This window comes from Ipomoea nil, unplaced genomic scaffold, assembly GCF_001879475.1.
Source record: "Ipomoea nil cultivar Tokyo-kokei standard unplaced genomic scaffold, Asagao_1.1 scaffold0317, whole genome shotgun sequence".
NCBI lineage: Eukaryota > Viridiplantae > Streptophyta > Magnoliopsida > Solanales > Convolvulaceae > Ipomoea > Ipomoea nil.
In genome coordinates, this window is record NW_017616745.1 from 5233381 (window position 1) to 5304521 (window position 71141).

Below are 71141 nucleotides of genomic sequence, written 5' to 3' on the forward strand. Positions count from 1 at the left end.
TCAGCGAGAAAGAGTTAGGAAACAAGGGCCCAGACCCTTAGTCGTTTCCGTGAAAAAGCCAAGAGGAGTCGCCTCGACTAAGGGACTCGGCGAGTATATAAAGAAACAATGGGGCACTGACCCTAAAACGTTTCTAAGAAAGTAAAAGCCTAAGGAGTCGCCTCGACTGAGGGACTCGGCGAGAAAGAGTTAGGAAACAAGGGCCCAGACCCTTAGTCGTTTCCGTGAAAAAGCCAAGAGGAGTCGCCTCGACTGAGGGACTCGGCGAGTATATAAAGAAACAATGAGGCACTGACCCTAAAACGTTTCTAAGAAAGTAAAAGCCTAAGGAGTCGACTCGACTGAGGGACTCGGCGAGAAAGAGTTAGGAAACAAGGGCCCATACCCTTAGTCGTTTCCGTGAAAAGGCCAAGAGGAGTCGCCTCGACTGAGGGACTCGGCGAGTATATAAAGAAACAATGGGGCACTGACCCTAAAACGTTTCTAAGAAAGTGAAAGCCTAAGGAGTCGCCTCGACTGAGGGACTCGGCGAGAAAGATTTAGGAAACAAGGGCCCAGACCCTTAGTCGTTTCCGTGAAAAAGCCAAGAGGAGTCGCCTCGACTGAGGGACTCGGCGAGTATATAAAGAAACAATGGGGCACTGACCCTAAAACGTTTCTAAGAAAGTAAAAGCCTAAGGAGTCGCCTCGACTGAGGGACTCGGCGAGAAAGAGTTAGGAAACAAGGGCCCAGACCCTTAGACGTTTCCGTGAAAAAGCCAAGAGGAGTCGCCTCGATTGAGGGACTCGGCGAGTATATAAAGAAACAATGGGGCACTGACCCTAAAACGTTTCTAAGAAAGTAAAAGCCTAAGGAGTCGCCTCGACTGAGGGACTCGGCGAGAAAGAGTTAGGAAACAAGGGCCCAGACCCTTAGTCGTTTCCGTGAAAAAGCCAAGAGGAGTCGCCTCGACTGAGGGACTCGGCGAGTATATAAAGAAACAATGGGGCACTGACCCTAAAACGTTTCTAAGAAAGTAAAAGCCTAAGGAGTCGCCTCGACTGAGGGACTCGGCGAGAAAGAGTTAGGAAACAAGGGCCCAGACCCTTAGTCGTTTCCGTGAAAAGGCCAAGAGGAGTCGCCTCGACTGAGGGACTCGGCGAGCAGTTAAGGAAACAGGGTTGAAGAGAAAGCCCCAAGCTCAAGATAATACGAAAGAGAAGAGAAAATGGTAATTCTATTAAAAAAGGCCCGAAAAGGAGGCCAGCCTTTACAAAAGGGACTATCCCAAACAGGATAGCCCTAAACTACTGGGGAGGGGGTGTCGACGTCAATCCCTTCGACTTGAGCCCCTGCCGTTGGTCCAGCCAAGGGAACAGAAGAAGGGTCCTCGGCCTGAAGAGAGGACTCGGCGAGCTCAGGAGGTGTTGCTGAGGGAAGAGTCGTTGGATCAGAGGCCGCCGGAAGAGCCGCCGAGTTCACAGTAGCCGACTGTCTTTCAGTCGCCGGAAGAGCATCTATCACGGGCTTGAGGCCCCAGCCCTCGGGAGTGAAAGAGGAGTCCCGGACCAGCAAGGCAGAATGGATCTCTGTCTGCGCCTCGCGAAAGCCGAGGCGATAGTCGCGCTCGCCCAGGTCCAGGAGGAACTCGTCACCGTCCGGCGTCGACAGCCACTCCTTAGCAATTTCCTTCTGGCGAGCCTCTATCGCCGCCTTCACCTCCGCCTCGAAGGCAGCCGACTTCTTGTATTCTTCGACAGAGGTCGCAGCAATCGTCGCCACCTTGTCCCGCTCTTCCTCCCACTGACGGGTGACCCTCAGCATCTCGGAATTGTGCACCTCCACCGCCTTGAGGTGCTTCGCCTGCTCTTCCAAAAAGTCCTCCTCCGTCTGACGCAGCTTGAGGGCCATAGACCGCATTTCGGCCCTGTAGTTCTGCAGCCGCTTACTCATCTCCATTTGGAAGGTGAGGTTCTACGAAATGACCACGAGTCAGATAGTAAAAGGAAAGAGCGAATGAGAGGAATTAGATGGGAAACACTTACGCGGTACGACTGGCGCAGCGAGGCCTCGATTATGTACGCGTCCCCCAGAGCATGAGTCGCCTCCACGTCCTTAGGCAGGAGGACGTTAGCACACCACTTACGGACGGAGGAGGCGCCCATCCAGATTTGGGCATCCTCCTCTACCTCATGGCACAACCGGATTCTTTTTGGAGCCGGCTCATCAGTTTGACCGGCCGGGTGCTTAGAGCTGGGGCTCTCTGTCTGAGGAGGAGGCGGCTGTCGAGTGGGCGACATCACTGGCGACGGAGTCAAGTCCACCACGTTTCGAGGTGGTGGAGGAGTCGGCCGGGGAGCAGGAGACGGTTGGGATGAAGAGGCAGCAGCAGTGCCGGAAGTGCACTGGGTCAGCCGATGCCTCATCTTTTCGGCTCTGTCCGCCATCTCGGGAGTCAGTTCAACCGCTTCGTCGGAGCTGGAGGAGTCGGAATCGTACGGACCTGCGGAAAGGGGAGAAAAACCATGAAGTATTCCGAGTCGGAATGTGGCAAGATAAGAAAAGAAGAGGAACGAGGAGTAACGAAGACTACCTATGGTGGCCGCACCCTCCGGTAGCAAGCCACGCTTAGCCATGGCCCGGACTCGGGACCAGTACTTGACAGAGTACGGCCCAAAGCCCTTCAAGAACTCGCCGCCCAGGACCGCATCATCAGAAGGAACGGCACGTCGAGAGCAAGGCTTGAATAGAGCGGCCGGCCACAAGGTCGGAAAGGTGAAGGAAGAAAAAGCAGGGCGGACGAAGAAATAGAGGAGCTTCCAGTCCTTAATGGAATCGGACAACCCCTCGAAAAGCTGCCGCCCCGGGCGAGCGGCGACTTGAACGAAGCCCGGCGAATGCGAGCCGACCTTGTTCACGGTAAAAAGATACCGGAACAGGTCTAGGTCTGGCTCGCACAACCACCAATGGCAGAGGTTGACGAAGCAAGTGAAGAGTCGGTGAGAATTGGGCACTAGTTAGCCCGGAACTAAGTTGTAATGGCGGTAGAAAAGGGAAAGAAAAGGACACGGAGGAACCCGGAAGCCAAAGGCAACCGAGTGTAAATGAATACCGACACAACCCTCGGGAGGGTCGTAAATTTGCCGGCCCTCCGGGGCGAGGACTACGGCGGAAGGCCCAAGAAGGTATCGGGCCATTTCCAGATCCACCGCATTGACAACGGATGGTGACCCGGAAGGGCGGACGATGGAATCGAACTTGCCCCGCGGCCGTCCGACGCCACCCGGCAGAGCCGCCACCGTCGTTAGAGGAGCGGGGCTCAGCGGAGTAACCTCCCCCAAAGAAGAGGGGGTCGGGGGAAGAGAAGATGTCGATGGAACGTCCGCCGGAAGTTCCATACGGCGAAGAGAGGACGTCGCTGGAATGTCCGCCGGAAGTTCCATACGACGGGGAGGAGAAGAAGAGGACGAAGAAGGAGAAGACGAAGAAGGAGAGGTCGTCTCAAGGTTATCAACCGAGTAACGACGAGAAGAAGAAGAATGTGAGGAAGAAGACATTACCTAAGTCAGGAGAGAGATCGGAGGAAGTATTGAGTGGCCGGAGAAGCTCAAAGTTGAAGCTGAGAAGAGAGACTGGAGAAGAGAAGGGAAAGAGAGACGAAATGACTATTTAAAGTGGAGGAATTTCAAAGGACGGCCACGTGCCACCTTCTCGTTGGAGGAAGAGGAGGTGACGAGACGTGAAGGGACGCCGCAATTAATGCCTCAAAAGGCGGCGCGACGGTTCAGGCCTAGGGTTAGCCCACAGACGGCGCGTCTGTCCTAGGCTAGGGTAGAACGTCAAGTGACCCGGCCTGCTAAGCCGGAAGCCCGTAGTGGGCCATGGCCTCTGGGCCCATGTGATACGAGCTGGAAGCTTCTAGAATGACCCGGTAGAACCCGACTCATCGAATGATATCAGCCGAGTTCACGAAGAGACTCCCGTAACCAGGTCGGCAATCAGACTCGGCGACTCCCTCACCAGGAGGGTCTCGCCATAGCAAGGCTAGGAATCAGTCCCATAGACCAGAGGTCGGATGACAAAATACTAAGAAGATGTGGGGTCGGACAGAAAAACACACAATTTATTTAATTAGTACGAAGATTACAAGGCCCAGCACTCGGCCGATGCAAATTACAAGAAAAAAAAAAAAAAAAAAAAAAAAAAACAAGTCAAGGCTTGGCTTCTTTCTCTGTCGACGGGCTAGCGGCCGGAGGGCCTTCCAGGAGGTACTGAGAGCGGAAAGGCAGAGGACTCTGCTCAGGCTCAGGCATTTCGTCCAGATACACGGCGGGCTTCCCGTCATCGATCATTTGCAAAGGCCTCTCCAGAGCGCTCGGCGACATGGCCACACCGAAGAGGGGAGGAGCCTCCCACTTCTCTTCCACCATTGGTTCAGGATCTTCCACCACCGGCTCCATCTCCACCCCAGATTCCGTCTCCACGTCAATAGGTTCCCTGCACATCAGGTCCAGCATGTCTGGAAGCACCACGATGGGGTCGGAGGCCGAGTCGCCCACCAAACGACCTCCGTTAGCCAACCTTTTCTGCCTCAGTTGCTCTAGACGAGCATGCTCCTTGTTACGAATGGACCAGCGGCGATCACCGTCCCTATAACTCATAGCGCCGTACCTTCGTGAAGTGAAAAGTGTTTCGATTTGCATCAATTGTGAAGGGCCTTTATATAGCCCAGCACGGGCAAATACCAAGGCGATGATCGCGGAGAATATTATAACTGATATAACTGAGCCGGATTAGACGGATGACGCGAATCTCTGTCAGAGATTAGTTCCATCAGATCCGCTCGAGAAGAGCGAGATTCGCACGCCAATACAGGAAAAAGTGGATTCGCCCAGGATATGGGGAATCTTGCAGGTGTTAGACCGAAAAGATTTCGATGACATAACCGACCCCTTGACCAGTCGTCCAGATGAGTACGTAATAGAACACGACAAGACATAAGGCAAGGATAACATTTATTATTATTGCAAAAAGGAGGATACAAATGGCAAGGAGCTTATTACATTGGGAAATATGAAAATGCTCCTAAAAGAAATCCCTCCGAACTATGGCCGACTCCGGTACATACGATCACTCGCCAGGCAAGGAGGAGTCGCCCCCAAAGAACCCCCCCGATGGTCCAGGCGGGGATGGGCAGAACGAGTCCCAGAAAGCTGGCATGAGTGGTGGCGCAATCGGCTCCTCGTCATCCGGATACATCTCCAGGTAGCGGGCGTAATCCTCGTCATTCATCAGGCCCGTAACCGGCCCGTCCAGGTCGTCCAGCGGAATCGAGAAGGTCATTTTGAAAGTAAGTTGCTCTGGAACCGCCACCTCAACAAAGGACCCATCTTGAGAAGTCACTCGGGCAGTCGTGGGAGTAGGCGGATGGCGTGATGGCGGGGTGACCTCGCGTCGAGAAGGAGTCGGCGGCTGAGAAACTGAGGACATAGCGCCGACAGGGGACCTCTGAGGGGCTGGGCGAGGAGTCTTCTTCCCGTGTTCTCGTTCAGGCCGAGTCCGCTTGGAGGGCAGCGGACGCCAAGGAGACCCGAAGTCAATCCGTTTTCCTTTCAGAGGAGAACGACCCATGATAGACTTGAGAAGGTGAAAGAAAAGGAAGGACGCCATTTATAGGGGCCAAGTTTAGACGGAATAATCCAAACGGCCCCGCGAGATCCGGAGGAGATGGCTGAGGATCCGGACGTTACCAAAAGATATTTAAGACGAAGATACGATGATTGAGAGGGATGAACAGTTGCTACTTTTCCAAACCTAGGCTAGCGGACCGGGTGTGGAAAAGTGAGGGACTAGTTGATGGGGTGAGGACCCTGGCCCAAGGTATAGGGGCCCAAAGAAAATAGATAGGAGAAGTGGGCCAGCGTCGAGAGGAGCCCGAAGAACAATTGGGCCGAGTCCGGGAGTCGGCCCAGGCCCAAGCATGGGGCCCAGTTCCGAGCTGCCAAGAGGAGTCCAGTAGGAGCTTAGGCCGAGACAAGGAGTCGACCGAGGCCCAAGCCCAGGAAAGGACTCGGCTCAAGGAGCCGTTGAGAGCATTGAAGAGGCTCGTTTAAAAAGGGAGCCGTTGAGACATTGAAAGCCGGACACGGTCAGGCCGTTACAAGCCTGGGAGAGCCGTTGGTCGACCGAGTAATAGCATCCAACGGCTCCGTATCTTAATTAGCCATGAAGTCGGCCATCAAAGGCCTTCAAGTCGGTAGAGGGGGAGCCACTATATAAAGGTTCCTCCATTCTTGTAAAAGGAGGACAATTGAACACCCAAAGAGGGGAGAATACCAAAAGAGTTCCGAGTACTAGTATAATCTCCGAAATAGACATACACTTTATCGAAAGGTGCACCCACCAGCCGAAGGTTGTGTTGGACCTCCTTGGGCCCGAAAACCCTAAAACCATCAAGTATGTATGTACAAGTTGGGTTGATAGGGAATACAAGTTGGCTCGCAAGTTACACAAGTCAAACTGTATAAGAGTTAATTTAATTTCTGGTCCTAGATTTATAAGTGACAGTCAATTTTTAGTTTTTTTTTTTTATCAGAACATCTATTTTTTGTCCTAGTATTATTGTGACATGACTAATTTTGGTTCTCTATAAAAAAAATCGTTGAAATTTCTTAAATACAATGGCATTTCACTCTACAATTATGAATTTTTTTCAAAAAAATAAACATAAAAAGTATAACGGGTCAACGCACTTTGTATTAAAAAGATCAAAGTGTCCTTCAATTTAACAAAATTTTAACGATTTTGTTGATAGAGGACCAAAATTGGTCATTTCATAATAATACTATGACTAAAAGGGGATGTTTTGATTAAAAAAAAAATAGGACTAAAAAGTGGACGGCTACCTATAAATCTAGGACCAAAAATAAAATTAACTCACCTGTATAACATGGGTACTCCGCCTGGTTGGGCTAGATCAGAGAAGTCTCTAACCCAGACTATCTAAAAACATCGCTAAACGGTTTGGCTTGTTTTGACGGCTCTAGTTAAACTCTATTAGCACAACTCAAGCCAAAAGAATCGAATCCTTGTTAGTCATACAATAATAGAGATACTAATTAAATGAGTCAGTTAAACTCTATGAGCATAACTCATGTTCAAAGAATTAAACCTGACTTAGTCATATCATTAATAATATAGATACTAAATAAGTAAATGAGTTAAATTCTATGAGTACAATTCAAGTCGAAAGAACTGAATCTGAATTAGTTATATAATAATAGAGATATACCAACTTAGGCTCAAGTAACTAAAGACAAATTAATTGTACAATGGAAGCCACCTCCTATGGGTACCTTAACATGCATGCAATGTTGATGTAGCAGTGTTTGAGGATGGAGCTGGTTTTGGAGCAGATGTGAATGGGCGTTTAGAGTGTGGTCGTGACTCTTACATGGCGAAAGCAATGGCAGTCAAGGAAGCTTTAACTTGGCTAAAGGCTCTCGAAAAGACTAATGTTATTATTGAATCTGATTGCTTGAATTTATGTACTGCTTTTAATTCGCTTTCGTTAGACCCTTCTTATGTTGGTTTACTTATTAAGCAATAATGTCAATCTATTGCTAGAGATATTGACACCATTTCGATTCGCCATAATCAGGAGGTTAGCGAATCAGGTAGCTCATGTTTTGGCACGAGCAATTGATTCTTCGTCTGTCCTTGGACCGTGGGTCTCTATTCCCCCACTTTGTATTGCGAGGTTCTTCAGTATTTAATGAAAGTTCCTTTGGTTTCAAAAAATTGTACAATAATGGAGATACATGTACGTTATATGTAAAATGCGTCTAGTAGTATTTGATCAAAACTCAAATTCAAAACAAACTATGTACATATAAGAAGGGACTTTGAAGTTCCGACATGCGAAGGTTAAACAAGCTAGATCAGATTAAATGTCTAGTTAGTCTTGGAGAAGAGAACGATGACTAGAGTTGTCAATACGGGCTGGCGGCAGTCGTTATATTATAGACCGCGGTGCATGTGCACCGCGGTCAACAACGACGCCGTTTCTTTAAGTAAAGAAACGGCCCGCCGTTAGAGTTAACGGAGTCCGTTTGTTTGGTGTATTAAACACCAACTGACACTACAGTATATCCAAACCGACACTGCAGTTATACTATAGTTATAGTGAAATGAAACTGCAGTGTATATAAACTGAAACTGAATAACATTTCACATATTTGAGTGTATATTGTACAATGAAGCTGTAATTATATCAAAATAATCATGTAGTTGTGTTTTAATGAAACTATAATGTATATAAAATAAAATTAAATAACATTTTCACATATTTGAGTCTATAAATATCGAATGAAACTATAGTTATATCGAAATGAAACTGTAGTTGTGTTCAACTGAAACTGCAGCGTATACAAAATGACACTGAATAACAGAGTTACTTTTTGCAAAAGGGTGCGAAACGGCGGAAATAAACACTGTTAATTTTCATTTAAAAAAAAGACGCGCGTTGCATAATCGATTATGCACCGCGGTGCATGATATAATTTGCCGATTGGCGGGGGGCCCGCCAAAGCTCGCCTTTTGACGGGGCGGGTTAAAAAGCCCGCCAAGAATACGGGCCTAGGTACGGGCAACCCGCCCCCCCCCCCCCTTAGGCCCGCAGGCCCCCGCCAAAGCCCGCCTGTTTTTTTTTTTTTTTTTTTTTTTAATCATGTGTGATAGTGTCCCTAAAATCTAAACTATAATGTGGCTATGTTAATAACTTAATTGCTATCTACTTAAAACACTTATTCATAAGAAAATAACATAAATTCGTTCATCACATCATGGCAACAATGACACCTATAGGGGTAAGTATAATTACTGATAATCGATAACCGAAACGACCGATAATTTTGGTTATCGGTTATAACACAAAAAAAAAATTAGTTATTCGGCTATTCGGTTATTTTTCGATTATGAAGGTGTAATAACCACGATCACCGAATAACCGACACTATTATTTATATTATTATATTATAAATATTATATATATATTAATTTTAATTTTATATATATATATATATATATATATATATATATATATATATATATATATATATATATATATATATATATATATATATATATATATATATATATATATATATAGTGAAAGATTCTCGTGCGGTTGAATGCTTCCCGTGCGATTGTGCGGTTATTAATGTGCGTGAGATTTGTACTCAATGTGCGTGAGTGCTGTGTCTAATGTGCCTGAGATTTGTACTTAATGTGCGTGAATGTATAAAATGAAGCAGAAAATATGGATATCAGCTTCTTCCCCATCCCCAGTACCTGCACTCTGTGAGTTGCTTCAGAATAACTTCGATTATTGGGTTGCTCATAATGTGGTATGGAATATGCTGGCCTGTGCTTATTCGACATCTGAGATGGTTGCTGATGCTCTTTTTGTTCTATCCAAGATGAAAGATTTGAATCTTCAAGTTTCAATAACGACATATAATAAAAGTTTCCCAAAGTGAATACACAAATTCTATCATTTTCAATGGTCTATGCAGACCGATCTTGGTGCGAGAATCTGGAACTTCTGTTGTTTGCTTCAATTCCAGATTGTTGAAAATTCTCTTATTACTCACGCGCATTAAGCACAAGTCTCACGCATATTTAGCACAATACTCTGGCACATTAAGTACAAAACTCACGCATATTAACATGACGCACATTAAGTACAAAACTCAAGCATATTGAGCATAACAATCACGCACATTAAGTATAAACCTCGCGCACATTAATCCACCGCACAACCGCACGGGAAGCAACAAATGCACCTGATCCCTTCCCTATATATATATATATATATATATATATATATAGCTAAAAAAAAAAAAAAAAAAAAAAAAGGCGAGCTTGCGGGCTACGCGGAGCGGGCAAAAAAGCCCGTTTGTGAATGATATAACAAGTAAGGGATGTGATTGTGGTATATATTCGAAATATATACAATAATAAATAATTTTTTAGAAAAACAGTAGTAAAATAACAAAAAATTTCACAAAACATAAATTGAACAGAATTAATAAACAAATCAACTCAATAATCTACCAAAACGTCAATTTTAATTAAATATACAATTAGAAAAAAAAAATTCCAAAACTATAAACCCCAAAAAAATGTTCAATAAGCCCAAGCATTCTGCCTCAAGATCTCCTCCTCTTCCTCCGGCGTGAAGTCGTTCTTGATATTAAAAATCTTTCTAATCTCCTCCGCGGTTTTGCCTTTGATCATGTCCGCAACTCTCTGGGCCATTATCTCCAACAAGTCTCTTATCTCCAGATAGTCCGCCGCCGTGAGAAGATCGTAAAGCTCCGCCTGATCCACCTCCACAAATTTCTTGTCAAACTTCATCTTCTCGGCATTGCTTTTTCCGGCGGCGGCGTGCACTTTGCGGTACTCGAGAATCTTCGCCAGCGTATTTCCGTCGACTTTGGGTAATGGGATGACAGAGTCTTCTCCCAAGCCGCCGGCATCCTCCACCACGAACTTGAGTGTCTGTGACAGCGCCGCCACGGACTCCGCCACCTCGAATTCCTCGCCGTCGTTGGCTCTCAGTCTCACCATCTTCTCGCAGTCGTTGATGTCCAAAGAAGACATGATGGCAGTGAAGAAATTGGAGAATTTGGGTCTCAAAGTTTCGTGCGCGAACTGATAACGAGAATTGTAGGGATTGGGTAGGAGGGGAGCTGATGGTATTAATATAGGCACTCAATTATGTTTAAACAATAATCCTAATTCTATACAGTTTCCATCATATATTCATAGTACAGGTCTGATTTGATTTCATAATATGATAAGGATTAAACAATATTAATTTACTTTAACAATATTAATTTACTTTTTTATTTTTCAAAATAATATTTTTTTTGAATGTTACTGGCCCTATTAGATTGTAATATCTGTTCATATACTTTCTCAACATACTGAAACACATGAACTCATAACCTTCCAAATAGAAGTCCAACCCGGATACCATACCTTCAAAATAATTTTTTGTTTTGTTTTTTACAAAATTAAATAACTTAAAAGCCCATGTTGTTCCAGATTACCAAAAAAGTAGTTTTTGACTCACTAGTATTTGCGTCCGTGCAATGCACGGAATGGATTTGTTGTAATATATTAAAACTATTTGGATCGATATATAATTATTTGAATTAGAACATCAAATATTATATAGTGCAAGTGAAGATACAGTTTGGATCATTTATGTGTTTTGATGTTATTATTTCTTGAATTTAAGCAAATAATTGCTTAAATTAATAGCTAATGTGTAGATGTACACGCATGCGTTGCTATAACTTTGGAGATTTTATTTATCATTGTTTAGTATTTTTTTATATATAAATTAGGCAAATATGCTCGTTCTCTACCAACTTAATTATATGAATGAATTTCTATCTTAATTCATTTGTATGGAAGATTTTATTTTTATTTTTTGTCTATATATATAGCAATTTAGTCATTTAAAAAAAAAACATAATATCAACGATTTTATTTACACATTATCAAAACATCTTTGTAGACGACATTGATAGTAGCAACACAATCTTGTCCATCATCATCTAGAGCTAACACCTTCAATCGATCAGGATGGTATTCCTCGGGTTAAAATATATAATGGTAGAATATTAGTCAATTAACGATCCTTTTATATTTTAAGTGAATTAGTAATATCAAATTCATTTTCAGCCAATTATTCTTTTTTATTTTTAGTCAATTAGAATATCATATGCAGTGATATTTTTACCTAATTTTTGTTTCATTTTTAATTTACCTTTACTATTGTTTAAAATATGCATTTACTATTTATAATGTAGAATATTATTATTGAAATATTTCCATTCAATTTTAGTTTCTCTTTCATTTTTAATTAAAATGCAATGATCTAACCATGCATTTTTTTCATATTAGTCAATTATGGATGATTTTTTTATTTGCAGTCAACTATAATATTTATTTCCTTTTTTATTTTCAGTTAATTAGTAATATCATATTCATTTTCAGCTAATTATTTCTTTTTTATTGTTAGTCAATTAGCCAATTAAAATATCATATGCAATGATATTTTTACCCAATTTTGGTTTCATTTTTAATTGATGATGTAGAATATTATTATTGAAATATTTCCGTTTCATTTTTAATTTTCGTTGCTTTTTTAATTTACATTTACTATTATTTAAAATATGCATTTACTATTGATGATGTAGAATATTATTATTAAAATATTTCCTTTTCATTTTTAATTTACATTTAATTGATTATGTAGAATATTATTATTGAGATATTTCCATTCTATTGTTTAAAATTGTGAAAGATTTATGACATAATTGTAATTTGATGTATTATAATGTGTAATATTATTGTGAAAAATTTAAATGAAATGATCTGACCATTTTCTTTTCTATTTTAATCAATTATGAATTGTTTTATTTTTAGACAATTATTAATATTCATTTCCTTTTTCAATTAATCTAATTTTTGTTCCTTTTTCTATCTTTAATTTTCTGTCAATTATTAATATTCATTTATTTTTCTAATTTACCTAATTTTCATTCCATTTTTAATTGATGATGTAGAATATTATTGTGAAATATTTTTATTCTTTTTTTTTTATTTCCATCCTTTTTTAATTTACCTGTATTATTTACTATTGTTTGGGCGGGAAATCAAGTAAATAGAATTTTGTTTTTAATTATAGTATAGATTTTTTTCTAGATATGTGTACTCAATATGTATGAATTATGTCTAGATTAGATTCCAGATATTCAGATATGTGTACTCGATATGTATGAATTATGTCTAGATTAGATTCCAGATATGTTTGAGTGACTGTCTTATCACTGATCTAGATAGATTCCAGATATGTGTATGAATTATGTCGATTAGATAGATTCCAGATATGTGTACTCGATTAGATTCGATTATGTCTAGATTAGATAGATTCAAGATATGTGTACTCGATTAGATTCCAGAATCCAGATATGTTTGAGTGACTGTCTTATCAATAGATTCCAGATATGTGTACTCGATATGTATGAATTATGTCTAGATTAGATTCCAGATATCCAGATATGTGTACTCGATATGTATGAATTATGTCTAGATTAGATTCCAGATATGTTTGAGTGACTGTCTTATCACTGATCTAGATAGATTCCAGATATGTTTGAGTGACTGTCTGTGTACTCGTGTCTTATCACTGATCTAGATAGATTCCAGATATGTGTATCCAGATATGTTTGAGTGACTGTCTGTGTACTCGATATGTTTGAGTGACTGTCTTATCACTGATCTAGCTAGTACACGACTGTTTGATCAATAAGTGTGTTAGAGATAAAATCAAACAGAAATAAAAGACACAAGAATCTGTTTACCCAATTCGATATAACAGTATCTACGTCTGGGGGACCAACATCAATGAGTCTAATCCACTATCTCAATAGTAATCAAACAGACGGTAAGAGAACACCTTCTCACCCAATGTGTGTTACACACCACCCAATCTTTTGAAAGCTATAGAGGATTGTCGAGCTCAGAGATTCGTGCTTCAACGTCCAAAGTCCCTTTGGAGATCCATCTTGTCATTGTTCGTCTCGATAACTCACCCACCACTGCACCACAATTGTATGGAATACCATTTGCTGATTTAAGTTTTGTAGAACTTCTTCTCAAAAGAGTCGTCTTAAACTCATATCGTCAATGATGTTTTGAGAAGATGATAACTCATAGTATTCTCTTTGTAATTCGATGAGAGAGTTTCTTGATATTCAAATCTTGATGGATATTTCTTGTAAATCACCTCTCTTTTTCCTCTATCTTATTCTTCTCCTCTGAAAATAACTCTCCATAAATAATTTGACCGTCATTTTTCTACCCTTTATAGGCCTAACTCTTTTTGGCTCTTATTAGTATAGTAGATATTTTGTTAGCTAGTGCCATTGCTAGCTTAACTAGACAACCAACTCAAAATAAATTGTAGAATTTTATTTTGCACGTTAATTAAAATGTAGAGTTTGAATCTTACCATGGGGCCGCGAAGGACACTCATCTAAGGTGAGGAGATATATTATGAAATTACGATTAATAGTGAGGGGCACTTGTGGAATCCTTATACCATGGACCATAGTTCACAGTGTATTATGGACCTTAGTACATGTTTATGTGTCTTATGTTGTGAGTTTTTGTATCTTGTGTTATGAAATTATGTACCTTAAGCGTGTGTTTGGAAACCTGAAACCCGGAAAATTATAAAATGATTTCTAAAAATAATTTTTCGGGTTTTCAGTGTTTGACCGGGGAAAATTTAAAGTCAATGGAAATTGATTTTGCGTTAAAGGGAAAACAATGCCAATTTTTAGGAAAATGACATTTTTTTTTTCTTTTTTTTTTCTTTGTTGAGAAATCATTTTCCAATGTTTAGCTGCAATCTTCTCCATCTCATCTGGTAGTTTCTGTCAAGAACCAAAAATCTGGTTCCCGACGAAAACTAGTTAATCTGATCTAACCAGACTAGATTATTTAGTTTCCGATGGAAACCGGACCATATTAACTAGTTTCGAAAGTTGGAAACCAGATTATCTGGTTTCTGGCTTCTGAAACCATTTTTTGATATATGAAACTATAGTTCTTTTTTTTTTTTAATAAATAACACTGATTTTTAAATACAATTCTGTTCATTTTCTGAAAACAAACCAAACACATTAAGACAGTTTTCTAAAATGCAACCAAACAATAGAACGGAAAATATTTTCTGGAAAATGAATCTTTTTTCCAGAAAACATTTTCCAGAAGTCATTTTTCTGATTTTCAAACACACCCTAAGAGTATGAATTATTTACCATAAACAAACTAGTAACTGTGTCTTATGTTATTAATTTTTGTGTCTTTTTTTTTTTGAAATTATTTTTCGGGTTTCCAATGTTGGTGAAAAGTGGAAAATGTGAGTTAAAGAAAAGGAGTGTTTGGTCAAAAAGAAAATACTCTTATTTTATTGGAAAATAACTTCCCTCTATTTTTTGGGAAAGTCATTTTCCAATTTCTAAACACCACCATCACCACCGTCGCCACCATCACCACAACTAACACCAGTCCACCACCACCACGGCCGCACTGCACCACATAAGTGTTTATTTATCTATATTTCGTCTTTTATATTAGGTATTTTGTCCATAGATTATTCTAAATTTCATGAGGATTAATACTTATTTGTGTTATTTTGCAAGGAGTAAAGTATTGGAAAGCTTTGGAGGTAAAGATGGCAAACCAAGGAAGATTTGGAGCAAAAGTAAGCATTGAAAATTAATCCTGCTAATCACACACCTTCACCATGCCGTGATGAGCTCGTGGTGTTCACTCTAGGGACGGAGCCAGAAATTAGGTTGAGGGGGCAAAAAAGTAGGGACAAATTCAAAACATTTTTTCAAAGGCGAAACATTAAAACAAAAGAGATAATTTTTTTTAAAAAAAAAAAATTACCTAAGAAATATAGTTGTAAATATTGTTGGATATGGACGAAAAATAAAACACATCGAAACTTTATAAAAATATTTATAACAAAATATGAAACATAATTAATTTGAATTAAAAACACTATAAAAATATGTTGATGCTAAAAGATTCGAACTATGAAACATAATTAAGTTGAATTAAAAACACTACGTTGATGCTAAAGGATTGGAACTATGAAACATAATTAAGTTGAATTAAAAACACTATAAAAATATGTTAATATTAGGATTTGAACCCTTAACCTTTACAATAGTTAAACATGTGCTCAACCTACCAATCTAACCCATTCTTGTTAACATTTAGTAGTTTTTTTTTTTTATACTAATACTAAAACTTGTACTATATATACATACAAAAATTATATATGGGGTGGGGGGTGGGGTGAGGGGGGGCAACCGCCCCCCTGCCCGTGACACTCCATGCATTCCGGCCAGCAGCTCACCACTCATCTGCCGCCACGCACGCCACCACGAGGTAGCTAGCTAGGTTCGTGACACCCTCTTCATCACGCCACCGCCACAACGTCCTCATGAGCCATGGTTCGAACTGGCAGTTGCAGCTGGTCACGCCCGGTGTCACGGCCTGACACCAGGTGTGGCCTTCGTTCTAATGCGCCATCTTTTATTTTCAATAGAAATACAACAAACAGGGCCGGTTCTATAGTTTTATAGGCCCGGGGCAAGTGAAAAAAAAGGGCCCCAATACGATACGTAAAAGTTAACATAAAATTTTATAATTAAATTTTAAATGTTATATATGAGTACAAAAATACTAATGCCAACTAAATTGAAATACAATTTAAAAATTTTCAACATTTTACAAATACAATACTAATACAAAACTACAATCACGAGTATAGTCAATATAATCCAATAAGCGAGAGAAACTGTTGGGTAGCAATCAGCAACTTTGACAAACTCATCAAGAATCTCGATTGCTGACATCAACTTTTCTGGCAAAGTCATATGTAACACTTTTAATTCAGAAAAAAAAAAAGATCATTGGAATCAACATCCAACACATTGTTACATTATCCCGTCCACTCAAATTACCAACATCCTCATCAATATGATCTTGATTACTCAAATTTTCATTAAATTGTTCAGGATTATCTACGGTTGGCCTTTCTAAATTTTCATTAAAGGATCCTATCTACTATTTTAATAAATTTATTCATAGCCCCTCTTTATGAGTCTATTAACTGCTCAATTTTTTTTTATTCTTTTTTTCAGTTCCAAATAAATATTTTTTAGGCAACATTGTATAAACATATTATAAAATTGATCTTAACAAAAAAAAAAAGGAACAAAAGCACTTGTATGTGTAGCGTTTGCACTTGTGAATCAGTTAATCAGAGTAAGTTTAACAGCAAGCAGTATTTCCTCGTGCTTCTTAAATCAAAATTTGGTGAGAATGCAATACTTTCCTCATCCTGCAATTGTGTAAAGTTGGGTTGTAATATTAAACTTAATTCCTTATATTCTGAAATATTGAACTTAAATGCAACATGTTCTTAAATTTGTTTTATATTATTCAATTTCTAAATTCTAATGTGTAATTGTGAATTGTGAATTTGTGATTGTTCATCTATATCATCTAATGGTTGATGGTTCACAAAATTGAATTCCTAATTTACTAATTACAGTTCAAAAACTTAAGCAGTTCTGCACTTCTACCAGTTCAAAACCACTTTGCACTTAGCAATAGCACAATACTAATTACACTTAATTCCAGTTAGGCTAATACAGTACGTAATACTCCTAATTCCAGTTAGGCTAATACGGTAATACTCCTAATAGCGCTTAACACTTCACAAAACTTAATTCCTAAATCCTAATTACGGTTCAAAAATCACAATTGCAAGCATTTTTCAAAGCAATCGGCATCAAATTAGGAATACCCAGAATTACATATTTACATTATTAATAGAATAATAGCATTATTAACAGAAAAATGGCAAAAGGAAAATTTATAATTAGTTGTCCAGTTGAAATTAGAAATTACCTTTGCGGATTTGAAATTAGGTGAAGCCTGAGCCCGTGAAGGCGATTAGGCGAAGGCAGAACCGCGGAACTGGCGGAAAGACTGGTGAACAGATTTGGATTTGAAGAACCTTGAAGGTAATTAATGGATTTGTAGTTTTCTTCTGAGCTGAGGAATCTGAGCTTTTATTGATGACTCCATTTTTACCGTTGAGAAAATCAATGATATGGCGTAGGTGCAAGGCGGTGTGGACGGTGGGCGTCTCATCATCTTCGTCGACTACTCGACTCCTTCAATCCTTCGGCTTCTTCGCAGAGACGCGAACCTAGCCGAAAACAATAAAAGAATTTTTTTATATATAATATATATACTATATATCAATGGCAGTATGACCTATGGGCCCCTATTAGTGATAGGGCCCAGCCTGCCCTTGCCCAGGGCCAGGCCTGACAACAAACTATATACATATAACATTAACATGTTATATATACATTTCGTGAAGTTAGTTTGATCGAAACTCAAATTCATAACTAAATATAGAGTTAATACCCAAAATGGTCCCTTGACTATGTCATAATTACCAATTTGGTCCTCAACTACCATTCTTACCCAATTAAGTCCTCAACTATGTAACTTTTACTCAATTAAGTCCTCAACTATACAATTCTTACCCAATTTAGTCCTCTGTATTAATTTGACTGTTTGTTGACTGTCAAAAGTCGGGATAAAATTATAATTTTACAAGATTTCTCCTTCCTCTCCATTTAGCAGCGCCAAACCATGCAGCAATACACTCCGATCAAATTTCGATCGTCAAAAAATCGTTGGAAATCAAATTCATGGGTTATCCGATGCATAACCACTACTTCGATACTGACAGGTTTAGAATCCAACCGGAGCTTATTGCTACATGGTTTGGCGCTGCTAAATGAGGAGGAAGGAGAAAACTTGTAAAATTACAACTTTATTTCCATTTTTGACAGTCAACAAACAGTCAAATTGACAAAAGACTAAATTGGGTAAAAAATTGTATAGTTGAGGACTTAATTGGGTAAGAATGATAGTCGAGGACCAAATTGGTAATTACGACATAGTCGAGAGACTATTTTGGTATTAACTCCTAAATATATACATAAAACAAGGGAGTTTGAGGTTTTAACGTGTTAATGTACTGTTAAACATGAGTAAGTGTCTAGTTAACCTAGGAGAAGCCAAACTCGATTACAAGAAGATGACAAGTGTCCGATCTCTCGAATTCAGCAATATGATATAAATGTAATTTAGGATTCATTTAGTTTTTACCCACCCCTATGCCTCTTGTGTTTTTTTTTTTTTTGGGTTCATTCTCGTTTTTGTTATCTCGTTTGTGGATTTTTTTTTTTTTTTTTGAAAATACGTTTGTGGATTTAAAATTACAAAATTTAATATTCTTTTTGTGAATGATATAACAAGCAATGTATGTGATTTTGGTACATATTCCAAGCATATAGTAAATAGCTTTTAGAAAAAACAAAAGTAAAAAAATAACATAAAATTTCACAAAACATAATAAATTGAACAGAATTAATAAGCAAATCAATTCAATCTACCAAAACGTCAAATTTAATTAAATAAACAAAATTCCAAATACCCTAAATCCATTAAAAAAATTCAAACAATAATTCTTATGTAAGTTATGCTCAAATATTAATTCATTAAATTAAATAAACATAACATATAGTATTTTTTGGAAAATGACAGGCTATTATTTGAAGGGTATAGGGTAATTTGGGGCTTCGAACCATACAAAGATAATTTTGTTTATATTTTGTAATTAACTATAATATTTTTAAAACCCCCCAAAAATTCGAAAATCTTAAACCCAAAAAATCTTTCAAAACGCCCAAGGATTCTCATTTCTGATCTCCTCTTCTTCCTCCGGCGATAAGTCGTTCTCCATGTTGAATGTCTTTCTGATCTCCTCAGGGGTTTTGCCTTTGATCATGTCCGCAACTCTACGGACCAGCTTCTCCTTCAACTCGCTTATCGCCAGATAGTTCGCCGCCGTGAGAAGAGCGTAAAGCTCCGCCTGCTCCACCTCCACCAACTTCTGGTCGAACTCTTTCTTCTCGGCATTGGTTTTTCCGGCGGCTGTGTGCACTTTGCAGTACTCGACAATCTTCGCGAGCGTCTCTCCGTCGACTTTGGGTAATGGGATGACGGAGTTTTCGCCCATGTCGGAATCCTCCATCGCGAACTTGATAATCTGTGACAGCGCCACCACGGACTCCGCCACCTCGAACTCCTCGCCGTCGTTTGCTCTCAGTCTCACCATCTTATCGCCGGAAGAAGACATGATGTCAAATGATTCTTCTGGGGAGATTGAAAATGGTTTTTCTGATTAAGTGTCCGTGTGTATATATAAGAGGCGGCGGTCTATTTTGCATGGGGATAAATTATTCCTAGGATTTGCCAAATTTAGAAATCAAGATATGATGTAATATACGGTGTATATTTAAAAATTTTGAAAAAAAAATTAAAAACTTTACTAATACTCCATAAAAAAAAATCTGCAAATACCTTTTTTTTATCAATCTCGTCTCTCATGTGTGGTTGGTGATCGAACTATATATTATGCAACTGACATTTATTCAATGTATACTTTTAGATAATTGTTGCGGGTTTTATTTATTATCCAAAAATAAATTATTCTAAGTTACGTTATGATTGTGAATATTATTTCTTATTAAAAATTAATGTTTACTTAAAATATATACATAAAAGTAAGATATATATAATAGTTAATTCGCCTAAAAACGACGTCGTTTGGCCTTGTGTTCACCGTTCACAGTGAACACGTTTCCAGGGCATAATTTGCCCACCCTGTACACCTCTTGTGCTCTTTTTTTTTTTTTTTTTTTTGTCTCGTTTTGGCGATAATTCTATTAAAAATTTTATAAACTTTTAAAGTGATCCCTTGACTATAGTGAAATTACCAATTTGGTCCTTGACTAATTTTTTGACCAATTAAGTCCCTCAACTTTAAAAATCTTAACCAATTTGGTCCTCCGTTAGTTTGACCGTTAGTCAACCGTTAACTTGGGACCAAATTGGTAATTTCGCTATAGTCAAGGGACCATTTTGGTAATTAACTTTAGGGTGGGCAATTCGGTTTAGTTTTCTCGAATCGAACTGAACCGAAGTAATATACCGAACAACCGAACGATATTGGATTCTTGTATACCGAACGGTTCGATAAAAAACCCGATCCGATCTGATCGGTAAAAAATTGAACTGAATCAAATACCGTTTGATTTTTTAAAAAAAAAAATATAATAATAATAATAATAATAATAAATAAATAAATAAATCCAAGTCACTTGCTGCTTGCTCTGCCGTTCAGCTCATATTTTCATGGGTATCTCTCGTAAATGTTTTATTTGATTTCTTTATGGTTTGTTATCAAAAGTTCTATATTATGTGTTATGATGTTTACATAGTCCATATCCAAAGTCTAATACGGAGTATATAACAAAATAGCAATTCAAAGTTCAAACGGTATTCGGTTCGGTTCAGTTTTTACCGAACAATTTAGTTCGGTTCGAGTTTTTACCGAACCGTTCGGTATACAATAATCTATTACTGTTCGATTGTTCGGTATATTACCGAATCTAACTATTTTGGTAGGTTCGGTTCGAGAAAACTGAACCGAATTGCCTACTCTTAAAGTTAATTACCAAAATGGTCCCTTGACTATAGCGAATTACCAATTTGGTCCCAAGTTAACGGTTGACTAACGGTCAAACTAACGGAGGACCAAATTGCTTAAAATTTTTAAAGTTGAGGGACTTAATTGGTCAAAAAAATAGTCAAGGACCAAATTGGTAATTTCGCTATAGTCAAGGGACTATTTCGGTAATTAACTCTATATAATATGGAGTTGTATATTAGTTTTTAATTATTAATTTAATGAAAGTTCAGTTTGGTTTCAAAAAATTGTACAATAATGGAGATACAACATGTTATATGTAAAATGCGCCTAGTAGTATTTGATCAAAACTCAAATTCAAAACAAACAAGGGACTTTGAAGTTCCAACATGCGAAAGGTTAAACATGCTAGCTAGAGTAAATGTCTAGTTAGTCTAGGAGAAGAGAACGATGACATACACAACATCACATGAATTTGGCCAACACATCTACCAATTAAACATTATAGATTTTAATGTCTAATATAATTTTCAAAAAAATCTTAGGTAAGTTGTCCTCAAAAATTAATTCATTAAATTAAACATAACATATAGTATATTTTTGAAAGATAACATGCTATTATTGGAAAACGATTTATAGATAGGTGTATCTATGGTTTTGGGGCCACCTTTGCAATGTATTGTTGTTGTCTTGTTGATCTGACCCACCCAGTACACCTCTTGTGCTCTTTTGTTTTTTTTTTTTTTTTTGTTTTTTTTTTTTGTCTCGTTTTCTTAATTGAATTTACGGGGCAATAATTCCATTAAAAATGTTATATACTTTTAAAGTGATGAATTTTAATAAACTTTATAAAAAATTAAAATAAAAAATATATGAGTATCTATAAAAGTTATGAAACATATCATAAATTTGATAGGAGTGGATGAAGAGTTTGTCTAATTCACAAATAGGAGAAAAAGTCTGTAGAGAACGTTGAAAAGTTTTGGATTAGAAGGTCGTATTTCAGCTATTTATATTTGAATTCTGGATGAAATACCGGTAAATTTTTAAAAAATCTTTAAAAATCTTGATCGAATACAACCAAATTTTTAAAATCCTTAAAAAATTTAAAAGTTTATAAAATTCTTGATTGAATTGATTACACCTCTAAGATCTGAGGAACCAATTTTAATATTATTTTTGTGAATGATATAACAAGCTACGGCTGTGATTATGGTATATATACGAAATATATAAAGTAATAAATAATTTTTAGAAAAAACAGTAATAATTATAGCAAAAATTTCCACAAAACATAAATTCAACAGAATAAATAAGCAAATCAACTCAATCTACCAAAAGTCAATTTAAAAAAAAAAAAAAAAAAAAAAAAAAAAAAAAAAAAAAAAAACACGAAAATTCCAAAACCTTAAACCCCAAAAAAATGTTCAAAACGCCCAAGCATTCTCCTTCATGATCTCCTCCTCTTCCTCCGGCGTGAAGTCGTTCTTGATATTGAAAATCTTTCTAATCTCCTCCGCGGTTTTGCCTTTGATCATGTCCGCAACTCTCTGGAACACTATCTCCAACAACTCGCTTATATCCAGATAGTTCGCCGCCATGAGAAGATCGTAAAGCTCCGCCTGATCCACCTCCACAAACTTCTTGTCGAACTCCTTCTTCTCGGCATTGCTTTTGCCGGCGGCGGCGTGCACTTTGCAGTACTCGAGAATCTTCGCCAGCGTATTTCCGTCGACTTTGGGTAATGGGATGACAGAGTCTTCTCCCAAGCCGCCGGCATCCTCCACCACGAACTTGAGTGTCTGTGACAGCGCCGCCACGGACTCCGCCACCTCGAATTCCTCGCCGTCGTTGGCTCTCAGTCTCACCGTCTTCTCGCAGTCGTTGATGTCCGAAGAAGACATGATGGCAGTGAAGATATCGGAGAATTTGAGTCTCAAAGTTTCGCGGGCGGACTGATAACGAGAATTGTACGGATTGGGTGAGAGGGGCGCTGATGGTATTAATATAGGCACTGAATTATGTTTAAACAATCATAATTCTATACAGTTTCGATCATATATTCATAGTACAGGTCTGATTTGATTTCATAATATGATAAGGATTAAACAATATTATTTTACTTTTTACCCGGGCAAGTTCGAGTCGAGGCCTGGGTTGTGCTTATAATAACATATATAAATTTAGTATAATATAAGCCTGTTTTTATAATCATCAGGGTTGCAAAAATCTCGCCTAGGCACCGAGTAATCGGCGCCTAGGCGCAAGGCGCCCCTAGACCGTGGTGATTTCGCCCCTAGGCTCCCGCCTAGGCGTCCGCCTAACGTCTAATTCGGCCACCTAGCGCCTAACTCGGCCGATTACGCCGAGTTAACTCGTCAATTTCTATCGAGTTAGCCGAGTTAACTCGGCCGACTCGACCTTGTTAATTTTTTTCATTTATATGACATATATATATATATATATATATATATATATATATATATATATATATATATATATGTGTGTGTGTGTGTGTGTGTGTGTGTGTGTGTAATATGACATATATGCACCTACACACGTGCACTGTTTTCATTATTTCAGTTAGCCGCCTAGGCGACCACCTAGGCCGCTTAGGCCCCACCTAGACCGTCTAGGCGCTAAGCGCTACTCTACCGCCCGACTAGCGCCTAGCGCCTATTGCAACCATGATAATCATATATAAATTGAATATTATAAACATATTACAGAGTAAATGAAAATAGATATAATGTACATACAGTTTAGTGTTTATATACATTAAGGTTTACATTATGATCATATTGAACAAATATGATGAACATAGTAAACGACCGATTCTCACTAATATATTAAAAAAAAATTCTGAATTTATGATTGCAAATATAATTTCTTATATATAAAAGTAGTGTTTTCTTAAAACATACATAAAAGAAGATGAAACAAGAACTTCTCCTTATTTAGAGTACTTTTGGAGAGAAGATACATACATAATATAAATGAGAAAAGGGTGAAAATTGAGCATCCATGAAGTTGCATATATTTCAAGTAAGAAGTAGGATCTTCCCAATGTGCTTGCTGCTCTCCATTACCCGGTGAGCTTCCGCCACCTCAGCCAAGGGGAACCGCTTGTACACCACCGCTTTTACCTTGCCCGCTGCAATTGCGGGCCAAACATTCTTCTCCACTTCACTCACGATCACCGCTTTGTTCTCTGCGCTTCTGTTTCGCAACCCAGCAGCTATAACAAACATGGAAGGCATTCGCATTATACACGAGGGTGTCTTTCTTTCGAAGAGACAGCTCATGAAGAGGGTGTCTTTCGTTTGAAGAGACAGTTCATGAACTCGATGTTTCTAAATTAATGTTTTTTTTTTTAGTACTACTGTCTCTGTTACAATGCAGTATCTGTTCATAACTACTTTCTCAATACCACCTCCACTAAGGTTCGAACCCACAACCTCCCATATGGGAAAGCAACTTGGTGCCACTAGACCACAAGGTCATTGGCCAACGTTTCTAAATTCTAGGGACGTTACTGGCTGTAATAGTGATTTTGTTTACTTTAAAAGACGAAGAGCGATAGAGGGGTTCTTGTAGTTAAGTAGTTTACCTTGAACAGTGAGGCGTCTTGCGAGCAAACCTACAAGGTTTACTTCTGTAACAGTGCCGCCCATGAAGCCAATAATGAACAGCCTCCCATCGAAGTTTAGGCTGTCGATGTTTCGCTGGAGGTAAGGCCCTCCGATGTTATCCAATATAACATCAACACCTGACACAACGCAAAGCACAATTCAAGTTAAGTGCTACTGACTCTATTACTCTATTACAATGCAGTATGTTCATAACTACTTTCGAACCAATGACCTACCATATGAGAAAGCCACTTCGTGCCAGTGTGCCACTAGACCACAAAGTCATTGGCACTGATATAATTATATAATACAGCATATTTACCTTTCCCTCCCGTCTCTTGCTTCACACGAGCAACAAAGTCTTCAGTCTTGTAATTTATGCAAACATCTGCTCCGAGTTCCTTGCAAGCAGCAAGCTTTTCCTCACTTCCTGGTTAACACGATTTTTAGACGGTTCAATTCCTTATTTGTTACGTATAAGTGGAAAGGCGAAAATACAGCTTCGAGATTGACCTGCAGTGACAAATACTTTAACTCCTTGATGTTTAGCCATTTGAATGGCAAATGTACCAATTCCACTAGAGCCTCCATGTATCTGAAACATCATTGAACATTGTCACATGCAACAACAGACGCCAACAAATAGGGAAAAAATTTGATAAAAGGTCAATAAAGAATCCAGTTTTCCAATAAATGAAATCCCAAATTTCTTAATGGAATTGAAGCACTCAATATGCTCATCGATTATGATTCTTATAACGCCAAAATTCCATGTAGATACTCGGTTGATCATGTTCTAAGTTTTATCCGTGTAGGTTGAGATGAAACATCTCTGCCTATAGTTACCAGTTGCAAAATGACACCAAGTAATTGCAAACTAAAGAACTAGAGTGTAAGTTACCAAGAACGTTTCCCCTGGAGATAGCCGGCTCATCATAAAGACAGTCGACCAAACAGTACACGCCACCTCTGGGAAACAAGCGGCATCTTGCAAAGAAACACCTGATGGAACAGGAAGAACCTGTCCAGCAGGTACAGCTACTTTCTCAGCATAGCCTCCACCACCAACAAGAGCACACACCTGCACAATTAAGTTTCTCGGGTAATTGTCTTATGCTAATGTTTTCGAGAAAAAATTTCTGCATAATAAATACGGAGTACCAATCAGCTCTAAAGAAATGTTAGCATTGCCCAAATGGGCAACTCAGTTGGTTCCTGGACAGTAATTGTGGGCAAGAACTCAGGATCGAGCCTCGCAGCACCCAATGTGATGGGCTCTTGTGAGCACCAGGCACTCGTCCTATCACCTAATAGGCCTAAAGAAATGCTAGCATTTGCCCGAATGGGCAATTCAGTTGGTTCTTGGACAATAAACTGTGGGCAAGAACACAGGATCGAGCCTCGCAATACCCAATGTGATGGGCTCTTGTGGGCACCAAGCACTCGTCCTATCACCTAATAGACAGCTGAGTGACTGTGATTCACTCCTGTACTATCTGTCGGGCCGGGATGTGGGATGTGGGATGTGGGGCCTAGGGCTAGGGAATTTTGCCTTTTGTCAACAATGAATGGCAGTGATAGCTTGTAAATAGGGAGAATACAGCATAGCCTGTTGTTTTGAAGTAGTTATCAACAACTATATATTAAGTACAATGAGAGATGACACATGATACAACCCAGAAAACAGTGAGATTTCCTAAGATTCCCATAAAACAAGGAAACTTGTCAAAATCAGTTGCTAAAAATTCAATCTTGATGGCATTTAGAGAATCCCTTGTAAGCCGACACAACATCAGAAATTTATCCAGCAAAAAGATAGGCAAACAAACAAAAAAGACAAACCCAATCTAACCACTGATTCATTAAAAACACACACAAATCCATCCAACCTAGTTCATGCTCACCTGGTCACCCACTTTCCACTTATCGACATTTTTGCCCACAGCTTCAACGGTGCCGGAGCACTCAAGACCTGGGTATTCACTGTCGCCCTTGGGCGGTGGGTATTTTCCTTGGCGCTGAAGGGTATCGGCTCTGTTCAGCGCGGTGGCTGCCACTCTGATCAGCACTTCATCGTCCCTGATCTTCGGGTCTTCCACTTCTTGAATTTGCAGGACTTCCGGTCCGCCGGGCGTTGTGATCACAACTGCCTTCATTGTCTTGTCGCCGGCGAGAGGATTGATGATGATGTGATGATTTGTCTGTCGAGTGTACAGAGAGAGAGAGCTTGGAGAGGTCTACTTTACACGGCTTTCATCGCCATTTTTTGGCGTTGACGAGTCAGAGGACATGTGTCGGAGACTCGGATACGGATAAGCACAACACGTCTGTCTGTTATTCGGCTTAGTCCAAATAGGAATGGCCCATTTTTGTTGTTATATGGGCCTCTACTGGGCTTGACAATTTTCATAAATTTCTTATTAAATTTGGGGGTATAAGACACCAATTGTTATGCCGTGCAACCGTGTGTACCGTTCTTGGTACACACGGTTGAAAACGGCACCGTAAAGTGCCAGGGAAGTAACAGTGCCGTTAGTGGCACCGTTTCACTCATCCCGATATTTAAAAAAAAAATATTATTATTATTGCCATAAAACGCCACTACACTCCTTTTTCCGCCATTTCCAACATTTCGTCTCCAACAAGCTACACACTTCCTTCGCACTGTAGCAGTCTTCATCTCTCTCTCTGTCTACTCGGAGTCGCGATTTTCGCCGTCTTCATCTCATTGTCGCCGGAGCGCGTTTTGTTCACCATTGTCGCCATTTTCGCCATTTTCATTCTAGCATTGTCGCCCGTTATCATCGCATTCTCCATCAGGTATAATGTATTTTTGTGATTTTTTACTGTTAACGTTGTGTTTTTTGACTGTTAACATTCATATTCGCTGTATATTCTTGTTATTTTTTACTAGGGTTTTGCAACACGATTTTGCATTTTTCTCAAACAGATCAATACTCTGTTTTTTTTTCTGTTTCTTTGATTGTTTTTTGGTGTTTTCTGAAATGTTTTTGGACAAATAGTTGTGATATTGTGGATATATAGCTTTATACTTGTGGTTTTATAGTTTAATACTTATGCATGTCTGAAAATATCATTCCTCTCTTCAATTATTGTGTTTCTGAAATGTTTGTGGACAAATAGTTATGATATTGTGGATATATAGCTTTATACTTGTGGTTTTATAGTTTAATACTTATGCATGTTCGAAAATATCATTCCTGTCTTCAATTAGTGTGTTTCTGAAATGTTTGTGGACAAATAATTGTGATATTGTGGATATATAACTTTATAATTGTGGTTTTATAGTTTAATACTTATGCATGTATGAAAATATCATTCCTGTCTTCAATTAGTGTGTTTTCTGAAATGTTTGTGGACAAATAGTTGTGATATTGTGGATATATAGCTTTATAATTGTGGTTTTATAGTTTAATACTTATGCATGTATGAAAATATCATTCCTGTCTTCAATTAGTGTGTTTTCTGAAATGTTTGTGGACAAATAGTTGTGATATTGTGGATATATATCTTTATAATTGTGGTTTTATAGTTTAATACTTATGCATGTATGAAAATATCATTCCTGTCTTCAATTAGTGTGTTTTCTGAAATATTTGTGGACAAATAGTTGTGATATTGTGGATATATATCTTTATAATTGTGGTTTTATAGTTTAATACTTATGCATGTATGAAAATATCATTCTTGTCTTCAATTAGTGTGTTTCTGAAATGTTTGTGGACAAATAGTTGTGATATTATGGATGTATAGTTTAATAATTCTTATTTACAGAAATGGCTCGTGAACCTACACTGGCTGAGGATCTTAGAGAAACAAAAAGAAGAAGAAGAGAGTACCGGACAACAGCAATTCTAGATTCACAAGCAGCTCAGAGCTCTAATCCAACTAGTGAACAACCAGCAGCAGCCCTAAATTCACAAGCAGCTCAGCGCTCACGCCCTGCTAAGGAAACAACTGTTGCAGAGACTTCAACGAGACGGCGCCGACGAACTAGAGAACACAGGAGAGATTACTTCAATACGAGAATGGGGCCAAAGCTGATGTTTGATCTTGTCCAGAGGCTCTCACCACGACAGAAACAAGCTATCGTAGAAACTGGATTTGGTGGACTTCTTCATCTCCAACTCTGCACCAATGAATCAAAGTTGGTGCAATACCTGCTGGACAACTTTAATGTTTGCAGGTGTGATTTTGTATTAGAGGATGATAGTCTCCACATTGAAGAGGAAGATGTCGAATACACGTTGGGAATCCCGCGAGGGCCTCTAAAGGTCAATGAGGGGACAAAGATGGAAGACACCTCAACCCGTGAATACAAACTGCTGCTGACTTCATGGAGAAGGAGGTGGGGTATTACAGCAGGCTCGCCAATAACTACACAGATGCCAGATGAGATTGTTAGGAGAGCTGATCATGGTGATGAGTTCAAGAGGGATTTCGTAGTCTTTGCCGTTTCCTCCATGCTTCGAGGAAACACAACACGCTACTCCAAGTACAGGATCTTAAACTCATTGATTGATGTTGATATGATTAAAGAGTACAATTGGTGCGCCTACACATACCAATCTCTCATTGACTCGATAGATAGTTACAATGAAGATAGAAAGAGAAGCTTTTGGGGGCCAATGACATTGATATTGGTCAGTTCTTATTGTCTGGTAGGGAATATCCCGACCGACATAAGCTCCACCACGACCGACTTGCCTTTGTCTTTCTCTTATGATCTTTTCAGGTGGCAGGTCGGGCTTTTTCCATGAAGACCCCGGTCGGGAATGGCCGGGAGTTGCCCGAGCGCTGATGTCAACCACCGAGCGGTAGCCCTTCGACGAAAGAGCTGGTACAAGGACGCGAGAGGACGCGTGGCGGCTCTTCATGGCGACAGACAGGGCACCCGGGAAGATGACACGTGGTGGCTACGTGGAAGACATGCCGAGCGGCAGGAATCTTGTCCCCGGCATAGCGGCTATAAATGCCCACAGTAGCTACAGTGTAGAGGACTTTTGGACGATCGACAGGTTGTTGTTAGAGAATCCCGACCGCACTCAGTCGGTACTCAGAGCAGCCAAGTAGATTGTACTTAGGGCCTTTCCCGGGATCAATAAAGATTTTACTTGCTTTAATTGGTCTCGCGATATTTTATATTGCTTACGTAGAATTAGCAGTATCATTTTGGCGCCGTCTGTGGGGACCCGTGCAAGAAACCAACGTTTCGACGAGCACCCGGTCTCTTCACCAATCATGTATCCGTGGGCACGCAACAACTTTGCTGACGACCAGGCGGATGCGGCGAGCTCATCCGACCACCATGCTACCCAACAGCAAGGGCAAACGGTCGACCTCAACCTCAACCTCTCGCCACCGCATCCATCGAATGCATACCCGGCTGCCCAACAGCCGGTGCAGTACATCCAACCAGGGTACCAGCAGCCCGGTCAGCAATATCAGCAACCGAGGCCTCAGATGGTCTACCCCGGTCAGTATCCATACCCGGTCCCACCCCAACCATACGGGTATTGGCCAGCCCAGCCGGTATACTACACACCACCGGTCGGTTACGCGCCGTACACACCTGCGTACACGGCTCCAGCCGCCACCCCTCCAGTATACCCGGCCGCTCAGGTAGAGCCGCAGCATCAGCCCACTTCCCGGGCTCGACGCTCGGCTCGTTCGCGGTTGGGGTCGGGGGGTGCTGTTGCGATGGAGGCGTCGCAGGCCCAGCAAGAAGAGGAAGCTCCTGCCCGAGCGGAGGATCCTGAGGAAGTCGCCCGAGCGGTAGCTTTTGACCGTCTTCGACCGGAAATGCGGCAGAGACTGGGACCCCAAGATCCAGATCGCCGGTTAGAAGACGCGCAGATGCAGGAAGCCAGCCAGGAGGCTTCGTCTGGGCATAGCGGGTCGAGATCACATCGACGTCGACGCGCTCGGGACACTGCCCAAGCCGCCCAGAACGCCGAGCTCAACGAGACCCGAGGATTGCTCTACAACCTCCAGGCTGAAGTTGCGCAGCTCAGGAGTGCGTATCCTACAGCACCCCCGGCCGACCGATCGACCCTACACCAGACGCCTTTCACGGCAGCGGTAATGGCTCAGCCTTACCCGCTCGACTTAAAGGTCTCGGGAGAGAAGAGTTACGACGGTCGGACAGACCCGGAGGCTCACGTGAATGATTTCTTCAGCAATATGATGCTGAAGGGCGTTTCAGACGCCGTGATGTGCAGGGCCTTCTACTCAACGCTTACCGGTCGGGCGGCAGAATGGTTCCGAACCCTGCAGCCAGGGTCAATCGACAAATTTGAGACCCTGGCGATCAAGTTTGTACGGAAGTTCATTACTTCCAAAGTGGTGAGGAAGTCCTATATGTACCTCGAGAAGGCCAAGCAGCTCGAAGGGGAAAGCTTGACCGACTTCCTCATCAAGTGGAAGGCGGCAGTCGGGGAGGTCGAGCCCATGGATGATGCGACCGCCACTCACATGCTTCACATCTCCCTCCGGGCGGGACACTTATACCAGGATTTTATCCTCCACCCCCCGACCACATATGAGGAGGCCCTCCGAAGGGTCACTGATTACGCCAACGCAGGTGAGGCGAATGCCGTCAAGCGCTTGCAGGAGGTCGGCTCTTCGTCCCGTAAACCGGCCGGCCGGGCGGAACATCGGTCGGGAGATGACCATCCCCGATCCCGCACCAGGCCTGGCGAGTTTACGGCCTTAAACCGATCCGCGGCGGAGGCCATGCAGTACGCTCAGTCCTGCAATCTCATCAAACTCCCCCATCCCGATCGAGACGGCCCTGATAAGAGTAAGCATTGTGCCTACCATCGATGCGCCGGGCATGACACCGAGGAGTGTACCCACTTGCGCCAATTGCTGGAAGATTTGCTCAATTTGGGAAAATTGGACAAGTGCGTAGGGAAGAGAGAGGATAACAAGAGAAGTACCGATCGGAGGGATCACAGGCGATCTCATCACCGCTCTGATCGGTCGGGTCAGGACCGAAGAGACGATCGAAGGGACGATCGTCACGATGACCGACGGGACCTTGACCCCCCATCTGGCAGCCGACCATCCGGAAAGCCCACCATCCATGTCATATTTGGCGGGCTAGAAGATGCATCTCGATCGAGGACGAACTGCCCGGTCGCGATCGTAGATTCTCGGGAGACCGGGAAAAGACAGAGGATGGAACCCATAACCTTCACCCTTGAGGACCAACCTAGCAGCAGCGACCACGGCATGGAGGCGCTGGTGGTCACGATTGATGTCAAGGGGACGGATGTCCAAAGGGTTATGGTGGACACGGGCAGCAGTGTGAACGTCCTTTACTTGGACGTCTTCGAGAAGCTGGGCCTCGACAGGAAGGAGCTGACTCCGGTCGGTGTACCACTGTCGGGATTTACCGGGGCCTTGATCTACCCCGAGGGAAAGATAACGCTCCCCGTAGAGATCGGCACGCCTCCAAAATCGATCAAGACGGAGCTGGAGTTTGTTGTGGTCAACCTCCATTGTGTCCACAACATAATCTTGGGCCGACCCGCCATTATGAAGATCGGTGGGATAATTTCTATGCCCCACCTGTGCATGAAATTCCCTACCCCCAATGGGGTCGGCGTGGTCCGCGGCGATGTCCAATCCGCCCGGAAATGTTACACCCGAGCGGTTAATAGACGCGACTCCGGTCCGTCATCCCGGGTGAATACCATAGCCAAGGAGGAGGCTAAGGAACGGAAGGAGCAGCCTGAGCCTTCCGAAGAGATTGAAGAAGTCCCCCTGTCCGAGGACCGCCCGGACAGGAAGATTAAGATTGGCCGAGCCCTCACCCCCGAGCTCCGGGCAGAAGTCCTGGCTGTACTCCGGGAATACGCTGATATCTTTGCGTGGGGGCCCGAAGACATGCCCGGGATCGATCGGTCGGTCATCTGTCACAAGTTAGCCGTCGATCCCGCAGCCAAGCCGGTCGTGCAGAAAACACGACATCTCTCCTCCGATCGCCGCGAATTTGTCAGGGAGGAAGTCAAAAAGATGGCGGCGATCGAGCACATCCGACCGGTGATCTACCCCGAGTGGGTGGCTAATATTGTCCTTGTTCCGAAGCCCCCGGCTTGGAGGATGTGCATTGATTTCACCGACCTCAACAAGGCCTGTCCGCTCGACCCTTATCCTCTACCAAGCATTCACCAGATGGTCGACGAGACGGCCGGGGCCGAGTTGATGAGCTTCATGGATGCCTTCAAGGGATATCACCAAATAATGATGCACCATGAAGACGAGAGCAAGACAGCCTTCGTAACCCCGGACGGGCTGTACTGCTACCGAGTGATGCCGTTCGGCCTCCGGAATGCAGGAGCGACCTATCAGAGAATGGTCAATATGCTCTTTGCCGATCTATTGGGCCGAACGATGGAGGCCTACATCGATGACATGCTGGTCAAGAGTCGTGACCGATCCGACCACACTCGGGACCTCCGGGAGTGCTTCCAGATTATGAGGAAGTACCAGTTACGGCTGAACCCGACCAAGTGCACATTCGCGGTTCAGACCGGCAAGTTCCTTGGCTACATGATGACCAAGAGAGGAATTGAGCCCCACCCGGCCAAGGTAAAAGCGATTCTGGACATGCAACCACCTTCCACCGTTCGGGAGGTCCAGCAATTGACCGGTCGGTTGGCAGCCCTCAGCCGGTTCCTCTCCAAGTTAGCCGAGCGCGCTTTACCTTTCTTCAAGGTATTGCGAAAAGTTAATGGATTCGCCTGGGACGAAGAGTGCCGAGCAGCTTTTGATGAGTTGAAGGAGTACCTCATGTCACCTATTGTGCTCTCAAAGCCCGAGCTCGGAGAAGAGCTAGACGTGTACCTCGCCGTCTCCGATCGTGCAGTAAGCGCAGTATTGTGCCGAACCGATCCGGAAGGGGTCCAGCGACCGGTGTACTATGTAAGCCACGCGCTACATGGTCCCGAGCTCCGGTACTCCCGGTTAGAGAAGGTCGTCTACGCCCTCTATATCGCCGCGAAGAAGTTGGCTCCCTACTTCCAGGGTCGAGCAATTCGCGTGTTGACCGATCAGCCGATCGGCCCAGTTCTCCGCACCGCTTCTTCATCCGGTCGCCTAGTCAAGTGGGCGTTAATGCTGACCCAGTACGCGATCGAATACCGACCAAGACCTGCTATCAAAGGTCAAGCCCTTGCTGACTTCTTGGTCGAATGCACCGCCCGGGATACTCGACCCCCCGAGGTTGCAGATCCCGAGGCCGAGTGGTGGTCGCTGGCTACTGATGGGTCAAGTAGCAAAAAAGGAGCAGGGGGAGGAGTAGTGGTCACGAGCCCAGAAGGATTCAAAGTTTATTTTGCTCTCATGTATCAGTTCCACCCAACCAACAACGAAGCCGAGTATGAAGCATTTGTAAATGGCTTGCAATGCGCTCGGGACTTGGGGGCTGAATACATCCGAGCCCAAACAGATTCTGCGCTCGTGGTCGGGCAAGTTCTCGGAGATTATGAAGTCAATGGCGAGCGTTTGCAGTTGTACCGAGACCTTGCCATGGAAAAGCTCGCTCAGTTCCGGGGTATACCGTCCGACATATACCCCGATTGGATAACGCCGATGCGGATATCTTGTCCAAATTGGCCCAAGACGCCCCGGAACACATGTCGAAGATAGCTCGGATCTTGGTGATCCCCAAACACAGTATCCATCGCCTGCCGGTCAATCCAATCCAACCGGTGGAAGATAGCTGGATCACCGATCTGAAGGAATACCTCGAGCACGGTCGACTCCCAGACGACCCGCAACGTGCTCGAAAAGCCAAGCTGAGAGCCCCGAGGTTCCAAGTCGTGAACGGTCGTCTCTATCGGCGATCGTATGGAGGCCCCCTTATGCGTTGCTTGACCGCATTCGAGGCCGAGTTAGTCTTGAAGGAGCTGCACTCGGGAATCTGCTCCTCACATCAGGGAGGTCGATCCCTGGCCCGTCGTATCATGCTGATCGGGTACTATTGGCCGTCCCTCCAGCTAGACTGTGAAAAGTTAGCTCGGGAATGTGAGACGTGCCAACTGTACGCCCGGATGCCTGGACGACCGGCAACCTTCTACCAGCCAGTCACGACCGCAATTCCTTTCGCTAGGTGGGGGGTAGACATCTTGGGCCCCTTTCCTCAGCTGTCCGGTTGGAGAAGGTTCGTGATCGTCGCTGTTGATTACTTCTCCAAGTGGATAGAAGCCGAGCCCTTAGCCACGATCACATCTCAGCAGTGTGCTCGGTTCCTTTGGCGCAATGTCGTTTCCCGTTTTGGCGTGCCCGTACATCTCATCAGCGATAACGGTCGCCAATTTGTGAGCCAATATTTTCAGAATTTCTTGGCCACGATCGGGACGACTCATGTCCGGTCGTCTGTCGCTTACCCGCAGGGAAATGGACAAGTGGAAAATGCTAACCGGACGATTTTGGAAGGTCTGAAAAAGAAGTTACACTCGGCCGGTCGTAGTTGGGCCGATGAGTTGCCATATGTCTTATGGACTTATCGGACGACCCCGAGGGAAGCTACTTTGGAGACCCCTTTCGCCCTGGTTTACGGAGCTGAAGCCCGACTCCCGATCGAGGCTTGGATCCCGACCGATCGAGAGAGAACCTACAACGCGGAGGACAATGAACATGCCATGGCTGTGGATCTCGATGCGGTCGAAGAAAAAAGAGAGCTAGCCGCTCGGCGTATGGCCGAGTACCAGAAGCGCGTCAAGAGCTCGAAGGACGTTCGGGTCAACCCTCGTTATTTTCAAGTCGGAGATTATGTCTTACGACGAAGGGAGGCCAGTCAACCTTTAGAAGGGGGAAAGCTAGCTCAGAACTGGGAAGGGCCGTACATCATCAACGCTGTCATCCGGCCGGGAACATACCGACTAGAGACAACGACGGGTCGGCTAATAGAGGGGACTTGGAATTCCGAGCACCTCGTTCTTTTTAGGCATTAGCCTATTTTTTCTATTTTTAGACGAAGTGGGGGCTGGACCTGCGAGTTAGTCCCGGTCGTCATTTCTATGTAAATTTTATGGTTGTAAAATTAGTTCAACCGCCTGCGAGCGGGAAAGTTTAATGTATATACGATCGATGATTGCTCGACCGTTTGTGTGCGGCGGCACGATCGGTTATTTTCTTTCACCCTCGTCATGAGCAGATCAGTTCAACATTCAATCGATCGGGCGAAGTCTGTTGACCGGTCAGAACGCGCCCCACATAGGCGGACACTCAAGTCACGCCACCGATCGGGGAAGCCAGGAGCTCTCAGCATTATTCCCCGATCCGTCCAACTTCTGTCCACTATCGCACCCACTCGTGCCTCGTGCGCACAATAGTGTGGGGGCTGGGATAAGGAAGTATACAAGGCCCGTCGCTCGGTTACATTTCGATCGTAGAGGCTTGCTTGTTCTCGGCCCGTCGCTCGGTTACATTCCGACCGTAGAGGCTTGAAAATTTTTTCGGCAAAGGCCTGGAGATCGGGTAAACCCGATCGGTTGGCCAGTTTTGAAGTCGAAACATCGAACGCACGACCAGGCCATAAGGTCGTAAGGTCGGGCGTTGAGTGGATCGAGTATCGCGAGACCGGGCCTGAAGGCCAAGTGGTCGAGTGATTAAGATCAGTGTGTGCAAATTGAAAAGCAAGGAAATAAAAGACGAGCGGCACGAGATAGAGCAAAAATAAAATTTTATTAAGTAGCAAAAGGTGCCCGGTACAATTCGGGACCGGGCTCCCGATCGATCATCATTACAAAAGGGGGAGACAGCCTAGTCTACTTCTTCGCCTCCCGAGCTCCGGCAGCTGCTTCTTTCCCGCTCGAAGGGGCCGCCGACGATGCCCCGGGCTCGGACGCCTTGGCTTTCGGGGCGAAGGGAGAGGGACCGGGATCGGCTAGGTCTGGGGGCAAGACCGAGAGGACCAGCTGAAGGTCCTCCCCATCCAAAGCCTGCTCCAACCGGGTGCGGACTCGTTCGAGCATCTTCCGCTTCCCGGCCGTAAAACCCCAGCGGCCGAACGAAACGATCAGCTCTTCACCGATCGCTGTTCCCCGGGCTTCAGTGAGGAAGGCCGAGCCCAGGTCCTTATCTTTGAAGGCTGCTCGCGCTAGCTCGCTCGGGCTCTCGAGCTGAGCCTTCAGCTCCTTGGCCTCCCCAATTGCCCGGCTGGCGACCTTCTCGGCCAGCACCCGCTCCTCGTCACCCTTCTTCAGGGCCTTCTGCGTTTTCTCCAGCTCGGCCTGGAGTTCCTTGATCTCCTTCAGACGACGAGCGGCCGTCTTCTTGTGGTGATCAGCCTCCTCGGCCAGCATAGCTTGACCCTGAAGAAGTTGGGTTGCCCGGGAGATCTGCAATACAAAGAGGATATTCAAGATTAGCCCGATCAACGATACTTGGGCAAAGAAAGATTAAAAGTTGGGACTTACCTCAGCAAGATCGTAGCCGATCCGCTCAGCAACCTGGGTCGGGGTCATCTTCCCCAGGTCCGCTCGGGCTGGCGCGGCATTGCCGATCCGTGCCAACACGGATGTAGGCTCCCTCTCCCGCCCGGCCGAAGGGGTCGGGCTGTGTTGGTCGCGGCGGCGCTTCATGCCGCCCACCTCGGTCGCGCCCTTGTCGGCGACCTTCTCCTTGCCCCGGGCGACCTCCACCCGGGTAACCAAGACATCGGGCTGCTCCACGATGAAGCCCTCGCCCGTCGTCACGGTCGAGGCGCTCAGAGGCCGGGCAGAGGGAATCTCCTTTTCCCCGGCCGCTTTGGTCTTGGCCTTCTTCTTCCCGCCGAGGGAGATCTTGACCGGCGGGGGAAGGGCGGTGTCTTCATCACCGAACTCGGCCATAGCTGCAAAACAAGAAAGTTAGTTAGATCGAGGTAATAAGCCAGGTCGAGAGAAATAGCTCGTGCCAAACCTTTCTTCTTTCGTTTTGACGGCTTGGCGACCGTCACGCCCATCGGAACGGGCAGGTACTTCTCCCGTAGCTCGTACGTGGGGGGCGGGAGCTTGGCGGCTTCCAGACTCTCGGCCGTCCGGAAGATGGTGTACTCGTGCAGCTCGCTCGAGATCCGGGAGACCGTTTCCTTGAGCGCCTGGGTCGCGTCTGGCACCACTTGCTTCCTGAAATGGCTGCTCCAAGTGCGGTCGACCGGGAGGATCCAGGGGTCGTACTTGATGGAGAAAATCCTGTTTTTCCACCCCTTGTTGTTCCCGGGCAAGCCTCTGATCGAGCACATATCTGCTCGGGATTGAAGCATCAGGAACCCACCCCCGTAGCGGCCCGGGAGAACCTTGATTTGGTAGATGAAGTTAAACAACTCCATCGTGCACTCGGCCTCGTGCCGAGTGCATATCTGTGGGAAGCAGGCCAGGATCCGATGTGCGTTCGGGCAGATCTGGGCCGGGACGACCCGATAATAGGCCAAGAAGGCGTTCAGGAGGGGGGTGAAGGGGATGGCGATCGGGGCCATCAGGGAGTCATAGTGCATCCCGATCCACTTGCCCCGATGCCTATCGATCACGTTTCCCAGCTGCCGGCTCGTGTCGAATTCTACCCGACCCCGGAGTATTTCAGCAATCCGAGCCGCTTCGCCTTTGGTCAGCAGGCTCATCTCTTGCTCGACACTCTCGCTGTTCAAGAATTCGAGCTCGACGGCTGGTGTGGCCGGCCCGGCCGGGTCTTCTTCGGTCTGCTCGGGGGTATTTTCTCGATCACCCCCTCGAGGAGCAGCTTCCGGGTGGTCCCCAACCACCCGGGTGGGCGTTTCCCTAACGCCCTCGGTTGGAGAACCCCGCCCGCTTGACGTGGTCCTCTCTTCTTCTTCTTCGCTGGAGCTCCCCGATCCGCTCGAGCTTGAGCTTGACGATCCAGAGGAGCTTGATGCGTTGTCCTGCTCGGGGGCTGGCGTCGCTCGGGGACTGGCGTCCGGGGTGTAGGACATAATGTCCACTTCCTCGTCGCTAATGTGCTCGACCTCCTCGTCGTAATCAGCAATCGAGGCGTTTTGACTGTCTGAGTCCGTCATATCGATCTACCTAAAGGTCGGTCGGAGTTAGTAAGGACTTGAGACGTCCGGGACAGTTAGTTGACCTAGCAGTTCTACCTATAAATGAGAGCCTAAAGTAGAGAGGAGGGTTAAGAGCTTACCGATTGAAGGAAGATTGAAGTTTGAAGCTGGAAAGTTGAAGTTTGCTTGCTCGACTGCCTTGCTAAGCTGCTCTGCTCGGGACTCTCTGAGGGTACCGACTGATGCGAAAGAGTGAGGAAAGTTCAAATGAGGGCCTCAAGGGCCTATTTATAGGAGGACATTTAGGCGGGAAATGGGCCAACTTGCCTGACACGACCCGCGCTGAATCCGAGGCGACGGATGGGATCGCCGAGGCCGGCAGAGGCCGACACGTGGCGTAGGAGGGAATGACAGCTGGCCGGTCGGTCTAATGCCTGACGGTTGGGCTTCTTCATCCCGTCCCGTTTTTTCCCGACTGATCAAAAAGGCCCGGGCTGGGGGGCTTTTGGTAGGGAATATCCCGACCGACATAAGCTCCACCACGACCGACTTGCCTTTGTCTTTCTCTTATGATCTTTTCAGGTGGCAGGTCGGGCTTTTTCCATGAAGACCCCGGTCGGGAATGGCCGGGAGTTGCCCGAGCGCTGATGTCAACCACCGAGCGGTAGCCCTTCGACGAAAGAGCTGGTACAAGGACGCGAGAGGACGCGTGGCGGCTCTTCATGGCGACAGACAGGGCACCCGGGAAGATGACACGTGGTGGCTACGTGGAAGACATGCCGAGCGGCAGGAATCTTGTCCCCGGCATAGCGGCTATAAATGCCCACAGTAGCTACAGTGTAGAGGACTTTTGGACGATCGACAGGTTGTTGTTAGAGAATCCCGACCGCACTCAGTCGGTACTCAGAGCAGCCAAGTAGATTGTACTTAGGGCCTTTCCCGGGATCAATAAAGATTTTACTTGCTTTAATTGGTCTCGCGATATTTTATATTGCTTACGTAGAATTAGCAGTATCATTGTCTTTAATCTAGTTGCATGAATTTTATGTAGTTGTAGGTGTATAACTAACAATTTATTATGGATATATATGCATGAAACTTGGAATATACTCAGTTTAATAAGATCTTTTATGTAGTTTAATTTGTGGATATATAGTTTTAAAATTGTGGATATATAGTTATGTGATTATGGATATATAGTACTCTGTGAATATATGAATGTATTACTCTGTGGACATACTGTTAATAATTCTGGATATATACTAATGTGTTTTTGGATGTATAGTTATGGGTTTATGGATATATATGCATGACACTTGGAATACACTCAGTTTAATGAGGTCCTTTATGCAGTTTAATTTGTGGATATATAATTTTAAAATTGTGGATATATAGTTATGTGATTATGGATGTGTAGTACTCTGTGAATATATGTATGTATTACTCTGTGGACATACTGGTAATAATTCTGGATATATATTAATGTGTTTTTAGATGTATATTTATGGGTTTATGGACATATATGCATGAAACTTGGAATATACTCATTTTATTAATATCATTTTTTATTTCTGAATTTTGTGGATATATAGTTTTAAAGTTATGGATATATAGTTATGTGATTATGGACATATAGTTATGCATTACACTGTGACCATGCAATTAAGAATACATGGATAAATTGTTCTAAATTCATCTTTAACATAATCTTCTGTAATTTGTAGCTGTTCTACTTTGATCGAGTAGAATTCAAAGGAATGAAGATCAACAGAACATACCCTAGCATACTTGCTTGGACAACCACGCTTGTAAGAAAGAGAGTCAAGGCTGAAAAAAGGGCTGGTGGGTTTGGAAAAGGAAGGGTTATCCCTAGAGTTAAGAAGCCAAGGACTGATGCTACCACCTCACTGCAACAACCTGCAAGCACTGCTGCTGCTACAACCTCACTACCACAACCTGCATTTACTGCTGCTGCTACTACTTCTTCTACTCCTGCTACTGCAACACCGACACCAACTACAAGTGAGCCACTCTCAAGTGTTGATCGGGTGACCCGTGTGCTCCAAAAGCTAGCATCAGATGTCCTGGAGTTTGGTGAAGCTATGTCTGAAATTGGAAAGCAGGGCGCACCTATTGAAGTCATGAAGAAAGCGTTCTCAGGGATATCAAACATGCTAGGTGCTGCAAGCGCAATTGAATCAACTTCCATTCCAACTGAATCTCAGTTGGATGACATATTCTTTGGGAGTGAAACCTTCACCGCTGCAGTGGATTCATTGGTGGAAGCATTTCAGAAGACAACAAGAACCATGGAATTTGAAGCTCCATCATTTGATTTGGGAATACACTGCAATGAATCGCAACCGCAGCCATGTGAGCAACACACAGAGCAAGTAGTTGAAGAGGACCTACCATTGGATGCTTTGGTTCAACAAATTGGAGAGGATGCAGGACTGTCAACGACCTTGGGAGCACAAGTAACTCCTCCACTTGTTAGGGTCCCATTTCAGAGATATGTTCGTCATGCCGCTGCTACTGATGCTGATGTTGATGACTTTGATTGGTAAATTTACAGTTTGTTATTTGCATTTGGCTTTAACGTTATGAATTTATAGTGCTAAAATTATGAATATAAACTTATGAACATTTTTACAACTGTGGACATATAGCTTTAAAATTGTGGATATATAGATATAAAATTATGAACATTTTAAATCTGTGAATATATAGTTCTATGATTATGTACATATATGTTTAATATTATGGATATAAAGTTCTAATATTGTGGATATATAAACAACAGTGCCATGCAAGAAAGTGAGTCTGATGTTGAGGACGTGACTGTTAGGATGAGACCCCAGCGACGATTCAGGAACAAGCCTCTTTGTTTGAGGTCACCATACTGGACACAGAATGCAGGTTTTATACGAACTGCAACTCCACGGGAAAAAATCATTTCAAACTATGCATTCTTGAGTGTGTCTACCGAACACCCAGAAGAGTATGTTTGAACACATATATTTATAATAACCTTTAAATTACTTAGATAGTTCATATTATTATAACTATTGGTGTTATTATTATTATTGTTATTTTGGTGCTGTAGTGAGTTGCTGTTCAGCTATGGTGACTACTACCTAACAAGGCGTCACTTCTCAACTTTGAGCAATGGCGAGTTGGATATAGACTTCTTGAATATTTGGTCTTTGCGGCTAACTTTGAAGAACACAGAACGTGTTGTTGGGATACCAAAACGCATATTCTTCACCACACTGTCACATGTAAGAGTTATTTTTGACATGCAGATGCGCATTTTTAAAAATCTAGTACTCTAAGCCTTTTGAATACTCATTTTTTGCATTTCTGTGTATTCAAAAACAGCTCCAGCTTGATCCATCTGATGATTGGATGAAAAGTCTCCCAGCTGAGAAAAGGATGGAAAATTTCAATGATAGATTGAATTATGAAATATCAAGTTTTGGAAACCTGGAAATCAGTGATGCAGACCTTGTAAGATCTATTACACACACTTAATTTAATAATTTAAGATTTTATTATTGATATATATGCATGAAGCTTGGAATATACAAAGTTTAATAAGATCCTTTATAAAGTTCTGAATTTGTGGATATATAGTCTTAAAATTGTGGATATATAGTTATGTGATTATGGATATGTAGTACTCTGATAATATATGAATGTATTACTCTGTGGACAGACTGTTAAGAATTCTGGATATATGGTAATGTAGTTTTTGGATGTATAGTTATTAATTTGTGGATTTATATGCTTGAAGCTTGGAATATACTCGGCTTAATAGGATCTTTATAAATTTCTGAATTTTGTGGATATATAGTTTTAAGATTGTGGATATATAGTTTTATAATTATGTATATATAGTACTCTGTCAAATATGAATGTATACCCATGCAGTTAACAGTACCTGGGTATGTAGTTGTTTCAAATAATAACCTTTTGTTTTGGAATTAGATATTTTTCCCAGTGCATCGCCATGCACACTACTTTGTTGTGTGCATAAATGTCAAGGAATCCAAGGTTCAGGTGATAGACAACAAGGAATTGCCTGCTGGTGTTTCAGAGCTTGATAAATATGGGGACTGTCCATACAAACTGGTAGCTTATATTATATTAAAAAATCTCCTTATTGTCACCTATATATTGAATTTAAAACATTATGAACATTGAGCTAATTTTTTACCAGATTGAAGCATTCAAGGCGTACCTGGCAGCAGGACAATCCACCTTGACTCACAAACTGAACAGCATGCCAGTAGAGTTCCTTGCCATGCACTGGAAAAATGCAGAGAATGTCACCGACTGTGGCATATATGTAATGCGGCATATGGAGACTTACATGGGTGGAGCTTTCGAGAACTGGGATCCTGGGTTCAAGAAACATATGCGCACGAATGTAAGAGTAACATAAATATATTACATTCCAACTACATCAGAAAGTGATGAAAAAATTACAATGAACTAGTTATTTATTTTTCTTATTTTACAGGCTAGCTTCATTTTTGAGTTGAGGGCAAAGTATGCTGCTTGTATCATCACGTCAAAGCTGAACAGCGTCAAAGGCGAGGTCATGAAAGCTGCAAAGATTGAAGACAAGAAGAAGTAAAACTGGAAAGATCAATGAATGTTTTTGTGGATGAATATTTTAATATTTTCTGTTCTTATGGTCGTTTTGTAACAACTCTATCACAATTTTTGAAATTCGATCTATGAAATTCACTGAATATATAGTTCTCATATTATGGACATGTAGGTTTAAGATTGTGGATGTATGGATATAAAATTATGAACATCTTACATAAGTATAAACATACCGTTCAAATATTCATATATTCATATTTCAAGAATTATGGACATATAGGTTTAAGATTGTGGACATATTGATATAAAGTTATGAATATTCGTTCAACTGTGAACTTACATTTTACATAAGTGTAAACATCAAGTTCACCAGTTTACATATTGATATATAGCTTTAATATTGTGGATATAATGATATAACATTATGAACACTTTTACTAATTTGACACACAATTCCAATATTTTGTGGTCATATAGTTCTCAGAATTATGGACATATAGGTTTAAGATTGTGGACATATTGATATAAAGTTATGAATATTCGTTCAACTGTGAACTTACATTTTACATAAGTGTAAACATCAAGTTCACCAGTTTACATATTGATATATAGCTTTAATATTGTGGATATAATGATATAACATTATGAACACTTTTACTAATTTGACACACAATTCCAATATTTTGTGGTCATATAGTTCTCAGAATTATGGACATATAGGTTTAAGATTGTGGACATATTGATATAAAGTTATGAATATTCGTTCAACTGTGAACTTACATTTTACATAAGTGTAAACATCAAGTTCACCAGTTTACATATTGATATATAGCTTTAATATTGTGGATATAATGATATAACATTATGAACACTTTTACTAATTTGACACACAATTCCAATATTTTGTGGTCATATAGTTCTCAGAATATGTATGTATAGCTCTAATATTATGGATATATAGCTTTAGTATTATGGATATGTAGCTTTAATATTATGGATATATAGCTTCAAACCTGCAAATCAACAAGTACTAAAATTTTGAATACACAGATCAAACAACTTGTAAATTGATATCCTCAAAACAGCTAGCTACCAACTGGTATTAACCCCACTCTCAATCTACAACTGCATTATCATCTACATCATTACTATACTGACAAAACTCCGAACTCCCAGAACTTGGATGTACAAGGTACCCATCCCTGGCAATCTCAGATAGACTTTCCAAAACCAACGACTGAACAGCACCCTTTGTACTCGAAGCAACTTTATTTGCAGCACTCCTCCTCCCCCTTGCAGCACTGTACTTCTTTTCAATAACACTACTCCTCCTTACGTTACGCTCACCTTTTGATCTCCGGTTTGAAGGATTTTGAATGACACCACTTGAAGATGAAACACCGCACTCTTCAATATGCACATAGCCAATCTCAGCTTCAACCTTTTTCTTTGCTTCCTCAACTGCTTCATCACAGAACTGCCTAGTTACACTGTTATCTTGACTAGATGAAATCAGTCTTTGAAACTTTCTGCAAATCTCCACAACCCAAATTGAAGGAGGGACACCAGCTCTACAAAACATTGAACCAGTATTCACATCCCTACCATCAGCAACCTTTTTAGTCCACCTTTTCATGATATATTTGTTAGGAATACTTGAAACACAGTGTATATGAAGAATGCGTAAACAATGGCAGCATAAAATTCCTAACTCCGAAATCAACTTGCAACTACACGAAATGTCTAAGGTTGACAACTTAAAACTGACTTCATGCCTTATAATATCTATATCTGGACGCCATACGTGATACTTGAACTGACAACCTTCATTCAACACCATTTCTTGATGACAGGCATTGCCTTTCATGAATTGTTCCTCAAACAAAAAATATATCTCAATCGTATATACTTCTCTAGCGTGTAACAGAAGTTTCACGTGCTCCATCATCATGTTGGGTACCCCTTGAGTATAACGAAAGTCTTCACCATTCTCTTTGCTCCTCCATTCAGAAGTTACACTAACAAACGATGAATAAAAATCACATAGACCTGCAGTCTTGGACAGCCTTCTTGAAATCGAATGGTTAGTAGTTTCACTCCTTTGCGATGATAAAATGCCCCCTGAAAAATAGTCCTTATTGAATGCTGGACACCACTTCTCCCTACAGTCATACAGCTTTTGTATCCAACTATTCTTGTGGCACTTGTAGTCAGTCACCAACCTGAAATGATAAGACATATGTTCAGAACTCTAATGCTATATATCCACAGTTCCAATATAATAAAACCACAAATTGAATGCATATAATACAAACAGAAAGCTCACTGCTTCACTACTACATGTTCAGACAACTAATACTATATATCCATAATTGTAATATTATATATCCACAATTCCAATACTATAAATCCATAAATTGCATGCATATAATTTAGAGACAAACAGGAAGCTCACTGCTTCACTAATACATGTTCAGACAACTAATACTATATGTCCATAATTCTAACACTGTATATTCACAATTCCAAAACTATAAATCCATAAATTAAATGCATGTAACTCAGGAACAATCAAGAAGTTCCATTCTATACTACAACATGTTCACATAATTCTAATACTATATATTCATAATTCTAATACTATATGACCATAATTCTAATACTAAACATCCATAATTCAATTACTGGAATCGAAAAAGGAAAAAAAAAAAGTAGTGGACATACCTTGTCCAATAAAATTCAAACTCAGCTTCAGTCTCTGTGTATTTCAACACACAGTTAAACATATCTAAGAAATCCTTGTTATTCCTTAACGCCTTGATATGCTTCTTCGAATTCTCGCCAATATGCCATATGTAAAGACGGTGACGTGATGTTGGAAACACCTGACAAATAGCAGCAGCCATGGATGCACATTGATCTGTCATGATAGTCTGTGGACATTTCCCATTCATAGACCTTAAAAATGCTCTAAACAGCCACACAAATGATTCTATCCTCTCATTCATCAGAAAACCACATCCAAACATTACATTCATGCAATGGTGGTTCATCCCTACAAAAGGGCCACAAATCATATCATATTTATTAGTGCGATAAGTTGTATCGTGCACTAATAAATCCCCAAACAACTCATAGTCTTGTCTCATCCGACCATCCCTCCAAAAAAAACTGCATAGTCTTGAATCACAATCAACTTCAAAATCAAAGAAAAAATCAGACTCAGTTGACTGCCTCTTCCTAAATATTTCAATTAATGAGTTCGAATCGGTTCCATCCAAACGCTTTGATGTATCAGAAGCAATTGAATTATAAGCATCTCGATTAGTGAAGCCAACTAATGGAGACCCCCCTGCTTGATGTTTCAAGAACCTAATACCATCTGCCATTGCAACACCACTCTTCTTCAAATCTTTTAAATATAACAGTTGATTATCACCCACATTTCTATGTGAACGCAGAAGATGACTCTTGTCTACAGCACATAACTCGTGATTGTGCACTTTTACATGTTTTGTAACCGTCCACAACCCATCCTCACCGACGTCAAACTGAACACATGCACCACACCCTGACCTTGTGTCAATTTTTGAATATGCCCTAACACCAGCATTTGCCTTAACCTTAAAACCAGCTTTAGAACACATAAACATCTTCATTTGGACTGTTTTGCTATATACCTTGCACCGTTGATTACCCTTCCTCACACTAAAACCAACTCTATATGCATAATTGTTATACAACTCATACGCTTCAACCCCGTTACTTACAACAACACCAACCAAATCTTCATCAACTGCAAATGCAATATATAACCTCAAGTATACTAAATAATACACGTTCCATTGAAAATATAATTCCTATGTAGAGGGGGTGCGGGGAATGCCGAATAAATCCAGCCATGCTCTACAAAAGGAATAACATTTTCCATAGAAAAAGAATGAACATATAACAATGCTGAACACTGTGAATTATGATCATATAAAACTACATATAGACCTGGATTAGAAGAAGAACCATCAATGTCTAACTCTATTGGATCTGAACTTGGTGAATCAACAACAACATCTTCACTGACTGCATAGTGTTAAAAGCCAGAACAGAGTATCAGTTTAGAAATTTGTGGATGTATAGTATTATAATTCTGGATGTATAGTGATAGAATTCTGGATATAAAGCTCACAGTTTCTGGACATAAAAGTTCAATAATTATGGATATACAATCCAGAACAAAGTATCCATTCACAAAATCCTTGATATATACTACTATAATTCTGGATATATAGCTCACAACTTCTGGTTTTATAGTTCAAAGATTATGGATATATATTTCGTTCATTCAGAAAACCATAAACACATAAACACCAAGAGTTACGAATGATCTCAGACTAGAATCACATAAACATCACATACACAATAAACATCACACTAAATATAAACACCTACACAATATATCACACTGCAAAAATCGCAAACGACCACAAATCCATAAAAATCAAACTGCAAAATAACCTGGAACCGTATGCAATTCATCGCCTGCTTCATCTCTCTGATCTAATGCCTCGTCTCTTTGGTCTACTGCATCATCCATCATGAGATCCATACAATAAATCAGGAAAACGATTGCGATCGCTATTGCGATTGCGATTTTACGTATACTGCAATCAAAACGCCAAACTACCAAAAAATCGCAAAACTACCAAATATGATATGAATAACGCCGCTAACGGCCATCCAATTTTTTTTTTTTTATTTTGTGCGCGCCGTGTCGTTTTTTTAGTAAAACGGCGCCGTTTTGCAACCGTATGCACCTTACTAGGTGCATTCGGTTGCACGGCATAATTTGCGATAAGACACTGTTATATCGTGGACCGCAATGCATAATCGATTATGTACCGCGTATTAAAAAGGCACTGTTTTTTTAGGTAAAGAAACGGCACGCTGTTAGGGTCCGTTTGGAAAGCAGAATATGACTTTTGGAAAATGTTTTCTGAAAAATGAGTCATTTTCTGAAAAATATTTTCTTTTCCCGTGTTTGGTTGCATTCTGAAAAACTGGATTAGTGTGTTTGGTTCATTTTTTAAAAAATGAGTAGAATTGTATAAATTAATATTTTAATTATTTTATTTAGAATATAAAAATATTTATAATAATAATACTAAAATAATTTTTAATATAATCATATAATATTAAAATAAGTACATTTAAAAAAAAAAAAAGAGGTCTTCATTGGTTTTCGGCGGAAACCAAGATTTGGTTTCCGCCGGAAACCATGTCATGGTTTCCGATAGGGAAACCATGTCTGGTTTCCGGGCCGGACACCATGGAATGGTTTTCGATACGGAAATCATGTCTGGTTTCCGCGCGGAAACCAGATGGGCATTTTATTATAAAAATAAAAAAAAAATACCTTTGGTTTTCGGCGGAAACCAGATTCCCGCCGGAAACCAAAGCTTAAAGGAAACCAGTGCTCACTGGTTTCCAAAAGGACGATAGAAACCAGTGAGTACTGGTTTCTGAAGCCAACAGATGAAGAAGAAACTAGCGCGAAAGTGGAGAAAGTGAAAAGTCAACATCTGGAAAATGACTTCCCCTTTAAAAAATGGGAAGTTGTTTTTCAGAAAAACAAGCTCATTTTCTATTGACCAATGCCTCATTTTCCGTTGACTTAAATTTTCCTTCTTTCCAAATAGTGAAAATCCGGTTTCCGGGTTTCCAAACACACCCTTAGTGTTAACGGAGTGACATTACAGTGTATCTAAACTGACATTGCCTCACGTATTATTTTTATATTATCAAATGAAACTGCAGTATATCAAAATGATATTGTAGTTGTGGTGAAATGAAACTACAATATATATAAAATGAAACTGAATAACATTTCACATATTTGAGTGTATATTGTACAATGAAGCTGTAATTATATCGAAATGATCATGTAGTTGTGTTTTAATGAAACTATAGTGTATATAAAATAACATTTTCACATATTTGAGTGTATAAATATTGAATGAAACTGTAGTTATATCAAAATGAAACTATAATTGTGTTGAACTGAAACTGCAGTGTATACAAAATGAAACTGAAGAACATAGATATTTTTTGTGGAACGACGCGAAACGAATTCCGTTTCTTTTCATTAAATAAAACGACGTCGTTTTGATGTCGGTGCATAATCGATTATGCACCGCGGTGCACAATATAATTTGCCATAAGAGCATCCCATCAATGGAGCATGGTGTGATTTTTGAGAAAAATATGAGTGTTGTGGAGGAGAGAAGGTGAAGAGAAAGAATGAACAAGGTGTTTGCAGGGGGAGAGATTTTTAGACTGACAAGTAGGGCCTGCGTGGGGGAGAGAAGCGTGTCCTGAACACGCGTCAGGCGCACCTTGCGCGTACTGCACTTTCCTTGGGCGCGTAACAGCCTCTCAGTATTTTTTCAAATATTTTTTTCTTTTTTCTTCCTCCTTATCTTCTCTTTTCTAATCACACCTGTAAAACTCCTCAAAAATTTAAACGGTTGGAGATGCTCTAACAAAATAGTATAGCTTCTTTGGCATGATTTAGTTAACAAAAAAAAAAAAAAAAGTTTCATATTTTTTTCTCTATCAAGTTTCCATGTATAAATTGTGTTCTTTTCATTTTATTTAAGCTATATCACTTATTATTAAAACAAAGTGCTAATCATAAATACCTTTGTGTCTAAAACCAAGGAAAATACATTATTTAAAACCAAAGCATTATTCACTCGTTATATCATGGACTATGATTCACATATAAGCTAAGTTAGTATACTGTAAGTTTATTTTTACTATACTATATATTCATGTTTAATAGGTTTATTATATTTTAAATACAATATCATTGTTAGTGCATTGCAAGTTTACTTTTAGTGTACTATTTAAAAATAAATTTAAAATACACTAAAAATGAACAAGAATCATTAGTCTAGGATAATACACTAAAAATGAACAAGAATCATTAGTCTAGGATAACTTATAATGTAGACCATTGTCTATAATATATAAGAGTGAAATTGATTAAATTTCTTAGTAATATTGTTACTTTCTTAGTAAACGTTTAAAAGTTAAAAGTATATTAAAAAAAAAGGCTTGTTGATGTCCATACTGATTGAGAAAGTTTGAATGTTTTTTTTTTCTTTTTTTCTTTTTTGTTTATCGTCAATTTTTCATTTTAAAAAAATAAAAAATTTCTTGAAACATATACCCCTTTTCCCTCAAAATAAATAAACAAATGGAAGGTATATGAGCACTTACATATGGAGTTAGGCCAAATCCATGTGGTAGAAAATAAAGACTAAGGAGCTCAAAGGATATATTGGTTTTTTTTGTTTTTTTTTTTTTTTGGGGGGGGGGGGGGGGGTGCTAAAATGAAAATTTAATAATTCGAAATAAAATTTGGGTGTTAAGACTAAGGAGCTCAAAGGATATATTGGTTTTTTTTTTTGGGGGGGGGGGGGGGGTGCTAAAATGAAAATTTAATAATTCGAAATAAAATTTGGGTGTTAGGCACATTGAAGTATTGATTTGAACACTCAAATATAATTATTAGAGAATATGTTTTGAACTCATTTTGAGATTTAACCCCAACACATAAGAGAGAATTTCTATATTACAGAGTTCAAAACATGAGTTATAACCAAGTTCCGACTTAGTCTCTAAGTTATGGTCATTTCCGAGTTTAGTCCCTCAGTTATGAAAAAAGTGGCGAGTTTGGTCCTTAGCGTTAATATTCTGCCTACCGCTAACGGAAAACTTAAAACAATTTAATAATAGAGGGGTAAAATAGAAATTTCAAATTATAATCTTCTTTTTATGTTGAAACTCGTTGGGCAACAGTCATTCTTTTCTTCTTATACCTACAATTGAAGGTTTTTTTCTTCCCCAAGCTCTGAAATCGCCCACTTCCGTTAGATATATGAAGAAAATAATGACGGTTGCGCAATGAATTTCAACATAAGAAGGGAATTATAATGTGAAATTCATATTTTAACCCTCTTTTATTAAATTGTTTTTAAGTTTCCCGTTAGCTGCAAACAGAATATTAACGCTAGGGATCAAACTCGCCACTTTGCTCATAACTAAGGGACAAAACTCGGATACTGTCATAACTTAGGGACTGAGTCGGAACTTAGTTATAACTCTGGGACTAAAGATGCAATTTTCCAATTATATTTATACTAGTACAAAACGACATGCTTGGATATAGGCTACTTAAAAGCTTTTCTGATCTAAACTTCATTTTTCCAACTCAATGAGTATACCTTTAGAATCAATTTTTCATTCTTGTATTATCCATTTTAAGCATATAATATATCAAGTTAATCCTCCCAACTAGAAGAATCAGAATCCACTTTAACCTTACCTAAACTAAAAGTGGACCACACTCATATCAATACCTCAAAATAGTCACTTAAAATGTCAATTTATGCTAACTTATCATCGTGTTTGAGAGAACAGTTGGAACGATCTATTACTTTAATTATTATTGCTTGAACTTCTTTTTTTTCATGTGAAGAAAGAAATCCCGCCTAGGTAAATTTCGCCTTTTGACCCTACCTAACAAAGGATTACAAAGAAGTAAATTAACTCAAATTATTCATAACTAACTAGCTTAAATAAAAAAGATCAATAAGCCGTTAAACTTGCTGTTATTTTAATCGCATTGTTAATATAATATACCCAAGGGTTGTACTAAAGTTTGGCCATTGATATGAACCAAATTGTGCAATACTTGGGAGTGCTTGAAGCCCTAAAATGATTTGGTGAATTTGGACTCTGAATTTTGATGGCCTCCAACTCATGGTTGGCCATTTGACACAATCACCTCCATCTAACTTTTCAAACTATTTGCAGCTTCATCTCCACTGCAAATGGCAGATCAGATCCAAGAATGTGAGACTTTTCAAGGCAGATGGAGCCTATATATCATCACAGAGAGGTGAACTCCTTTGCATCATTATTGCTTAATTAAACTCCATTCTTGGCTTCTTCTTCTTTGCTTAGCTTGCTTAAAGATGGCAAAAATGGAGGCATTTGCTGCAATCTTTGTTCTCTTCTTTCTGACTAGTTTTGTGATGATGAAAGGTGAAGTTGCCTATCATAAGGTTGACCATGTCACGTGCAGTAATCGTGGAAGTAAATGCTTTCTCAAGTACTTAACTTGCCCATATCAGTGCCCACAAACTCACCCCAAAGATCCCACTGCTCAAGCCTGCTTTCTTGATTGTTACTCCCCTAAATGTGAAGCTGTCTGCAAAAGTATGTCTAAGATTTTACTCTCTTTTCTATATTTTTTTTTTTTTTCAAAAAGTTCGATTACAGTTTGTCATGTTGATTTGGTAACCATGCATGAGGTTGCAAGTTCAACTTCTGGGGAGTAATTTATTGGTCTTCTTGATTTGAGTCGATCAATTATTGACAATCTAGGTTGGTTTATCTCCTTATAGTTCTTTGTCGGTTAGGTCACAAGGCGGGTTTACCCAATACACAGACAGATTTACTCAATACACACTCTTAAATAGTGATTGCAGATTTTCCTCACAACTCACAAAAAAAAAAAATGTAAATACCTAACATATACTCGATGCCTCGATGCATATTCCGTATTTAATTGCCAATCACTTTATTAAGTGACAAATTAGTGATGAAAATAGTTTGAATGATTAAAATCATCACTTGTATAATTTAGGGGTTAAAGATGGTCAAAGATATAATTTAATACTAAGTTTGTAAGAGCATCCACATTAGTTGGGAAGAATATGGGGATAATGTAAGAGTGATTAGGAGAGAGAATGTGGGGAAGGGAGGAAAAAAAAAAAAAAAACCAAAATAAAAAAACAAACGAAAAAAAAAAAAAAAAAAAAAAAAAACGAACTGTCAGGCGCGCCTGACGCGCCCGTGTGGGCGGGCTGCTGTGCGCGTTCTTTTCTTTCTTTTTTTATTTTTCTGCCATTCTCCCCATATTTGCAGGATGATTATTTCCACAAATAACTTCATCCTACATTTGTTATTATCCCCTTTGAGAAGAATTAATTCTGAAATCTCCCCATAATATGCATAAGTGTGGATGCTCTAATACAGATATAACTACTGAATGACTAAAAATACAATTTTTCCAAAGAGTATTATGTATAATCAGTTTTTGTACCATATATATCTGTATCGGCAGGTAGAAAACCAAACTGCGACGGTCCCGGAGCAGCCTGTTACGACCCACGGTTCGTCGGCGGCGACGGCATTGTTTTCTACTTTCACGGCAAGAAAAACGAGCACTTCACCTTAATATCAGACACCAATCTTCAAATCAACGCCCGTTTCATCGGCCTTCGTCCCCTCAACAGAACTCGAGATTTCACATGGATCCAAGGTTTAGGCATAATGTTCGGCTCCCACAACTTCACCATCGCCGCCGCCGCCGCGGAGAACTGGGACGACCAAACCGACCACCTAGAATTCCGCTACGACGGCGAGCCCGCCGTGATCCCGCAAGGCCAATCCTCCGAGTGGACTTCCCCCGACGGAAGCCTGAAACTGGAGAGGACGTTTCCGAGGAACAGCGCGACGGTCACCGTCTCCGACATCGCCGAGGTATCGGCTAACGTTGTTCCGGTGACGGAACAGGAAAACGCGATTCACGGCTACGGGATACCGGCTAACGACAGCTTTGCGCACTTGGAAGTGCAGTTCAGATTCTTCAGTTTGTCGCCTAAGGTTGACGGGATTCTCGGCCGGACTTACCGGCCGGATTTCCAGAATCCGGCGAAGCCTGGAGTCGAAATGCCGGTCGTCGGCGGCGAAGATAAGTTCAGGACTAGTTCGCTTCTCGCGGCGGACTGCAATTCTTGTTTTTTCGCTCCCGGAAATGTGACCGCCGACGTAGAGAGGGAATACTACGGGACGGTTGACTGCGCCACCGGAGGGACCGACGGCGGATATGGAATTATGTGTAAGAAGTGATCATCGTATAGTATTTTCTTCCTTGTTAAAATAAAGTGAAGATTATGTAACCAAATGATAATTAGTTGGGTACTTAATCTTTTGTTTAAGAATCCTAGCTTTACAGTGTACTGTGGATCCAGGTGCATATGTATATGTTTTGTGTGGTAAGTTTTTATGTCTTGTGTTATGAAATTCTGTACTTTCTGTACCTAAAATAAATTAATAATTGTATCTTATGTTATGCATTGTGTCTTGTATTGTGAAATTTTGTGTCTATAAACATAAATTGTGTATTTAAATTATATCATATTTGAAAAATAAATAAATATATAACATGTTAATTTGTTTGTGTTATGAAATTCTATATTTTACAAATATGAATTCTACATTATTATTTTGATCAGGATTGTTATGTTAACCCTGTCCATGATATAAATTGCCTTTGTTTAATATGACTATATTTCTATCTAAATCAATTGCCGTATAATACAATCGTTATGCTGTGCATCCGTATGCACCTTGTATAGTGCATACGGATGCCAAAACGAATTCGTTTTATTAAAAAACGTGCGTCTCCCTTTTACAAGAAATTCAAGTTCGATTCCCAGCAACAACATTATATTGTTCATTCATTCTGAAATTTTAGTTCATAGATTATGGAATTATAGTTCATTGATTATGGAATTATAGTTCATCGATTATGGATTTGTAGTTCATCGATTCTGAAATTTTAGTTTATAGATTATGGAATTTTAGTTCATTCATTCTGGAATTTTTGGTTCATAGATTAGATTATGGAATTATAGTTCATCGATTATGGAATTATAGTTCATCGATTATGGAATTTTAGTTCATATGTTGTTGCTGGAAATCGAACCTGATTTTCTTTTTTTTAGGGGAGATGCGCGTTTTATTAAAACGACGTCGTTTTTGAATCCGTATGCACCATGCATGGTGCATACGGATGCACAGCATAATTTGCCCATATAATACAAGTGTTGGGATTATGGGTTGTTTGGCCCAACCCAATTTTATGCATTGGCCCAATCACTATCCACCAACATGAATCTCATGGGCAAATTATATCGTGCACGTGGTGCATAATTGATCATGCATCGAGCTTCAAAACATTATCGTTTTGTTTAATGAAAAGAAACAACATCTGTTTCGCACCGTTTCGCACTCTTCAGTCAAAAATAACTCTATTATTCAGTTTCATTTTGTATACATTACAGTTTCAATTTAACACAATTACAATTTCATTTTAATATGATTACAATTTCATTTGATATTTATAAACTCAAATATGTGAAAATGTTATTTAATTTTATTTTATATAACCAACGAATCTCATGTCTCAACTCTCAAATCAACGCAGGCACGCAGCTTATATCGTAGATTAAGGTTTCTATAGCAAGGTGGACCATTTAATGTGCTACATATTTATTTTGATTTTAAAAAACATTAAAAATAATCTGCAATACATTAAAATGGATCTGTATAATATATATATATATATATATATATATATATATATATATATATAAATCAACTAAAAATAATATATAAACATATATTACACTCAAAATGAATATCCAATATATTAAGTATAAACTTGAGTCTATTTTACAATATGGACCTTGAGGTGCACGATATAATTTGTCTCGAATTAAATAGTTCAAAAAATCAACTACTAAGAATCCATTATCTCTGTTAAGTTTATTGGATAAACTCCGAATTGTAATCCTAGCTTGCAAAGAATCACAATAAAGTAAACAAACTAATCAGGAAAATTGGTATTCAAACTCGTGACTTTGTAATTATATATCTGTATTCTTAGCCATTTTAACTATGGGATGATAGTTGATAAGTAGAGAAATTATTTTGAATATTATGTTTTTATTTAAATAAATTATTTTGAGTCAATCAATAAATAAAAATAAGTTTTAAAAGGGGTAATCAAGTATTAAAGTGATTGGAGTATGATTCGGCAATTTATATCCTACACCACGGCGCGCGTTGCACTATGCGCCCAGATGCAAAACGACGTCGTTTTAATTTTTTTTTTTTTGAAATTTTCCCGCCCCAGTGAATGGCAGTAGTTTTTTCTTTAAAAAAAAACCCGCTGTTCAAGAATGTACATAATGTTATACTAGAATACACATAATGTTATACATGAATGTACATAATTATATAACAAAATATACATACTCTTTTTAAAAGATAATACACATAATCTAACATAATACATAATAAACATAAACTTTTAACATAATACACATCAACTCTTAACATAATACACACAAATTTTCTGATTCGGATGTACATAATTGTATAAAAAGAATGTACATAATTGTATAAAAAATACACATAACTGTATGAACCAATACACATAACGTTGTGAATAAATACACATAATCTCAGCAACTTCCTACCGCGCCTCCCAACACTACCTCAAAACGACGTCGTTTTGGGAGGCGCGCGGCGCACAGTGTTATGTGCACCGTGGTGTAGGATATAACGATTGGTATGATTCGCGATCAAAAGATCACCACTTTAATTTTTATGAACACTTTATAAATAAAATTTATAGTCTTTTTAAAATGCAATTTATTTGATGTCCATGTAAAATATAAAAATATACTCCTTATATGATCATGTACGTATAAATATTAAAATAGCATTCGTTGGCTTTCGTGAATGCTCAGAGAACGAACGACAAATGGCTCAATCTCACTTCTTCAAAGTTCAAATTGATAAACTTTTATATGATACATTTCAATAATTGAGCATCACTTAGACCTTACTCAATTCACAACGTACATAATCCACTGTACCAATTTATCAACTTATATACTCACGCTAGGGTTCCACCCAGCTTTGAATTAAGGTTCCATTTCAGAAATTCTTCAATTCGAGCAGGTAATTTGAGTATATATCCATGCATTTGTATGTATATACTGCTAGTAAGCTGTATAGACACAATCGTGCCGTTATTTCACTTGGTTTTGGGTGTTTGTAGGGGCCAAGTGGTAGCAGAGATGGAAGGGGTTAAGGTGTGGTGGATCATCAGTGCTGCTGTTCTTCTACTGATGGTTCCAAGAATTAATTCTTGGGGGAAAGAAGGACATTTTGCTATCTGCAAAATTGCCCAGGTTTGGTAACAGTCATGTGTGCCATTTTTCTCTAAAAAGTATTGCTGTTTAGCTTGTGGATTTACTTGTATTTGTGATTGTTCATTGTTGTAAAATTTGTAGTTTACTTATGTCGATTTTGCTTTGCAGTTGATCTGATTGAGTTTTAGTTTAGGTTTGCTAAGATGGCAAAATGAGTTCCATGTGGCAAATATTTATTGTCAATTACTTAAGAAATAGAGCACTAGCCATTTCACTTTGGCAGCTGGATAAATAAAGTTTAACTATATCATTTCCCATTTTCCTCTCTTTTTTGAGTGATGAGGGAAAATGCAGTCACTACCTGAGGATGTGTATTGGGTCAGAAGGCGGGGTTTACCCCTTACTTTTGGGGTGGCGAGGGAAATACGCAGTCACTACCCGAGGGTGTGCACTGGGTTATGACCCTAGCCGGCAAAGGACCACAATGAGATAAACCAGCCTAGGTTGCACATAGCTGACCGACTGAAATCAAGAGGGCTGGGATTCTAACTCGTGACCTTGTGGTTACAAGTTTGTATCCTCAGCCATCATGGCTGGGGTGGGTTACCCCTTACCCCTCTCTTTTCCTTTTACAGGAAGTGGGGAGGAGAGATGGGACGTTTTTCTTGCTTATTAAGAGTTGCCTGTTTATTGAAAAGATGAAAGATCACCTTAGTAGCACTCCATCTAGAATACTAATATGAAGTTCTTTTCATTTAGTTATTTATCTATTTCAGGAATATCTAACTGAGGAGGCTCTGAAAGCAGTCCAAGACTTGCTCCCTGCTGAAGCTGAAGGTGATCTTGCTAATGTTTGTGACTGGGCAGATCAAGTTCGGTACCGTGCTCACTATGGTTGGAGCAGAACTTTACATTATGTAGATACACCTGATTTTTTGTGCAACTACAATTATACCAGTAAGTGATGTTGCTACACCTCATGCATATTGGTACTACTTTTTGTGTAAAGTGCTGTCCCTTTTTTTGTCCTGATTTGCTACCATAAATAAAGATATAACAGTTGAGGCACAAAAGTTAGCTATCTCTTGTATGTTTGTTCTGCACTCTCATTTTTTAAGCACCTGGTAGACTACACATTAAAGCAGTCATTTTTCCTTGATTTTAAATGGAAAAACAGATGTTGGACCACTTACTTTTTATTATAGCACTCGTAACAGATTATCTTTGTAAATCCTGAAAGGGGACTGCCATGACACCAAAGGGCGTAAGGACAAGTGTGTTACTGCAGCAATTTACAACTACACAGAGCAGCTATTGGGTTACTATAATTCAAACTCAGAAACAAACTGTAAGAATCAGTTGTTATCATAGTCGAATTATGAAGATTTTGGACTTACTATTTTTCTTGTTGTAGACAACTTGACAGAAGCACTCATGTTCTTATCACATTTTGTTGGTGATGTCCATCAGGTTTGTTTATATTTCTCAGCAACCAAGGAAGACTTGCAATAGTGACATCTGGCTGATTGATTCTTAAATTCATATAGTACTAGATATATGATGACTCTTTTATAATATAACTCAAAAGGCGCATAGCTAGAATCAAACCGCCAGTTTTGCTTGGCTCACCTACCTTGTTATTGTAGTTATTAGCATGGTTGCAGTAGGCGTTAAGCGCTAGTCGGGCGGTAGACTAGCGCCTAGACGGCCTAGGCGGCTAACTAAAAGAAAAGAAAGCAATGTACGTGTGTGGGTGTATATATGTCATATTATATATATATTGAAAAAAAATTAGCAAGGTCGAGTCGACCGGGTTAACTCGGTCCAGTTAGGCGTTAAGCGGCTGCCTAGGCGGCCTAATCGGCCGAGTTAGGTGCTAGGCGGGCGCCTAGGGTGGAAATTGCCACGGTCTAGGGCGCCTAGCACCTAGGCAGTGCCCAGGCGGGCGTATAGACCGATTTTTGCAACAGTGGTTATTAGTCACTTGGTTGCACAACATAGTAGTGAGTGCATGATATCATGACAAGGAAGGTGTTTGGCTATATCTGATTGAAATCATTTTTCTTGCAGCCTCTGCATGTAGGTTTCATTGGAGATGAAGGTGGAAACACAATAACAGTCCGATGGTACCGGAGGAAGACTAATTTGCACCATGTAAGTTGTTACAAGCTTTCTAACATCGTCCATCAAGCTTCTAATTGTTATCGTTCTATTTGTGACTTCATAATTTTTATAAGGTGTGAAATATGATGATTTCAACCACATGCATTGCAAGTTTCACATTCATGTACCGTTACATAGATATGGCATCCATTTCAGATGCAATATAGGATCAAAGGGACATTATAAGTTATGACTTTCAGTTAGAGGATGCGATACAAAGTGTTGAATATGCATGTTGCAATAACTAATTATTAACTACTTATTTTGTTATAATATCTTGATATGCTTCTTGATTCAGGTGTGGGATACTAATATCATCGAAACTGCTGTAAAGACATTCTATGACTCTGATCTCACACTGATGATACAAGCTCTTCAAAATAATATCACGGTTTGTTTCTTATTTGTTGTGTGCAAATTTTTAGACAGATGAACTCTATATAATTGCTGGTAATGCATAAAGCCGTAAAGGATAAATTATACTGTCAGTATTTATTAGCAGTTTGCATAGCTTTTTGTTTGTTTATAGATAACTAAGGAGCTTGATATTTGTTTCTTTGATTTCATTCTAATTATTTTTCATGCACTCGTGATAGGATGAATGGCCCATTGATATTCCTTTGCAGGAAAACTGCAATAAGACTGTCTGTCCAGACCCGTAAGTGTATTTTTATTACATTTTAAATCCATGAATCTTGAATCTCATATGCATAGAGTAACTCCTTGGCTAAGTTGACATAAACTTGAGAGATTCAGGAATTAGTTTTTGAAATCTCAACGGTTTTCATATTCTGGAGCTGCAACACGCTTGTTGCTTCAATGTGTTATCTTATATGCACTGTCCTTTATGTTTTTCTTTTATGTATAAATGCATAATCACGATGTGAAGATTGGGCATGGGTTTATTACATTGAAGCCTAGAAAAAATATATTTGAGCACATAGTTAAGGCTGCATACATCTTCCACAAAACAGCGTGATACAACTCTTGTGCACTGAGTCCATCATTTTAAGTATATATATAATGGATATACATAATGTTAATGCTCCTTTGACAGGTATGCCTCAGAAAGTGTTAGTTTAGCCTGCAAATTTGCCTACAGAAACGCCACGCCTGGGAGCACTTTGAAAGGTGAATAATTATCTCTCTCTTTAAACTTGTGGCCTTATACCTGTTTTAAGAAACTAGTATGATACCCGTGCGATGCACGAGATGAATATTAGGCAACATTATAATAATACTATTTATTCAAAAATACACAACTTAACATAAACATAGATGCAATTCATATATTACAAAATAATTTAAATATAGTTAATATTAATTTTACAAAAAGACTAAACATTAATACTAAACTTTACAAATTGTTAAAAACTTCCGTGTACACAACATTTGTCGTTGAAGAAGAGTACTCTCCATTTTAGCCTAAAATAACAACTTTAAGACCCTTTTAGGGTTGATAACTCTAGACAGAGACACGTATAGTTGTCCATGTACTCTTCGTATTATAAGAGTAGATAACTTTTGTTCATCTGCCTGCATGTATCTCTATGTGCCGGGTTTCTTTTCTCACCAATCTTTCAATGTCTGGTTTTCAATAGATGAATACTTCCTCTCCCGGTTGCCAGTTGTCGAGAAGAGATTGGCTCAGAGTGGGGTCCGTTTGGCTGGAATTCTCAACTCCATTTTCACTCCAAGGCCATTAGTTGCACAACTATGAAGATAACAGCAGGGAAAGAATGGGAGAGGGATGGCATTGCTGCTATTAAAAAATGCAGTCATGGATTGGACTGCCAGTGTCAACTTTCCCAGGTTCAAATTCCCCTTGCCTAAATAACTACTCTGTTTAATATATGTTTAATTATGTACTTCTATAGGTGTACAGTGTACTATACAATAATACGATGACATTCTTATCGGAAATCATACCTAGAAAATGGGATTTAGCATTCTAAGTGTAGTTTGATGGTAAGTACTGATGGATTTAATTAACCCGGGGTGGACCCGAATCAATAAATCCGGATAAGAACATAATATAATAAATAATAAACGAAATATAGAACGATGTCGTAAAGGTCGCTAGGGACCATATATTGTATTAATTGCCGTTGGAATTGGCTATTACAGAAATCCGACAGGACAAAGTGTGTAATAAGTGTAGAATATATATTGAATCGCCCTTGTTAAGGACAGGGAGGGGGGTTTTTTATACAAGACAAACCCCCCAACCGCCTCCCCCTAAATCAGGGGTGGTTAGATCTCAAGTTTGACCGGGCCCGAGCGGACCGGGTCGGGTCCCGAGCTCGGGTAGGACCGAGCTCCCCAACCCGAGCTCCACGTAGGTCGGCTCGGGTCGGGCACCTCCATGGTGCTCCGGGTCCGCGTTGCTCTTGGGCACCTCCGTGGTGCCTCGGGTCCGTGTTGCTCTTGGGCTCTACCAAGGTGCTCCGGGTCCGTGTTGCTACCCCGGGTCGAGTCGTGGGTGTAATATATCCATCATGAGTCCCCCACTCTCTTCGTTGCAAGTGGAAGTCAACGAATAAGAGTATCCGTACGCCGACCCGAGCCCCCTGGGTGGAAAATTCCGAGCTCAAAATTTTAGCCGACCTCCTCCAAGAATTATATCGCGGATAGAATTCTTGCTCCGCGAAAAATCTCTTCAGATAAGTTAGAATCCCTACAAAGGTGCAACACTTCCCTATAAAAGTCTTGAAAATCTTTCATAATAAATCCAAACAACTTTTCATCTCCCATCCCCATCAATTCTCTCTCTTTCCAATCCCCTTTTTGAATTTCAAAAATTGGTCAACCCTTCTCCCCTCTCTCTCTTCCCAACAATCTATAAAAACCCCCCATTCCCTTCACATTTTCAGCCACCCCCCTCTCCATCACCAAAAAAATTCTCTCAATCTCTCTTCAAGTCACAAGTGCTCTCCCGGGGTTCCCAAGTCAAAATTTTCCTTCGTGGTCGGTTAGTTTCTCCTCCTTCCTCTTTCCTTTCAACCGTTTCGTTTAACCTTTTTTTTTTTTTTTTTTTTTTTTTTTGTTCTCGGCGCCGCCGTGCTCCGGCCAGGCTGCCGCGAGGACCGCCACCGGGTCTGAGCTGCTGCCGCGGGCTGCCCGCAGCCACCAGTGTAAGGTCCCCCCCCCCCCCCCCCCCCCCACGGTCCGGTCGACCTCCCTTGGGGTGCACGCACCTCCTCCTCTTTGGTCCACCCACCTTGTATGTTCACTAATTTTGGGTACACGTACCTCCCTCTTTTTGGTCCACCTTCCTTGCATGTTCACTAATTTCGGGTACACGTACCTCCATCTTTTTGGTCCACCTTCCTTACATGTCCCTAAGTTTTGATCTCAACGTGCTAGATTCCATTAGCGATAGTGAGGTTGATATGAGTGACCCCGATTCCGTTAATGAGTTTCCTTCCCCTGGCAACGAGGCTACCGACCTCCACGGACTCCCCGGGCTCGGCCACCCCCTCTGGATCGCCGTCCCCGAGCCCTCTGCCGACCCCGAGCCGGTAGAGTATACCTCCCTAGGGCAGGACATTCCACGCACCACCCTTGTCGACCTCTCACGCGGTAAGTTAGACAGGGCCGTGAGAGCTGCTGGGCCGGGTGTTGAGGTGGTGGAGCCCTCCCCCGGTGATAATGTTGCGGAGCCCCCGAGTCGTCATCACTTTGGCCTTCATGTCTTATCTCTTCTGGACGGGTTCCGTTTTCCTGTCCATCCTTTCACGGTGGACCTACTCAACTTCTACGAGATTGGTTCGGGTCAGTTGGTTCCGAACTCCCATTACGTGATCCTGGCCTTCCTCTTGAGGTGTCAGGAGATCAGGGTCAAGCCCTACCTCGATTTGTTCAATTTCCTCTTCCATGTCACCGTTTCTTCGGGACGAGTGAGTAAGGGTTGGGTGGCTTTCTCGGCTCGCCCTCACATGAAAATCATTCAGGACATCCAATCTTCAAATCATCAATGGAAACCCATGTTTGTTTATGTCTCCGTGGGTCCCGAGCTGTCTTTTGTGTTCTCGTGGAACAACCGCTTCCGTAAGCACGTGACCCCCTGGGAGAATGAGGGTCTGATGAGGGACGTGCATGCCTTCCGCCACACGGACCCTCGTATCTACATAGCGCCCATGTTGACCGAGGGGAACATGGTGCGTCTGGGCTTCACCCCGGGTACCTCGCTGCCACCCCCGCCTCCGGTCCGCCGTGATCATGCCTCCGACCCCGATCCAGGCCACGACGATGCCTCCGACCTCGGCCCCGACCCTATTTCGGTGGATACACCGTCCGGGGACGAGGATGATCTGCTCTACCTGGGCGGCATAGTATCTGCTCTACCTGTCAACAGCCGCACAAGTAAGGTTATACAAGGTGCATTTAAAATTAAATCAAATACGTACAAAGGAAGAAGATAAGCAGGGATTGACGAATATGGACCTCCCGGAACGACAATAGACAGTGCCAGCTCGCTCTCGGACAAAGACGCCGGCGAATCCGCATGAGAGGGCGCTGCAATAGCCGAATTGCGGAGGTCGGCCTCGGGCGTAGGGGCACGAAGAATCTCGAAGACGAGTTCCCCCGAGCTCTCTGAGTCCTCCTCGTCCCCGGACGGCGTATCCACCGAAATAGGGTCGGGGCCGAGGTCGGAGGCATCGTCGCGGCCTGGATCGAGGTCGGAGGCATGGTCACGGTGGACCGGAGGCGGGGACGGCAGCGAGGTACCCGGGGTGAAGCCCAGACGCACCATGTTCCCCTCGGTCAACATGGGCGCTATGTAGATACGAGGGCCTGGGTGACGGAAGGCATGCACGTCCCTCATCAGACCCTCATTCTCCCGGGGGGTCACGTGCTTGCGGAAGCGGGTGTTCCACGAGAACACAAAAGGCAGATCGGGACCCACGGAGACATAAACAAACATGGGTTTCCATTGATGATTTGAAGATTGGATGTCCTGAATGATTTTCATGTGAGGGTGAGCCGAGAAAGCCACCCAACCCTTACTCGCTCGTCCCGAAGAAACGGTGACATGGAAGAGGAAATTGAACAAATCGAGGTAGGGCTCGACCCTAATCTCTTGACACCTCAAGAGGAAGGCCAGGATCACGTAATGGGAGTTCGGGACCAACTGACTCGGACCAATCTCGTAGAAGTTGAGTAGGTCCACCGTGAAAGGATGGACAGGAAAACGGAACTCGTCCAGAAGAGATAAGAAATTAAGGCCAAAGTGATGACGACTCGGGGGTTCCGTAACATTATCACCGGGGAGGGCTCCACCACCTCAACACCCAGCCCAGCAGCTCTCACGGCCATGACCGCGTGAGAGGTCGACAAGGGTGGTGCGTGGAATGTCCTGCCCCAGGGAGGTATACTCTACCGGCTCGGGGACGGCGATTCGGAGGGGGTGGCCGGGCCCGGGGAGCCCGTGGAGGTCGGTAGCCTCGTTGCCAGGGGTAGGAAACTCATTAACGGAATCGGGGTCACTCATATCGACCTCACTATCGCTAGTGGAATCTAGCACGTTGAGATCAAAACTTAGGGACATGCAAGGAAGGTGGACCAAAAAGAGGGAGGTACGTGTACCCGAAATTAGTGAACATGCAAGGAAGGTGGACCAAAAAGAGGGAGGTACGTGTACCCAAAATTAGTGAACATACAAGGTGGGTGGACCAAAGAGGAGGAGGTGCGTGCACCCCAAGGGAGGTCGGCCGGACCCTGGGGGGGTGGGGGGCGGACCTTACACTGGTGGCCGCGGGAAGCCCGCGGCAGTAGCTCGGACCCAGTGGCGGTCCTCGGCGGCGCCGAGAACAAAAAAAAATGGTTGAACGAAACGGTTGAAAGGAAAGAGGAAGGAGGAGAAACTAACCGACCACGAAGCAAAAATTTGACTTCGGAACCCCGGGAGAACACTTGTGACAGAGAGCTTGAGTGAATTTTTTTGGTGATGGAGAGGGGGGTGGCCGAAAATGTGAAGGGAATGGGGGGTTTTTATAGATTGTTGGGAGGAGAGAGATGGGAGAATGGTTGAACAATTTTTGAAATTCAAAAAAGGGATTGTGAAGAGAGAGAATTGATGGGGATGGGAGATGAAAAGTTGTTTGGATTTATTATGGAAGATTTTCAAGACTTTTATAGGGAAGTGTGGCACCTTTGTAGGGATTCTAGCTTATCTGAAGAGATTTTTTGCGGAGCAAGAATTTTATCCGCGATATAATTCTTGGAGGAGGTCGGCTAAAATTTGGAGCTCGAAATTTTTCACACAGGAGGCTCGGGTCGGCGTACGGATACTCTCATTCGTTGACTTCCACTCGCAACGAAGAGAGTGGGGGACTCATGATGGATATATTATACCCACGACCGACCCGGGGTAGCATCACGGTCCCGGAGCACCTTGATGGAGCCCAAGAGCAACACGGACCCGGGACACCACGGAGGTGCCCAAGAACAACACGGACCCGGGGCACCACGGAGGTGCCCAAGAGCAACGCGGACCCGGAGCACCATGGAGGTGCCCCGACCCGAGCCGACCTACGTGGAGCTCGGCACCACCCGAGCTTGGGACCCGGCCCGACCCGGGCCCGGTCAAACTTGAGATCTAACCACCCCCGATTTAGGGGGAGGCGGTTGGGGGGTTTGGCTTGTATAAAAATCCCCCTCCCTGTTTTTAACAAGGGCGATTCAATATATATTCTACACTTATTACACACTTTGTCCTGTCGAATTTCTGTAATAGCCAATTCCAACGACAATTAATTCATTATACGGTCTCCAGCGACCTTTACGACATCGTTCTATATTTCGTTTATTATTTATTATAATACGTTCTTATCCAGATTTATTGATTCGGGTCCATCCCGAGTTAATTAAATCCATCAAGTACAAAATAACAATTGTTGTAAATTGCTTTCAAAAAAAATAAAAATTGTTGTTCATATAAAGATATGGAAAAAGCTTGTGTTGAAATATATTTAAAACTCTACTAGAATCTACTTATAAGAGCAATTTCAATGGAGGGTGTTTTTTTTTTTTTTTTTTTTTTTTTTAGCTGTAATTTTTGGTTGACTTAAGAAAAAGAACATGCCAATGTTGGATGAGAGAAAAGTAAGAGGTTCTAGCACCCATATTTTGTTAGAAGCCAAAAAAAAAAAAAGCGAATTTTATTCACACAAGTGCCTACATGGCGCATTCTCTTGATGAGAGTCAAATTTAAAACTTTGATACTATCAAATTACTAAGTACTTGACTAAATTACTAGGAGCTAAAGATTTTGTGGTCAAGTGACATAACTGTGACTCGTGTAAATGGGAGGACATAAGTTTGAATTTCAGTGGGCGGGGGGGGGGGGGGGGGGGGGGGGTTCTAACTTGTATAAGGCTCTGTTTGGCAGAGCTTATTTAGGAGCTTATAGTTTATTTTAAGCTATTAATAAGCTATAAGCCCTGTTTGGTAATGTTCTCAAAATAAGCTCCTAGCTTAAAATAAGAGCTTATTTTGAAAAGTTAGCGTTTTAAAATAAGCTTCTAGTTTCCTAACTTTTTTTTTTTTCATCTTTATCCTTATTATTTTAAAAAAATGACATAATTTACCCTTCACAGTTAAAATCATTTTCTCTTCTCCTTTATCCGCAATTTTCACCGCGATTATTATTATTATGAGATTTGCAACAATATTGCTAGTTCATTATGAGATGCTAGATTATTGATTATGCTAATAATTTTATTTTAAATTGTTATTTTTTTAAAAGACAAAATGTTAAATTTTAATAGGTAAACAAACTAATTTAAATTTTATGAAGATGTTCTTTTTAGTCTTTTTACATTTACCAGCTTATCAAAAAATTAATTTTACCAAACACTTTCAATCATAATAGCTCTTTAGTTTTCAGTTCTGAGTTTATAACTTTTCAGCTTTCAGCTCCTAGCTTATAACTTTTCAGTTAGGTTTGCCAAACAAAGCCTAAATGTTAGTAGTACTAAAAATAAAAATTAATACTTGGCATTTTTCCATTTACTTAAATAAAATATGGAGTCTCAAACAAGATTCATTTGCACCCACTTAATATTCCAATAATTGTGGGTCATCAAGTGTACATTTGGAATCAAATGGGTCAAACAAGTCTCCTTAATTGCATTCAACAAGGGAACACTGCTGTTACAATTAATTAATTAATTAAATTTTATTTTAATTGATTGGGAATATAATAAATAATAATGGGTTAGAAATCAAAGAAGAAAGAGAGAGAGAGTCTAGAAGAAATCTTAATCGACGGCTCCAAAATATTGGCAATTTGACCGTCTAGATTCCTATGACCGACGATGTTCTCGACATTTTTCACACGTAATAGCTGTCATCAGTTCTTCGTGTTCCACACTCCATTGCTTTCTCACTTGTTCATAAAAAGCAAAATTCTTATAATCGCTACACCGTGATTCCACAAAATAATGAATAAATAAATCATGACTATTCATTGATCTATTAAGTGAGAAGATCAATGTTTGGTGTTCATAAGAGCCTACTACATTTGGTGTACTCTCATAATCTGATTATTAAGGTTCAATCATGTGTTCTTACCTATAATCTATTATTGAAGAATTAATTGAGCTACTTGTGCAAACGACTTTATTTATAATTTAAAATAAGTTATAAATTTTAAAACAAACTTCACCAAACAAAACTAGTATGAACTAAACATTTTTGTCATTTCATTGATTTATAAGAAAGCTCATAATTGCTACCTGAATATGCATGGGTGAAGCTGGCGTTATGACTTTAGCTTCAAAAAATCACAATGAGATAAACCAGTTCACTTTGTAACCTCAGCAAACAAATAATTACAATGAAGTATATTAATTTAAGTTATCCATAACTAATCGTATCAAATGGAGAAAAAATTAATACTCACCAATTCATTTGGGATTGCTTGTTAAAAGCTACTCCATATTTTGACTTTGTTTACTCGTATTAACTATTTCAACAATTTTATTGTAATAGTTTCAAACAATTATTCAAATATTAGTCAAACAAAAATGTATATAAATTATTTTCAACTTATATAAGTTTAATTGAAAAGTATCTTTCTTAAAATTACATATTAATTTTTTTTTTCTCCATTCAACTATTTATAATTAACATTTGGTTCTAAATGTTGCCTCTCAATTGTCCTTCCTACGAGAGAGACAATATATATATATATATATATATATATATATATATATATATATATATATATATCATTTTTAAAATTAAAGACAACATTTACACTACTAATAATTCTGGTATGACATTAATAATTGGTGGGACATAAATAAGGATTTTCTTTAATAATAATAATGTCATTTCCCCACTTGTCGGGACACATGTGCAACAGTAAGCCGCCATGTTTCGCAACAGATCATGTCATACAAAGAACTATGACATTAAGCCGCCATACTTTGACTTATACATCACTTTCCACATACACATGCTCAATTACAAAATTGTAAATTATTCAAATACATCAATTTTATAATAATTTCACTACTTTAATCTTTAATTTTTTAAATGATTAAACTAAATTTAGACAAAACAATACTCTTAATGAATAAAAACATTAACAAATTTAATATTTCAAAATATTATTTAGATGAAGTTAAAAGAATTATTATTCTAACGTGGTTATGATTTACTCTGATAGTTATAGCGGTTGTCAAACGACTATGACTATTTGCAGTAGCCATGGTGTCGAACGAAGACAACCTCTATTTTTTTTTTTTTTTTAATTTAAATTTCCAATTTTTTTTTTCAAAAAAAAAATTCCCAAAATTTTTATTTATTTAATTTAAAATTTTATATTGTCAAAAAAATATACAAAATTATTTAATTTATATCATGTCATCAGCTATCAAATGTCAAGTAATTGTTGCATCGAAATAATATGTTAAATAGGTAAAATGACAATGTTATTGCATTTGTTTTTTATATTTAAGGAATCTCGATTGAGTTTTTAAAACTAGGAATACACTTACGTAACAAAAAGAAAAGAGAGATTCAATCTGGTCTTAAAAACGTCGCCGTTTAGCCCGCCTTCTCCGTTATTTCTTCCTATTTTCCAGAAGTCCAGCGGCTCTGTTTCCTTGCCCAGTCAATACGATCAACGCGTAATAACCTTAGAATATATTGATTTCTGCATGCTAAAATAAATAAATAAATAATTAAATTAAACCAACCTCGATCCCCTCCCATTCATGTACAACTGACTATATATATATATACATACACACACCCACACTCGTATATGGCAAGTAACGTGCCGGACTTTCTTGCAGCTCAAGGTTTAGGCGCACATAAACAGGCTTCAGTTTGACAGTTTCAAAGTTTCCATATTCAAAAAGTTTTAAATTTCTGGGTTCGAAATTAGCTCCCAATATCTGGGCATCTGTTTTTCTCGCTAAAAATCACATCTTTGTTCTCTCCATTGTTCCAAGGTACTTGCTGTTCTTCAACCCATATTGTTCTTATTATTGCAGCATTTTCCATATAGATGTGTGTGTACTGTGTTGCACGAATCTTGACTTAAAGATCTCTGTTTCTTGTTTGTTTGATTGGTATGTTGCTTGCTTGATAGTTTTGGATTATTGCAAAGATCCGTTGTTTCTTGGCTTCAATGTTGTTGTCTGATCCCATTGATCTTGAAAGCCCAGCTTCCAATCTTGAATATTTATTAGTAGTATTGTTCTATGTACTTAAACTTATGTGAGAAATTATAGGTAATTTTTTTGAGTAACGAGTAAATTCGCAGTCACTATCCGAGGGTTAAACCCAGCCTTCTATCTAACTATGACCATAAGGAGATTTTAAACCGTTGATTGACCGACTCAAATCAAGAAGGCCAATAGGTAACCCACTTACCCCAGTTGAACTTGGTACCTCGTAACCTTATGTGAGAAATTATAGGCAATTTTTTTGAGTAACGAGAAAACTCGCAGTCACTATCCGAGGGTTAAACCCAGCCTTCTATCTAACCATGACCATAAGGAGATTTTAAACCGTTGCTTGACCAATCCAAACCAAGAAGGCCAATAGGTTATCCCAGTCAAACTTGGAACCTCGTAACCTTATGTGAGAAATTATAGGTAATATTTTTGAGTGACGAGGAAACTCGCAGTCATTATACAGGGTTAAACCCAACCTCTTGATTCAACCATGACCATGAGGAGATTTTAAACCATTGCTTGACCGACCCAAATCAAGAAGATCAATAGGCTGCCCCGGCAGCAGTTGAACTTGGAACCTTGTAACCTTATGTGAGAAATTATGGGCAATTTTTGTTTTGCAGTTGAGGTGAATAATATGGGAATAGCTTGGTGGGAACCTAATGCCAGATTTCTTGTATAGGGAAACTGGAAACACC

The 71141-nt window shown here is 40.8% G+C and overlaps 8 protein-coding genes across 8 annotated transcripts in view; 4 read left to right on the forward strand and 4 right to left on the reverse strand.

The window, feature by feature from the left end:
• Nucleotides 1-10135: 10135 nt before the first annotated feature.
• On the reverse strand, nt 10136-10668 carry LOC109170563 (SKP1-like protein 1A). Its single transcript, XM_019319732.1, has one exon. It carries the CDS (start codon nt 10643-10645, stop codon nt 10169-10171), a length of 477 nt encoding a protein of 158 aa, XP_019175277.1. The 5' UTR covers nt 10646-10668; the 3' UTR covers nt 10136-10168.
• Nucleotides 10669-19412: 8744 nt separating this feature from the next.
• Nucleotides 19413-19874, reverse strand: LOC109166454 (SKP1-like protein 1A). The gene has a single exon (XM_019315411.1). The coding sequence runs from the start codon at nt 19872-19874 to the stop codon at nt 19413-19415; it is 462 nt and encodes a 153-aa protein (XP_019170956.1).
• A 2742-nt stretch (nt 19875-22616) lies between these two features.
• Nucleotides 22617-23131, reverse strand: LOC109166462 (SKP1-like protein 1B). The gene has a single exon (XM_019315417.1). It carries the CDS (start codon nt 23129-23131, stop codon nt 22655-22657), a length of 477 nt encoding a protein of 158 aa, XP_019170962.1. The 3' UTR covers nt 22617-22654.
• Nucleotides 23132-24152: 1021 nt separating this feature from the next.
• Nucleotides 24153-27127, reverse strand: LOC109170555 (quinone oxidoreductase PIG3). Its single transcript, XM_019319720.1, has 6 exons — nt 26764-27127; nt 25761-25940; nt 25373-25454; nt 25182-25289; nt 24838-24996; nt 24153-24465 (listed from the first exon to the last, which is right to left on the reverse strand). The coding sequence occupies exons 1-6, from the start codon at nt 27013-27015 to the stop codon at nt 24269-24271; spliced, it is 978 nt and encodes a 325-aa protein (XP_019175265.1). The 5' UTR covers nt 27016-27127; the 3' UTR covers nt 24153-24268.
• A 15060-nt stretch (nt 27128-42187) lies between these two features.
• Nucleotides 42188-43530, forward strand: LOC109166473. Its single transcript, XM_019315426.1, has 5 exons — nt 42188-42214; nt 42270-42398; nt 42879-43022; nt 43111-43320; nt 43414-43530. The coding sequence occupies exons 1-5, from the start codon at nt 42188-42190 to the stop codon at nt 43528-43530; spliced, it is 627 nt and encodes a 208-aa protein (XP_019170971.1).
• An 8930-nt stretch (nt 43531-52460) lies between these two features.
• LOC109171369 lies at nt 52461-54574 on the forward strand. The gene is made up of 2 exons (XM_019320445.1): nt 52461-52787; nt 53698-54574. Exons 1-2 carry the CDS (start codon nt 52544-52546, stop codon nt 54483-54485), a joined length of 1032 nt encoding a protein of 343 aa, XP_019175990.1. The 5' UTR covers nt 52461-52543; the 3' UTR covers nt 54486-54574.
• Nucleotides 54575-57159: 2585 nt separating this feature from the next.
• Nucleotides 57160-61722, forward strand: LOC109171370 (endonuclease 4-like). Its single transcript, XM_019320446.1, has 10 exons — nt 57160-57389; nt 57490-57622; nt 58360-58540; nt 58824-58931; nt 58998-59053; nt 59654-59737; nt 60045-60137; nt 60343-60404; nt 60804-60877; nt 61348-61722. The coding sequence occupies exons 2-10, from the start codon at nt 57509-57511 to the stop codon at nt 61464-61466; spliced, it is 891 nt and encodes a 296-aa protein (XP_019175991.1). The 5' UTR covers nt 57160-57389; nt 57490-57508; the 3' UTR covers nt 61467-61722.
• An 8167-nt stretch (nt 61723-69889) lies between these two features.
• LOC109170572 (internal alternative NAD(P)H-ubiquinone oxidoreductase A1, mitochondrial-like) overlaps nt 69890-71141 on the forward strand; it is a 4387-nt gene continuing 3135 nt past the window's right edge. Inside the window, exon 1 of the mRNA XM_019319744.1 lies at nt 69890-70215. The gene's annotated coding sequence lies outside the window, so the exon portion shown is untranslated. The remainder of the gene's footprint in view (nt 70216-71141) is intronic.

What these genes read in the sequence shown, in the direction of transcription:
- LOC109170563 (XM_019319732.1), bottom strand. Translation starts at nt 10,645, where the DNA reads ATGTCTTCTTTGGACATCAACGACTGCGAGAAGATGGTGAGACTGAGA.
- LOC109166454 (XM_019315411.1), bottom strand. Translation starts at nt 19,874, where the DNA reads ATGTCTTCTTCCGGCGATAAGATGGTGAGACTGAGAGCAAACGACGGC.
- LOC109166462 (XM_019315417.1), bottom strand. Translation starts at nt 23,131, where the DNA reads ATGTCTTCTTCGGACATCAACGACTGCGAGAAGACGGTGAGACTGAGA.
- LOC109170555 (XM_019319720.1), bottom strand. Translation starts at nt 27,015, where the DNA reads ATGAAGGCAGTTGTGATCACAACGCCCGGCGGACCGGAAGTCCTGCAA. An exon ending in CTCCAGGGGAAACGTTCTTG is followed by an intron (nt 25,455 to 25,760) that starts GTAACTTACACT and finishes ATGATGTTTCAG; the next exon opens with ATACATGGAGGCTCTAGTGG. An exon ending in AAGACGCCTCACTGTTCAAG is followed by an intron (nt 24,466 to 24,837) that starts GTAAACTACTTA and finishes TGTTTGTTATAG; the next exon opens with CTGCTGGGTTGCGAAACAGA.
- LOC109166473 (XM_019315426.1), top strand. Translation starts at nt 42,188, where the DNA reads ATGCAGATGCGCATTTTTAAAAATCTA. An exon ending in GGGACTGTCCATACAAACTG is followed by an intron (nt 43,023 to 43,110) that starts GTAGCTTATATT and finishes ATTTTTTACCAG; the next exon opens with ATTGAAGCATTCAAGGCGTA. An exon ending in AGAAACATATGCGCACGAAT is followed by an intron (nt 43,321 to 43,413) that starts GTAAGAGTAACA and finishes CTTATTTTACAG; the next exon opens with GCTAGCTTCATTTTTGAGTT.
- LOC109171369 (XM_019320445.1), top strand. Translation starts at nt 52,544, where the DNA reads ATGGCAAAAATGGAGGCATTTGCTGCAATCTTTGTTCTCTTCTTTCTG. An exon ending in ATGTGAAGCTGTCTGCAAAA is followed by an intron (nt 52,788 to 53,697) that starts GTATGTCTAAGA and finishes CTGTATCGGCAG; the next exon opens with GTAGAAAACCAAACTGCGAC.
- LOC109171370 (XM_019320446.1), top strand. Translation starts at nt 57,509, where the DNA reads ATGGAAGGGGTTAAGGTGTGGTGGATCATCAGTGCTGCTGTTCTTCTA. An exon ending in TTGTTGGTGATGTCCATCAG is followed by an intron (nt 59,054 to 59,653) that starts GTTTGTTTATAT and finishes TTTTTCTTGCAG; the next exon opens with CCTCTGCATGTAGGTTTCAT. An exon ending in GGAAGACTAATTTGCACCAT is followed by an intron (nt 59,738 to 60,044) that starts GTAAGTTGTTAC and finishes TTCTTGATTCAG; the next exon opens with GTGTGGGATACTAATATCAT.